The sequence below is a fragment of the Eriocheir sinensis genome, chromosome 24 (genome assembly GCF_024679095.1).
Source record: "Eriocheir sinensis breed Jianghai 21 chromosome 24, ASM2467909v1, whole genome shotgun sequence".
Taxonomy (NCBI): Eukaryota; Metazoa; Arthropoda; class Malacostraca; order Decapoda; family Varunidae; genus Eriocheir; species Eriocheir sinensis.
Window position 1 is genome coordinate 6,395,047 of NC_066532.1, and position 72,089 is coordinate 6,467,135.

The window sequence follows — 72,089 nt, forward strand, 5'->3', positions numbered from 1 at the left end:
CATCCTCGTTGTCTGCCCAAACCAACGACTTCTCACACCTCACTCCTACCCTGTTTCCTGACCCCAACATTAATTTTTACGAAAAACTAAGACCACCATCATCTTCTTGAGAAAATTATCCATCACACTAGCATAAATTTGTAACAATAATGTAAAATTACACATACGAAAATCAGAGTTAAGTGAAGGATGGAGTAAACATGTTCTTGCACTTATTTCCCTTCAACTCCTTAGTACTCAGCTGGTTTTCATCGCATCACTTTTATAAGCCCAGATCCTGAATCTGCATGGCATTCCTGAGGTTAGGTTGATCCGAATATACGAGTTTTCGTGATTAAGCAGTTTGCTGTGTAAAGAGTTTGTTTACCTTTACTGTCGCCGCTCACACAAATATGGGGGGGCGTGAGTATGGGTCTGGACTTGAGAGTACAAATGCGAAAGCTAATGAACACCGTCACGGCGTGGCTTATGTTTGGAGGTGTTTTTGACCCTATGCATATTTTTACCTCGGGACGTACCCTACACCATCAGAAGCAGAAAAGCATGCAGATTCAGGATCTGGGCTTATAAAAGTGATGCGACGAAAACCAGCTGAGTACTAAGGAGTTGAAGGGAAATAAGTGCAAGAACATGTTTACTCCATAGTTCACTTAACTCTGATTTTCGTATGTGTAATTTTACATTATTGTTACAAATTTATGCTAGTGTGATGCAGAATTTTCTCAGGAAGATGATGGTGGTCTCAGTTTTTCGTAAAAATGAATGTTGGGGTCAGGAAACAGGGTGGGAGTGAGGTGTGTGAAGCCTTCTGTTTGGGCAGACAACGAGGATGGGGCGGGGCTTAATTAGGCTCGAGGAAGGGGCGGTGCTTATCGAGACGCCAGCCAGTCCAGTCCAGGATGAGATGCCGTGAACATTTCTATTTCTATTTTTTATTCACCGACAATTGCTTCATAGGGTATATAACAAAAAATCCACATCCTATTTTATTTTATTGTAGTAGTTTATAACATTAAAAACATCCGAGAGGTCATAAAAAAAAGCTCATTTCAAAATTTGGTTCTTCACGTTCTATGAGAGTGACGATGCCTCTCTATGCTTGCCTTGCTTCCGTGGTCCCGTGGTAGAGTCTCGGCCTTGCGCTTCGGCGGGGTGCCTGGGGCGTATGGGTTCGAGACCTATCAGTTACCATGGGGGTGGAAAGGTGGGTTCTTTCCGACACCCTCAGCCCCGTTGCTGGGTCTCCTCCTTGAAAGCATTGGGTATCTCTCTACCGGCCGTCTGGGGGGTTGCGCGGCATGCTCCGCCTTCCTCCATTGGGGTATATCCCCAACGAAATACAAAAAAGAAAAAAAAATAATTATACTACATACATAATCATATCATAGTCACATTCCTCTCATAACGCATCATATTCATATATTCACATCAATGATTATTCATATTCATATATAATACATGTGTAACAGGCTATTTTATAAACTATATTATTGGCTGTTATATTGCCGGACAAACCCTCATCTTTCTTTATTTAATACACCCGTGATGGATTTTAAACCAACTGACTGTACTAACTATATACTTATCTCACAATGCTAAACATATCATGTAGCTACTTAATTTGTTTGTTGTTCGTTGGTGGCACGCAGCCACCAGCCAAAACAGGCTCACTCTGGGTCCAGTTTTGAAGTTTCCTTCACAGTAAGCCACACAGCACTTGTATGGCAGTATTATCTTGGTAAGAGGCACAAATAATATTAATGTTTTTCACCGTTTTCGGAGTCAATAATGCACAAAACAGAGAGTGTGACCTCACCCGACCGCAGCTGACCCGACCGCACTACCTGGCCTACGCCACGGCCTACTCACCCCCCCCAGTGAAGAGGCCTCCCCCTCTAGATGGCCTTGGCTAGAGTCTCTTGATAGAGAGAGTCCCGACAACCTAAGATTTGGACGCCATTATTGGCCCTGTATTCGCCGCGCTTTTCAAACGCTAGCACACGCTCTCTTTTGTATTTCTTTTTCACAGCCATACGGGTCGTCCACTGAAACTGATCACACTTGCGTCAGACCTGCACACCTTCCCCTAACAGCCAGCAGGGAGCCAGCAGCCAGCGAGCTCTGGGAAAGTAAATAAGAGACAATTTGTGTCTACATCAACAGGTGTCGCCAACCCACCATTAGGCCCTTATGCTTTACCATAATTTGGTCATCAGCCGTTGTAATGTGCCGTAAGAAGGTGACAGGAGATTATTATTATTAGCCTTACGATCAGCCACTGTCTCAGTATCGGCACTCAGTAACCCACGTAGCCTATAGCCGTATAGGCGCGTCAAGGCGGGCTGCTGACGACCTTGAGAAGCGGCAGCGCTCAGAGGGTACTGAGAGACTTCATACAAGTCTGGGTGCACCGGACTCTATCAGCTGAGTTTGTTTACATTTCGTTGTGTGGGTCCACGGCTGGTTTCAGGCGCTAAGGTTGGCTGTGTTTAGAGACCACTCCTCGTATTAATTACCAGCTTCCAGCGGCTGCAGCACACAGATATGGTGATATAATATCTGTTATAGAAAATGTAGATCCTTATATCATAGATAATGATTGTTTTCACGATGATGAGGCCGGGGGGGCGGGAGGTCCAATCGTAAGACCAACCCTAATAATATTGTTTCAAGTGCCTCTGCTACTGCAAATATTAATGCTGACGGTAGTGATGATAGATACTGTGGATAGTGAGGAGGTGGCATGGATGACAATTGCATAAGCTGTGATAAGTGCCCCCTATGGTTTCAGGACTCTCCTCTGTATGGGTCTGTCCCAGTCAATTATACAGTCATTAAAAGAGGGTGGAGATGCTTTACTGTTTGTCTGTACTGGATGCAGAGTTGGGAATTCCGGCGGGGCTAGTGGTGTTGGTGGGGGAGGCAGGTGCACTGGGGACAGTGGTATTAACAACCTTGCCCTAAGCAGCTCCATGAGACTGTTAGGGCCCTTTGTACTTCTGTTAAGGCTTTATCTGAGCAGGTTACTGTCTTGACTGACCAGGTGTCGGTTGTGGTCAGGCCTTGCACCCATGGCAGCGCCAGTTGTCAAGCTAATGCTGGGCTTAGCCAGGTCATAGCTGGCACTGGTGTTTGGGGAAACCCTCCAACAGAATCTCAAGATCTTAGTCTTATAATCAGGAAGGAGATTGTTGAAATTGAGGAAAGACGCAAATTTAAAGACTCCATAATTTTTCGTGGCTACTAATGTAACGTACCCGCCGGCATACCAACACCGCGGAAGCTAGTTAAAAGCCAGCTGGGAAAATTTGGAAGACCCCCTTGTACATGGCCATGATTATTTACCGGATCCAGTTTCTCCTCAGCCGAAACAATACCCGTAGCGGTTAAAATGTTATAAGAAGTTAAGGGAAGAGAACGAGAAATACGAACCACAGCTTGGGTTGGCACCCCTGATATAAATCCACTCGATTTTAGATATATTTATACGTTGTCCTAAAAAATAAGGGAAAATTAAGTTTACAATTAATACACAAAAAGACAACCTCAGAAAGGCAGAGGAAGCCCTAGCCGACGTTCATTAGTGATTCATTGTAGACTTCCTTCCCGCACGGCACAGGTGAATGGCGAGAGACAGCTGAAAGCCGGTTTCTAGGGGTAGGGAAGGCGAGTGGCCCGCCATCTTGAAGCCGCCCAATTGAGAGTCGGGAATGGACCCAGACGCCAGTGGTTAACAAGGGTCATGCCCTGGGCTGAAAAGAAAGGTAAGGGCGAGACATTCTAGTCCCTGCCGCCCCGAGACCAGCAGGCTTGTGATGGGAGTAAACGGCTCCAAAACACCCCCTTTAGGCACGGCACAACAGCATATTGTGTAGCACAGGCCTCCACCCGCCAAGGAAATTGTGTCAAATGGGTAAGGGGCACCCGCTGTGTGGACGAGGGGCTAACAGTGACCTCACCCCCCCTTTAGCTGTAACAGTCTGATCTTTCCCTCATACTAAACTCTTTTCTTCCTATTTTTTTTTATGAGTGTTTTTTTGTATGTGCACGCCGTTGCAGGAAGTTGAAATCGGAGTGTCTAGCCAATCGGGCGGTAGCTCTGTGCTATATCCCGACATGTGTTCGTCTCTCTCGTGTGTAGCATTTATCGATAAGAATGTTAGGGATTAGAAGAAAGATTTTCACGTTTGTAAACAAAACATGCTACACTTCCCTCGTCTAGTGAGGATATGGTTAGAATGAGAGTGGGAGTCCATGGTGAATATTCAGACTGGTGCAAAGTTGATAGTGGAGTGCCTCAGGGCTCAGTGTTGGGCCCAACATTATTCTTAATATTTGTGAATGACATACCTAGCGAAATGAAATGTCAAGTCAAGATGTTTGCAGACGACACTAAAGTTTGGAATGTACTCAGAACAGATCAAGATGTTAAGGATTTACAAACTGACATGGACACTTTACAAGACTGGTCAACTAAGTGGCTTCTAGACTTTAATATTGAAAAGTGTAAGACTCTACATATGAGAAGTAATAATGTCCAGCATGATTATTTCATGAGTGTTGGTGGTGCAAGACATGGTTTGGAAAAGGTGGAGGTGGAAAAGGATTTAGGTGTACAGATCAGTAGAGACTTGAAACCCAGTAAGCAGTGTTTGGAAGCAGCAAAAAGGGCAAATAATGTGTTACGTTCTCTTAAAAGAAGCTTTGTATGCATTGAAAAAGACGGCTTTCAAATTCTGTATAAGTGTTATGTTTGTCCGCATCTTGAATACTGTGTACAAGCCTGGGCACCTTACTATCGTAAAGACATAACCCACCTTGAAAGAATTCAGCGTAGAGCTACAAAACTGGTGAAAGGACTGCAGCATCTGACGTATGAAGAAAGACTAGTTGTACTGGATATCCAGTCTCTGGAGAGACGAAGGGTGCGTGGAGACCTCATAGAAACCTACAAGGTACTGACAGGGAAGGAATCAATCGAAAGTGCACAGTTCTTCACGCCTGCAGCATCTACACACCTTCGGGGAAATGCCATGAAGCTGTTCAAATCAAGATCCAAACTACTACTACGCCAAAAAATTTTCAGTCAGAGGGTGGTTAACCAATGGAACAAGTTGCCACAGCACGTCATACAGGCAAGCTCGGTGAATGTGTTTAAGTCCAGACTCGACAAGTACCTTAAAGACATGGGTTTATACTATTAGGCCAGGCCTACAAAATAACCCATAACCCTTAAGTGTAAGTGTAAGTGTAAGTGACGACTTTTCTGGAAGAGGCTTACGCCTGTGACTCCAGCTCCATAGCCTCCGTCATACTATTAGGTAGTTTTTTTTTTGTTGTGGTGGATATTTTGAACTGTGTATTTAAATTCAATTTTGTATTAACCAAAACATGCTACACTCCCATCGGGAGTGAGGATTATTGTTAGGGGGAAGGGAACTTGGGAAGCAAACCAATAAATTGTATTCTGCCTATGTCCTGTATTAATGCATACAGCCTTCCTAGCTTACGGTGCAGTCTCGCAATCTCCCCCCACCACGACCTCCGAAGGTAACCACGACCCCACACTACCAAACTTGGGACTGAGGATACCATCTACCTCAAGGAACAACCCATAGTAAGCTGGGGAGCAACGGACACTATCTACCAGGTGGGACAGTTGTTAAAGTCAAGTGTTACCTGGTCTGTCAGGGCAGGGAGAGTCTGGGGACTAACCAGTTAGTTTAGTTCCGTCCCACCTGGTTCATAGAACTGCCGTTCCTCGCTTACAGGCTTTGGGGGCTGTGCCATACTACAACCTCCTGGTGGCAGCTTACAGAGAGGGAACAGCAGGGAATCGAACCCAGCCATACACTCTGAGGTTGAGGAATCATAGCGTCACTATTCTTCCTCTTCCTCCCCTTTTTTTTTTTCTTTCAACAGGTGATGTCCAGGGGTCGAACCCGGGGCTGTTACACTAACTTGACAGAAGCTAAAAACACATTATCTCAAATTTCAGTGTATCTTCTCAGAACTCTGTTTCCAATACTAGACTTGTATTGTCTCAGTCAAGTGAAAGGAATTTATAGTGTCAAGTGCTCGAACCAAGATCTTCGCACTGACTTACTGCTTGAAGCTAAATCCCTCAAAGACAGTGATCAATTCTCCAACATCTATATCAACCGGGACTTGACTTATATTCAGAGGCAGGAGTTATATGCTAGACGACAGAGCCTTGCGAATAGGAGAACAGAGTCTTCTCAAAGGAGTCAGTCTGGACAGGCACAGGGGCCTGGGGAGTCTGTGGGTACTGCTCCAACCCCGAGCCCTGGTGTTGGCCCAGGTAATGGAGAGGAACGCCCACATGCCCCTTTAGAGAATTAAATTTGTTCTTGTAAATGTAGTCTTAGTAATAAGATGTAGCCTTAGTAATAAGATTAATTTACTGTGTCACTTAATTGATGAGAACAGGATTGACTTTGTTGCAATAACTGAAACATGGCTGTTACCTTCCGTATCTGACTCATTCATAACAATCCCTAATTATAACATATTTAGAAGTGACACACCTAGTTCCACACCCAAGCACAGAGTATGTATTTATGTACACAGGCTAAATAAATACTGTATCCTGTCAATAATATCTATGTATTGCTCCATGCCTGTGGAGCTCATCCTGGTAAGAAATGTTGGCACCTGGCTGAGTAGCATGTCTATTCGAAGAATGTAGTCCGTGATGAACGGCTGTGGGAGGCCATCACCACAAAAGTCAAAATATTTGTCAACAGGTGTTGCCAGAACTCCTGGCTACCGTGTACGTACACACGTAGGCCGTCACATATGAGTCTTTGTAATATTCAGGGTGCTCAAGAAATATGGTGCACATGTAGACAGCATGAATATGGTAGGATGATCCAGTGTGACAACATAATGTGTGCGACTCGCTGGTTTCACACTTCCTGTATGAAGCTGAAGAGAGTGCCCAAAGGAAAATGGTACTGCCCTAATTGTAGACAAATAAATTTCAGATGAAAATGTATTTGAAGGTATAATAAAAGTGTTTTCTCTAGTCCATAGTCATCGCCCTCCTTTAGTCCACAGTAATATCTTTATATATTCTGATGCAAAGTTCTTTATTTGTATGGCTTCTCAACCCATTATTTAGTAAATTCAGAATGATAGTCTGTATGTCACTGCTATTGCCATGATTTACATTGAATGTATATATGTTCCCCTTAGTTCTCCTCTAGTCCACACTAATATATTTATATAATCTGATGCAAAGTTATTTGTATGTCTTATTTCTCAACCCATCTTTTAGTAATTTCTTAATGGTTTCCTGGGCTAAGACCAAGGTACAAGTGTTTGGGGGCTTGCTAGATGAAGCAGTACAGTCTGTTCGAGCGTGTGGTGAGGATGTTGAGATCTTGGAAAATTTCACATACCTTGGTAGTATAGTTCACAACGACGGTGGGTCTTGGCAGGCAGTCTTATGACGGATTTGTGTGGCCCACGGCATTATGGACTCGCTCAGCCAGAGTATATGGCGTTGTCGATATCTGTGCAGAAGGACAAAGATCCAGATCTTCAAGTCGCTTGTGCTCCCTGTCTTACTCTATGGGTGTGAGACATGGACACTGAATAGCGACTTGGAGAGGTGGATTGATGCCTTTGGTAATGGGTGTCTACGCAGGATCATAGGGTATCGCTGGAATGACTGTGTCAAATCAACGATTATTGCATGAGACCTATTTGACACCTATTAGTGTTACTTGCCATGAGGTACGAACTTGGGATGGGAAGGGGGCCTGCATGGAGACTAGATCGGAGGAACCCCTGAGCCTGGCGTCATAGGGTGGATGTGGCGACGCGCTCCCCGGCGTATGCCCCAATTGATTGAGATAATGATAGTCTGTATGTCACTGTTAATGCCATGATTTACATTTGGGCCATCTTAACACACAAAAAAAGTGGGTCTTATTAGGCCTGTCAAGGCTTCTATCCATAGGCCCCCCTCCCCCATTAAAAAGGGTTACTAAGAGACACTATATGGTTATAGTAACAATCTTTGTTTTTACTTTATTGTATGGAAATGGATAATGTAATTAATTGGATTACATTTACCAATTAATTTAATCTGCCATCCCACTTGGAAAAAAGGCTTGATAAAAATTACATATTAAACATAAATAAGTAATTAAATTACATTCATGAAGTCATTGGTACAATGCCTGGACAACAGTTAACAAGTGCACAACATATCCAAACTATTTTATCTAGCGTAGTCTCATTGCTGTCATTACCTTTTACTAATTCTATTGGAAGTGGACCTTGAAAAATCTTATATTTACGACGAACCAGCCCAATTACTCTCTACATGAATTCTTACACTGGCAATTTTCTTAGTATTTTCAGCTTCAAAGGCTGACAACTGCGATTTTCCCCTGGTAAATGATGGAATATATAAACTTGCATGGTATAATCCTACACTTTCCTCAATTCCAAACTCTATATCAGCAAGCACAATATCACCAGGTAGCAAATTTTCTAAAATGCCGCACTTCTTGGTAATGGTCTTGTCACTGACCCTACCACCCCAACCTCTAGATATGAATGATATGCATCCTGTGGGAGTAATGCCTAAGAGGAATTTCATGGAGTTATTGTGTTTATAATTTGACCAAGTAGCTGCCTTGGCCATTAGGGAGGAAGGAGTAGCCAGGGTCACTTCAAAACAGTCAAGTACGACAGAAACTCTTGTCACCAAAATTCCTGCGGAAGCATGCAGGCATTGCTAGCCTAAGTTCTTCTCTTCCAGGCTAAACAATGGAATGTCTTAATTTTGTATCTGCTGTATCTTCCCATTTATAAAATATCCTTGACACAGTTGAAAGAGATACATTAAATCTGTAGGCCAAATCCTGGAAGCATGTGTTTAAATGAAGATGCATCAGAAACATAAATTCTTGAAATGGGGATAGCTTTGAATTAATTGAATGGGTAATATTAAGGCAAACATAATTAAAAATGCACATCAGTACAGCATAGTTTGGCAGCCCTGTATAAAAAAGTACTTTTTCATCATCATTACTGAGGTTGAGGTTATTGTAGTCACCTACTGTAGAACGGAATTCATACACCTCTGTTCGTAACAGGTTCAAGTCCTCATACTGCTGATCAAACATGGTCATCTTCATTAGGGTGAGGTCTGTTTGGCAGCCAACAGTTGCAACTGTTACTGTTTCTGTCTGGCAGGCAGATGGTCTAGAAAGAATGGTTTGCTTCTCTGTCTGAAATGTCTGGCCATTGGCTGGGAGGGACAACTGTTCCTGTTGTTCTGAAAGGTGCGAGAAGATAGTAATACACTCCCATGACAACTTTGACCCCTGAAAATTCATACCCATTTTAGAAGACGTTTCTTAACTTACACCAAGAAAAAGGATGAGAATACATTTTATGGTGATGTGTTTTTTATGAAAACGTCTGTATTTCCATAAAAAAAACATGGAACAGGCTACTTGTTGATGGCATATATCAACATACCCACTTACCAACATGAACTTCGTCACTGCAAGGTTGAGTGTATTCCTGTATGTCCACGAGTGTCTGTGCTGCCATAAACATCTCCTTATCCTTCTTCAACTTTCTCTCCTGGATCCTTTGATGCCGAGCACAACTGATGGCGACCAATTCCTGGGACACTTTACGATGACCAAGGTTCTGTGTTAGAGCCCAGTCTGGATTACTAGTTTCCTCAAGGACTGCTGGCCGTCCAGAAGTAGCAAATAGAATGCAGGGTTAATAATGAATTTACCTCAGAAGTCGCTTTCCAAGACAATATTTATTTTTTTCCAGACTAAAGGTCATGCTTTTTCTGGTGAGCATTGTTTTGAATCCATAAACCTAAAATTACCTATATAAAATTTAATCTGGGAATTATTGAGTTGAGCTCCGCGCCTCCAATATATGATATTACGCCTCCTTATCGTAGTTAAGGGACTAAATCCATGTCCCTGAACCAATATATGATAGAGCTAGTACTTAAAATTAAAGAGAAGAGAAAGGCCTAATAATGGATTTAGTCCCTTATGATAGGGAGGTGTAATGTCATCTTTTGGAGCTGCGGAGCTCAACTCAACAATTACCCTTGATCTTCAGGTGTGCCAGACAACATAACAGTGAAATTCAGTTCAAAACTAAACCTAACCAATATGCAGTTCTTGTTATTGACTAAGATACATACAATGACTGACTGTTGAAAAGGGAAGCAGGAAAAAAAATTGCAATATAAGCCAGATAATATGAAATTTTGCAACCCTGCATGGCACAATATAAACAGTAAGAGAGCACACTGTCATAGAGTTAGGGTTAGAGCCGGTGAAGTTTGATTTGACATGGTTAGTTTACCTGTACAAGATACCGTTAATAGGTACAGACTATAATTGTTCATAGTATAAGGAATTCCTTCAAGGAACAATAATCAGATGTCTGGTCTGTGTCTTTTTAGTGCAAGTGGTAGTGGTGGCGCCGCTGGAGAGTTACTGAATCCTGTGCCACTTTTGTGTGTCTCTCGGTTAAATTATTGAGTTTATTCGAATGTTGTGCCTTAAATAGTGTAGCGTTCTTTTTATTGTCTGGTGTTAACCCTGGTGTTATGGGTGTCGCTACATCCCTTTTTGACGACCACTATGGTTGTGATGGTATGTGGTAGCGTGCGTGGGAGTCGTCTACATTCCCGAGCGCTGGTCCCGGATGGTAAGGCTTCAGGACAAGTGAACACTCGTTCCGAGGTTTGTGACCAGAAGGGTGTGATTAATTATGGAAGGTGGGAGGATTTCCGTGTGAACCACTTGTGAGACAATATTAAGAAACTGGATGGTGATAATGTACTGCTATGCCGGACGTGTTACTTGGGTTCCGTGTCGCCGTCAGGAGACTCCGTGGGAGGGAGATATGTAAACACTTTGCACAGCTTCTGTAGTTTAATATTCTTCCTTAGTAGTACACTTCACTCTGACTCTTCACTTACCACTAGCTTACTATGACTGGGACTGGCCCTCTCTCGCCCTCTTCTCCTATATATATCCAGAACAGTACAGTCTAGAATGTTACAGTATATTTTAGATCATACAAGAACATGTAGCAAAAATATATGCGAGTTGGCAACACTTCCCGCCTGGCGCCTGCGGACGGCTCGCCTTGCTCCCCGCCCCCTTGCTCGTTTCTCCGGGAGCCTTCTAGAGGCCTATGGTCGCCGGGGGAAGCTTCCAGCACAACAGTACTATGGGGGGGCGTGTAAGGGTTCAGTAATCTCAAATGAGCAGGAAAACAGGCTCCAAATGATGACACAGTAAGGTTTTATATCAATATGTATTTGGTTTCATTTTTTAAAGGTTAGCGGAGTACTAAAACAAACCACGAATGACTGACAGGCTGTATGCCTCTAATCTAACTAGCTACCTGCACAAGGGAGATTTGGGGGGAATACTCATAATGCTTAGCTCTGGTTGCTGGAGGAGGAGAGGCAGGAGCTGGCGTGAGCGTCGGGCTCGGCCGGGGACGTCCACGATGTGATGGGCGGTCCTGGTGATGGGTGGCCGCTTGGTTAGGGGCAGCCATAGTGATCTGGGGCAGCCGCGGCGGTCGCGCGGTGTGGAGAGGCAGGCGCCGGTCGTGGTGTAGGGAGCAGCTTGGGGCAGTGTTATGACGGCCACCAGGGCAGCCGATGGGCAGGCTACACCTTCTTACAGGTTCCCATCCTGTAGACAGTCTCACACAGCAGGCCGTGAGTGGTGTGTGGGTCGGCCCAGCGTGCGGGAGCAGCTTGGGGCAGTGTTTTGGGGGGCCGCTTCCACGAGTGCTGACCTGCGCACTCCAGCGATGGGCGGTGTCTGGGCCCGACCTCTTCCCGCTTCTTGTTGGTTTGTGGTGGTTTTCGGGGGGCTGAGTGGAGAGATGGACATCTCTCTCACTCAACTCCGCTTTTACGTCTCTTCTCCTTGCTCTTGTTCGGCCTGACCAGCCTGCTACCCGTTCCTGATGGTCTGCTCTCTCTCGCGTCTCCCAAGCTTCTCTGTCTGCTCTCCGTGGTATCTCGCTGCCTTCTCTCGCTCTTCCTTCTTCCGTCTTCCTCCTCGCTTACTCATCAGCTCCTCCCCTCCCCCCATCACGTGATCTTTAACCCCGCATTACTGACTCTCTCCTCCTTCCGGAACATTCTTTTACAATCAAACCCTACCTACCTAACCAACTAGTTGTTGGTTTCTTGGGGGGTTCGAGGCTTTGAGATGAGGGATTTCAGTAAATCTTGTTCATATATTCGCTCATTCGCTCGCCGTGTTATCTTCTCATAACCTTTTACGCACTTACATTCCTTAGCCACCCATTCACTCCCTCACTCAATCACTCTTTCACTCATTCACGCTCCCACTCGCTCACACTTACTCACTCTGTCACTCACTGACTTACTCACATTCTCTCGTTCATTCACGCACTCGCTTACACTTACTCACTCTGTTACTCACTGACTTGCATACCCTCTCGCTCACTCACATTCGGACTGTTACAATAGTAAACAAATAGGTACTTAGCACTCAAAAAATGATCACTGCACACGAGGAGATGCCTTTTTCCAGCCTCGGTTAAGTCAGCTCTTGCCAGATTTGCCAGCCACTTCCCTCGCCGTTCTCTTGTTATTTTCTCTCTTCCCTCCATATCTCTTGTCTACTGCTGGTAGTCGGAAGAAAACTTTTCCGGGAACTTTGTCCACTCGTTTGCGCACCCAATAACACCACAGAATGCTGGCATCTTGGCAAACTCACTGTCTTTCTTATGATTACCAAAGTACCTCGCACGTCAGCTGATACGGGTTCGGACCCACACAACGCTAAAAGCATCGTCTGCTGCCGCCGCCACGGAGAGGGTGTGACGTCACGTGCAAGGAGCCTATACTCATCACTGTAAAACATTATTAGCAGCAGCTGGGGAAGTCTTTTTCTTACCTACATATCCCTTCATCGCCTGACCCTTGCCTGCAGGGAGGGACGCTGCCTCCTGAACGTCATGAGCCTTGATATACTTGTCATGGGCCACGTGGCTGATACACACCTACACAGGCTCCATCAATGCAAAGGCACTTTGCTTCCTTTCCGTTACCTGCTTGCAGAAAACCTTAGCATATGGAGAGAAAATTAGTGTAAATTAAGTACTTATGTGGGGGTGGAGGGGGACTAATTCCATTACTCGCCGTGCTGCTCTCTTTCTTGTTTTAAAACACACAAACACACACATACACACACACACAATAGAATGTAGATGCTGCAATAATTTTTCTGTGCGAGTCCGATATATTGTGAAGATAAGTTATCAATGAGTTCAATAAGTTAATTTAATTTGATTGAAATATTTATTGTTGATTGAAATTTTTTTTTTTTTACAGAAAAGGAGACAGTTCATGGGCGTGAAAAAAGAAAACTATAATGAAAAAAAAGCCCGCAACTTACTACTCCCGTATAGAGTACATAGGAGTGGCCAAAAAGAGAGGTCAATTTCGGGAGGAGAGGTGTCCTGATACCCTCCTCTTGAAAAAGTTCAAGTCGTAGGCAGGAGGAAATACAGATGAAGGAAGATTGTTCCAGAGTTTACCAGCGCGAGGGATGAAACAGTGAAGATACTGGTTAAGTCTTGCATAAGGGGTTTGGACAGTATAGGGATGAGCTTCATTAGAAAATCGTGTGAGGCGAGGCCGCGGGAGGGGGGGAGGCATGCAGTTAGCAAGTTCAGAAGAGCAGTCAGCGTGAAAATATCGATAGAAGATAGAAAGGGAGGCAACATCGTGACGGAATTTAAGAGGTGTGAGTGGAATCCCCCCACACGTGAGATGCATACTCCATACGAGGGCGTACACGGCCCCTGTATATGGATAACAATTGTGCGGGGGAGAAGAACTGGCGGAGACGATACAGAACGCCCAACCTCGAGAAAGCTGATTTAGTGAGAGAGGAGATGTGAAGTTTCCAGTTAAGATTTTTAGTTAAGGATAGAACGAGGATATTTAGTGGTGAAGAAGGTGACAGCTAAGTGTTGTCGAAGAATAGAGGATAGGTGTTTGGAAGATTGTGTCGAGTTGATAGGTGGAGAAATTGGGTTTTTGAGGCATTGAAGGACACAAGGTTCCTTCTACCCCAATCGGAAATGATAGCAAGGTCTGAGTTTAAGCGTTCTGCAGCCTCCAGTCTGGAGTCATGTACTTCCTGTTAGGATGGTCTTCTATTGAAAGAAGTTGACTAATGCAGAGTGGAATCATCGGCGTATGAGTGGACAGGACAGTTTGTTATGGAAAGAAGATCATTGATGAATAACAGGAAGAGAGTGGGTGATAGGACAGAGCCCTGTGGAACACCACTGTTAATAGGTTTAGGGGAAGAACAGTGACCGTCTACCATAGCTGGGCGTTATCGCGATAAGTTATCGCGATACTTTATCGCTGATAACAAAATCGGATTATCGACCATCCGCTACTTATTTAAATATATATCGGTATCTTCGTTACTTTTGTAACCAAACTAGCGATAATCGCTACTTTTTTTTCCGCCTTTCAGAAAAAAAAACCGTTGTCTCCCTACTGCGCATGCGTGGCCCGGTGTTGTATGAAAAAACTTCGGGGTATGAAATTGCTTCGGTGATGAGATTTCATACTTAGATCATGAAAATTAAAACACTAGGTTATTTTTTTATGATACTCAAAAATCAATATATCATAGAGAAAAATCATTTAACTTTGCCCCCCAAAATGATTATTCACTGCCTCAAATTTGATATTCCATATTCGTTTGTGACCATGCCATGATACTGAAGGTACCCGGTGTTGTGTTATTTGGTGTCTCACCGTCAAAAGCTGGCGCTTTTGTTTACAAACACTGGTCTCTCGTGAACTGCGCATGATCAGACCATTAAGTGTAGACCTGTACAGTCTCACAATGCTTTTTTAACACATTAAGAGTTGCAGGAAAGCTGAATCAAACATACAGTACCACCATCCTCGCTGTTTCTAGAACGACACTCTGTACATATAAATACAACTCGTACAGAGTGTCGTTCTAGAAACAGCGAGGATGGTGGTAGTGGTACTATATGTCTGATTCAGCCTTCCAGCAACTCTTAATTACAGCTAAAAAGCTATTTGAGACTGTACAAATCTACGCTTGCTGGTCTGAGCATGCACCGTTCACGAGAGACCAGTATTTGTAAACAATTTTTGATGGTGGAGACGCCGAATAACACAACACCGGTTCAGGCATTTCTAGTATTAACGTCCATATGTACGTGTCAACGTGTGGTTTTAAGGTTTTGTAAGTTTCCTAAAATACAGATAATGAAAATCTGAATTCATCAATGTTGTTCGATCTGAAATATCAATATAGTATCGTTTTCGCCTATCGGACTTATCGTTAGCTAGTATCGGAATTGTGGATTTATATCGGTTATCGGTTATCGGTTATCGCCTATATTTGTGTCTCTAGTTAACGAATATCGGTTATCGCCGTTAAGGTTTTTCATGATCAGTTATCGGTTATCGGGGATAAGGTTTTCTGTTATCGTGCCCAGCTATGCCGTCTACCACCGCAGAGATAAAACGGCCGGAAAGGAAACTGGAGATAAAGGAGAGAGGAGAGGAGAGGAGAGAAGAGGGCAGTTTAGAAAGAAAGTTTTGACTGTGCCAGACTCTAGGCTTTCGATATGTCTAGCGCAAAACAACTAAGAGAAGAGAAGAAGATGAGAGTAAGAGAAAGAGAAGATCGCCAGTAGAACGGAACGCCGGAACCCGAACGGCGGATAGATAGAAAGGTTAAGTGGAAGGTGCTTTTGATCTTTTCGGTTGATATTGATTCAGCTTTTAGATAGACAAGAAATAAGCTATAGGGGCGGGTTTTTGAGGATTGCGGGGGTCACCTTCTAGGCACAGGCTGTACAAAGGCGTACTTCCAGCAGGAAGGAAAGGTAGATGTTGATAGGCAGAGACGAAAGAGTTTGACCAGGTAGGGTGTCAGCACGGAAGCACACTTTTTAAGGACAATAGGAGGCACTCCATCAGGTCCATAAGCCTTCTGAGAGTTGAGGCCAGAGAGGGCATAGAAAACATCATTTTTAAGAATCTTAATAACAGGCAGGAAGGAGTCAGAGGGGGGATGAGTAGGAGGAATAGGCCCAGAATCGTCCAGACTGGAGTTGTTACAGAAAGTTTGTTTGAAGAGTTCAGCCTTAGAAATAGATGAGACGGCGGTGCTGCCGTCAGGGTTAAGGAGAGGAGGGAAAGAAGAAGTGAAATTGGAGGAGATATTTTTGGCTGGATGCCAGAAGTCACGGGAAGAATTAGAGAAGAAAGGTTTTGACATTTTCTATTGATGAAGGTTGAAGGAGTTTTTGGTATGTTGGAGAATATATTTGGCACGATTCCGGGCAGAAATATAAAGATCATGGTTAGTAGGAATGCGAAGGCTCTGGTACCTTTTGTGAGCTGCCTCTTTATCTTTAATAGCACAAGAACAAGCAAGATTAAACCAAGGCTTTTTAGCATGAGGAGTAGAGAAAGAATGTGGAATGTGTGCCTCCATTCCAGAGACAATCACCTCTGTGATGCGCTGGGCACACACAGAGGGGTCTCTCCCCTGGAAGCAATAATTATTCCACGGGAAATCGGAAAAGTACATCCTCAAGTCGTCCCACCGAGCTGAAGCAAAATGTCAGAAGCATCGCCTCTTTGGTGGGTCCAGAGGATGTACAGGAGCGAAAGGACAGGATACAGATATAAGATTGTTATCGGAGGAGCCCAACGGAGAGAACAGTTTGACAGAGTAAGCACAAGGGTTAGAAGTAAGGAAGAGGTCTAGTATGTTGGGCCGGTCTCCAAGACGGTCGGGGATGAGGATGAGAGGATGAAAGCCAAAGCTGGTGGTGAACATTGAAATCTCCCAAGATGGAGATTTCAGCGAAGGGAGAGTGGGTCAAGATGTGCTCCACTTTAGAGTTTATATATTTTATTTATTTATTTATTTTTTTATTTTTTACGTCTTGGCCTATTGCGCCGGTAGGCTTCTTCCCGGTGGATCCTGATGGTCGATCCAAGGCTTCTTCCCGGTGGGTCCTGATGGTCGGCCCAGCCCGTTCTGGCGCAGGCAAGTGTTTTATAGTGGCGCCATCTTGCACTGGCTCATGCTGCCCTCCCGGAGCTCATCTTTAATCCTAGAATCTAGAGTCCGGGTTGATAGGTGGTCTTCCGGACAGCATGTGGGTAGTTTTAAGCCACTCGGCGGCGGCTGAAAAATCCCAGCTTGGTGGCACCGGTCGGGGATTGAATTCGCGTCCTCCTGAACGCGGGGCCGTCTTGCTATCTGTTCAGCCACCGCCTACCCATTATAGTCAAAGAATTTTACATAGTCAGTAGAGTTAAATGAGAGATAAACAGCACATATGTATTTAGTAATAGAATGACAATGAAGTCTTAGCCAGATGGTGGAAAATTCAGAAGAGTCAAGGTCGTGGGCACGAGAACAAGTGATGTCGTTGCGCACGTAGACGCAACATCTAGCTTTGGATTGAAATTTAGGATAGCGATATATAGTAGGAGGGAACAGAGTGGAGATTGCTGTCAGTAGCCTCAGAAACCTGTTTTTCGGTGATGAAGAGAAGGTGAGGTTTAGAGGAGTAAAACACTAAGGCCATGTAAACGTGTTTCATACTGTTTCCGCCAGTTTTTCTCCCCCGCACAGTTGCTATCCATTTACAGGGGCCTTGTCCGCCCTCATATGGAGTATGCATCTCACGTCACACAGCTCTCCTGGACAGAGTGGAGTCTAAGGTTCTTCGTCTCATCAATTATCCTCCTCATACTGACAGTCTTCTACCTCTTAAATTCCGCCGCCATGTTGCCTCTCTATCTTCTATCGATATTTTCATGCAGACTGCTCTTCTGAACTTGCTAACTGCATGCCTCCCCTCCTCCCGCGGCACCGCTGTACGCGACTTTCTACTCATGCTCATCCTTATACTGTCCAAACCCCTTATGCAAGAGAATGAATCAAAAACATAATAATCGTCGTATCGCTGTGGACGCCTGCGTTGTCTCTGTCTTCTGTTCGGTGCCTCCTGCGCGTCTGTCTCCTGGTGCGCCTCGTTGTCGTCCGTTTCTTGGGGTGTCCCTGGAACATCTGCCGAAGCCGGGAGGTTATCTCCCTCGGCTGAAAGGTCCAGAAGGCCTATGTCGTCGTCGACCTCCTCTCGGTCCTGGACGTCCCTTGCGTTTTCGTCGGCTGCTGGGTGTCTGTAGTTGTTCCAGGTGTAGTTTTACGGACCGTGGTACCTCCATGGCCGGTTGACGTGGACAACTTTCGGCTTGGTCCTTTCCGTTCTCCGGATTCGGTAAGTCACGTCGGAGAGGCGTTCTAGCACAGTATAAGGGCCTTCCCAGGGGCTCTGTAACTTCGGAGACTGTCCTTTCTTCCTCTGCGGGTTGTAAAGCCAGACTTGGTCTCCTTCCTTGAAGTCAACGTGGCTTGCCCTCATATTGTAACCGCGCTTCATGGCCTCCCCGGAGAACTTCAAGGCACCACGGACTTGATGGTGCACCTCTTCCAGCCGTTCCTCTAGTTGACGGGCAAAACTGGAGGCGTCCCTTGGAAAGCTTTCCCCAGGAGGCCTTCCTGTCAGTAGGTCCACCGGCAATCGCAGCTCACGTCCAAACATCAGCTTTGCCGGTGAATACCCCGTAGTTGTGACTGAATGGAAAGTCAAGCACAATGAACTTGAAAAGAAATTTGTAGCCCTTCAGGAATTTGTTTTAACTAATGTGGCAGTGACTCCACCATCGATGGTGGAGAGGCCCTCCACCGAGACTGTGCCCTCTCCAGACGACCCTCCTGCTTCACGGGAGGACGTGTTACCTGCCTCACAGGTTGACTCCCAGCCTGCCTCACAGGCTAACCCCCAGCCTGCCTCACAGGCTAACCCCCAGCCTGCCTCACAGGCTAACCCCCGGCCTGCCTCACAGAACAACCACCAGCCTGCCTCACAGGCTGATCCCCAGCCTGCCTCACAGGCTAACCCCCAGCCTGCTTCACAGGCTAACTCCCAGCCTGCCTCACAGGACAACTTCCAGCCTGCCCCACTTAACGCTTCTCTTCCTGCTTCACAGGATGTCGGGTTCCAACCTGTAAGGAATGGAGCCAAACCGAAGCAGGCAACCAAGGATTTACTGACCCCCACTACCTTCAATAGGTTCCAGGTGCTGGCAGACACCATGGAGGATGAGTTCGAGACTCGCCTAGTTGGGGACTCCATGGTGCGTGGCCAGCTGGTTGAGTTCTGTGGTCGTTCATCAAACGGCCGCAGAAAACGTTACTGCTATCCAGGTGCCAGACTGGACGACATCACTGCAGCGTGCGATGATGTCACGAGAAATGCCGACCGAAACTCCCTCTTTGTCATTCACGCGGGGACAAATGACGTAAAGACAACCCTTTCTGAGGAACTGCTTGAGAAATACCGCCGCATGATCAAGCAGTATAAACGTAAAACGGATGCCAGTAACATCATAATCTCAGGAATCCTCCCGAGGGTCGGTGCCGAATCTAGCTTTTACAATAAGGCCTTCAGCACAAACAACAGACTTCAGTCCCTTTGCTCACAAGAAAACGTCCAGTTCGCTAACTTGTGGAACAATTTTTACTACGATTCAGACTTGTTCCTTCCTGATGGCATTCACTTAAACCCTGTTGGAGCAGCCCGTTTCGGGAGGCTGCTCTGTGACCAAGTGGCTCTTCGAAAGCCAAAAAACGCAGAGGCGAGAACAGCAGCAGCTCCACCGTAAGGGTGCACTCAACCCGAAAAACTCCCGACTCGAATCACATTAAAGCTTGCTATGTAAACGCTCGTAGCCTACGTAACAAATTTGAAGACTTAGAAGTCCTCGCAGCTACAAATCATTATCACATCATCGGAGTCACAGAATCTTGGATAGACACTTCAAATAGAGATTTCATTGCGGAATATAGATTACCGGGTTATACCATTTTTAGTCATGAAAGAGAGAACAGACAGGGTGGAGGCGTTGTCTTTTATATCCACAACTCTCTCCATCCAGTATCCGTGAAAACAGATATTATAACCAATGTAGACACGGTCTTCATTGAAATTAAAAATAAATCTCGTAAAATAGTAATTGGACTTATCTACAGACCGCCAAGGCAGACTCTTGATATCGACCACGCATTAAGTGAATTATTATTAGAAACAAATAGCAGTTGCGAGGCAGTAATTGTTGGGGACTTTAACTTGCCAGTGAAAAGATGGGGTGAACCGTTGAACTGTCATACAGGGCTCGACCTGTGCACAAATTTACTAGAAAGTGATTTGCATCAATACGTTCAAGAACCGACTCGGGAAAATAATATACTTGACCTTATCTTTTCAACGACAGCTGATCTAGTTAACGAAGTAAATGTTGGTCCAATTTTTAGTTCTAGCGATCACCGAACAATCACATTCAGCATCAATATGAAAGAAAGTAAAGTAACTCCTAGTAAAGAAAAGGTGCCTGATTATCAGAGAGCGAATTTCGTAGGACTCCGATCAATTCTAAATAATTCTGACTGGACTGAAATCACGGCGGAAACAGATATTGATAAATCTTGGGGGGCCTTCACCACAATATTGAACAATGCCATAAGCATATGCGTACCCTATCGTAACAGACGTTCAGCTTCTAAGAAGAAACCCAAATGGTGGAATAACGAAATTCAAAATAGCCTATCTCTTAAAAAATGCGTATACAGTAGATACATATCAACTCAGAGCGAGGCTGACAAACTAGAGTTGGACAGAATTCGCCGCGAAACCAAGAAATTAATAAAACGAAGCAAGAAAAATCTTGAAGAATATATAGCGGAAACAAGTAAATCTAATCCTAAAGAATTTTTCAGCTATGTAAATAATAAAAAGTCACTCACTTGTGGTATCGGACCGCTTGCTAATGAAAATGGTAACCACACGAACGATGAAAATGAAATGGCTACAATCCTAAATAACTTTTTCGCATCCGTATTTACCGACGAAGATTGTTTATCACCTCAACCGCCGGAGGTTAGAAGGGCCGAAAAGATGTTAAGTGGCGTGCTCATCGTAGAAAGTGACATTTTACGCACAATTGAAAAGATAAAAGTAAGCAAAGCTCCTGGTCCAGACAAAATTACCCCTAGGGTCTTAAAAGAAATCAAACATCAAATTTGTAAACCGCTCTCCATCATATTCAATAAATCTTTAACAGCTGGAAAAGTTCCGTCGGATTGGAAACTTGCAAATGTCACACCAATTTTCAAAAAGGGGGACAAGTCTCATCCAGGAAACTATCGACCAATTAGCCTCACATCTATTGTTTGTAAGTTAATGGAGACTATCATTCGCGACAATATGGTGAAATTCTTCGAAGAAAATAATATGATAAATAATTCGCAACATGGCTTCCGTGGTAAACGTTCGTGTTTGACTAACTTACTTGATTTTTTTCACTATATTTTTGAGGTGTTCGATGAAAGCAGATCAGTAGATATCATATATCTGGATTTTCAAAAGGCATTTGATAAGGTCCCCCACCAACGATTGCTCAGCAAACTACTGGCGCACGGTATCTCGGGAAACGTTCACAATTGGCTTGCGGACTGGCTCTCTGAGCGGAAACAGAGAGTAGTTCTAAACGGTGTTACATCTAATTGGCTCGATGTCAAAAGCGGCGTACCTCAAGGATCAGTGCTTGGCCCCATGCTCTTCTTAATTTATGTTAATGATATCGATGATGGGGTCACTTGCAAAGTATCAAAATTTGCTGATGACACAAAAATTGCTAGTAAAGTAACTGCGACACTCGACGAAGAAGTTTTACAATCAGATCTAGATCGACTTGCACGTTGGGCCAATCAATGGCAAATGAAATTTAACGTTGACAAATGTAAAGTGTTGCACATCGGAAAAAATAACAATCGCGTTCGGTACGTAATGAATGGCCAACAACTTTCTGCAGTAAGTAAAGAAAAGGATCTTGGAATCACTATATCAAGCGATTTAAAGCCCGGTCAGCATTGTTCAGAGGTAGTTAAAACTGCAAACAAATTGGTTGGCTTCATCGGACGAGTCTTTAATAATAAATCCGAAAAAGTAATATTAAAACTATATAATTCGTTGGTCCGACCCCGTCTAGAGTACTGTGTACAGTTTTGGTCTCCCTACTACAGAAAAGACATAGAAAAGTTGGAACGGGTCCAACGAAGAGTAACAAAGATGATTCCTAGGTTGAGAAATTTGTCATATGAACAAAGGCTTAAAGAAGTAAATTTATTCAGCCTATCAAAACGAAGAATGCGAGGCGATCTAATAGAAGTGTTTAAAATGTTCAAAGGATTCAGTGATATTAATGCGGAAGATTACTTTACAATTGATCCATCAAATAGAACAAGAAGAAATCACAATTTGAAGATAAGTGGTAAAAGATTCTCGTCGCACGAAGCTAAACACTTCTTCTTCAATCGAGTTGTTAATGTTTGGAACTCTCTATCTTGTGATGTCGCTGATAATACAACAGTTACGGCCTTCAAGAATAGATTAGTCAAGTGTTTTGAATCCAACCAGCAACTAAGATATTACTCATTGTCGTAATAACGTTAAGTTCTTTCGAATACTGGTGTCCTTGTCCGCTTTTATCGCCCGGTTAGTGGTAGCAGTAATGGTAGTTCTTTCCTCTTTCCTACATAAATTCCATGCAGTTTTTCCATGCTGCATGGTTCTTTTTCCTTTCCTGCCAGCTTTGGGTGGAGGGATGGGGGGGTGGGGAGGAGTCTTCGCCTTTGCTGTCCTTCATCTTCCATCTTTGATTAGATAGTTAGTGTAGCTTGTCACAAACAACCTCGTAAGGACCAGCAGGTCTGCTGTTGTTTGTTCTTCTTCTTCCTTTGTGTAGTCTCGTGGGCGGCAGACCTGTAGGCCATGAGGAGCGCAGGCAGCTTCTGATCCCATGAACACTGATCATTGTTGCACTGCTTGGGCAACTCCTGGCCCAACGTCCAATTAAACCTCTCCACCATTCCATCTGACTGTGGGTGCAGAGGGGTGGTCCGGGTCTTCTTGATACCCAGGAGCTTGCAGCACTCAGCCAGGACTGTTGACTCAAAATTCCTTCCCTGGTCGGAATGGAGCTCGTTAGGCACACCGAAGCGACAGAAGAACTCCTCCACCAAAACCTTGGCGATGGTAGTGGCTTCCTGGTCAGGGATGGCGTAGGCTTCCGGCCACTTGGTGAAGTAATCCATTGTGACACAGATGTACCTATTTCCGTTCGTCGTCAGAGGCAAGGGTCCTGCTATATCCACTGCCACCCGTTCCATGGGGGCTCCAACATGGTATAGTTGCAATGGGGCACGGTGACGCTTCTTGGGGCCCTTCTTTGCACAGCACACCTCACACGCGTGACACCATTCTTCCACGTCCTTCCTCATGCCAATCCAGTAGAACCTTTGGCGCAGGCGACTCAGTGTCTTCTTTACCCCAAGGTGTCCGCTGGTGATGCTGTCGTGCAATTCTTTCAAGACGCCCTCCCGGGACTTCACAGGTAGCACCGTGGACCAGTAGTGGTCAAGACCATCATGAGAGACCCAGCGTCGCTGCAACACCCCGTCGTCCATCCGAAGAGTGTCCCACTGAGTCCAGTAATTCTTGGTGGTAGGGCTTTCTCTCGAGATTACTTCCCACCCAGGTTGCGTTGACGACTGACTCAGCCACTCCATAATCGGTCTCAGATCTCGGTCCTCCCGCTGCAGTTTTCCCAAGTCTTCCCATGGCACCATGTCTGTTTCACTGTAGTGCAGCGGCACATATTCTGGACGCTTTCCCTCTGGAGGCAATGTTGACACTCAGGTAGGCAGGGGCGCCGGCTCAAGCTGTCCGCGTTACCGTGTGTTAGCCCAGATCGGTGCACAATAGTGTAGTGATGCTGCTCTAGTTTACCTATCCAGCGAGCAAGCTGGCCCTCAGGGTTTTTCAGTGACTTCAACCACCTCAATGCAGCGTGATCCGTGCGGATGGTGAAAGTTGCACCGTACAGGTAAGCATGGAAACAGTCAAGGCTCTTGACTACTGCCAGGAGTTCTTTCCGGGTCACGCAATAGTTTTTCCCGGCTGGGGTGAGCTTCTTGCTGAAGTAGGCCACAACCCGTTCCATGTCGGCACATGCCTGGGACAGCACTCCACCAATCCCCTCATCACTGGCATCACAATCCAGTATAAAAGGCTTAGAGGGGTCTGGGTAGGTGAGTACGGGCGAGCTGATGAGGGCCTCCTTGAGCTTCTCAAAGGCAACCTGAGTTTCCGCTGTCCACTCAAACTTGCGCCCCTTCTTCGTCAGGAGGTGCAGTGGTGCAGCAATCGTAGCGAAGCCTTTCACAAACCTGCGATAGTATGAGCACAACCCGAGGAAGCTCCGCAGCTCCTTCACGTTGGTGGGTGTCGGCCAGTCCCTTACTGCAGCCACCTTCTCAGGATCAGTGCGTACTCCAGCCTCGCTCACGATGTGTCCCAAGTATTGGACCTCCTTTTGGAACAGGCAGCATTTCTTCGGGCTGAGCTTAAGGTGTGCAGCTCTAAACCGGGCGTAGATCTCTGATAGCCTTTCCATCTCCTGCTCGAAGGTGTGGCCAAAGACAATCACGTCGTCGAGGTAGATGAGTGCCGTCTTCCAGTGAAGTCCCTCCAGCACCCTCTCCATCAGCCGCTCGAACGTGGCCGGCGCGTTGCACAGGCCAAAGGGCATGACCTTAAACTGCCACAGGCCTTGACCGTAGGAGAAGGCTGTTTTCTCTTTGTCCTGCTCCGCCATTTTGACTTGGTGATACCCAGACTTCATATCCAGTGTTGAAAACCACTTGGAGCCCACCAAAGCGTCGAGCGTGTCGTCGATCCGTGGGAGTGGGTATGAATCCTTGATGGTGAGACCGTTGAGGAGCCCTCAACGGTCCATGCAGCACCTGGGGGAACCGTCCTTTTTCCTGACGAGCGCTACAGCAGACGCCCACGGGCTGCTGGACCGCTCGATTAACCCCTGTTGCCGGAGATCATCCATTACCTTATCCATCTCCTTGCGACGGGGTGATGCCATCCTTCGAGAAGCTTGCTTCACTGGGCGGTGGCTACCTGTGTCGATGTGGTGCTCTACCAGGTCCGTACACCCCAAGTCCAGGTCTCCTGTGGAAAACACATCTGCATTCCTCACGAGAAGCTCCCTGAGCTGTTCCACTTGGGGCTCCTCTAGACACTTGGACCTCCTGTCAAACAGGTCGTGCAGGTAGTCGGGCAGCTCCTCCTGGGGCTTCGTCAGGGTTCTCCTGCAGACACAGGTTCTTGGTTCCTGGTCGATCCCTTGTTTTATTTTCTTTGGGCTGAAGGAGACATTGGTCACGACGACAGGCACTTCCGCTGCAGCAGGGTCTACCAAAGTACTGCCTACAATCACCCCGTTTTCTACCGGGCATCGACTTCCACTCTCTACCATCCACAGGCTAGCCCGGGGGGCACCCGTAATTTGACAGGGTAACGGCATCTCCGACCTCGGAGGAATAATGGTGGTGCGCTTGACCGTCACTGGCAGGTCTTCCTTGTTCATAGTCGTCAGTGGCACCCTCCTTCCTCCTACAGTCAGCTGCTTAGCGCGGAAGTCCAGCTCGCACCTGTGGGAGACAAGATAATCCATACCTAGGATGCAGGGGTCGTCCATGTCAGCCACGTAGACAGAAAGGAACTCTTCCTTTCCTCCGAGCTCAAACTTCACGTCCACTGTGCCTCTGAGCTCTGCGTAGTGTCCTGTGACTCTGCACAGTCGATGCGGTGTCTTAGGAAGCCGACGATGACTCACCACGTCAGGCCGCACAAATGTGCGTTCCGAGCCTGTGTCGACGATCACAGGCCACAACACTCCGTCAACCTTGCCCTCCACTTGGCAGCTCGTCATGGTGGTTCTCCTGCACGTTGATATCTTCGGGGCATGTACAGGACAGACTGGTCGTTGCCCCCGTGAACCAGTCCTTCTTAGTTTCCCGAATGGTGGTCCCTTGTTGGGGGCACATTTTTCCGACACTCATTCTTCCAGTGCCCCTTTTCTCCACAGGTCCAGCACTTGGGTCCTTCTCTGGGCTTCTTCTTAGCGCCACCTTCATATTCCTTCTTCCTCTTATAGCATTCGTTCTCCTTGTGCCCAACCTTCTCGCAGTACCAGCACGTTCCTTGGAACCTGTCTGTGTCGCTGACAGCGCCATTTCGTGCCCTAAAGCCAGAAGTCGAGTCGTCCCTGAAGCTTGACAAGCTAGACCTAACAAAGGACTGAAACTCCATGGCACGTGCCAGAGCTTCCTGCATTGATGTTGGCTTAGCTTGGTTCACTTGTATCTTCAGGTGAGGGCTGTCCAGGGCATCGATGAATTGATCACGCAGCAAAACCGTCAGCAGGTCAGGGGTGGCACCTGGGTATGCCTTGTGCGCCATGCTCTCAGGGTCCTGAGCGAGTTCCTGAAGAGACTCGCCGCGCCTCCTGTTGCGGGTTCTGAACCTAACCCTGAAGAGCTCGTTCTGGTGCTTGGTCCCATATCGTTGCTCCAGCGCCTGTGGCAGCCCGCTGTTGCTGCCCTTTGTCGCATTGTCGAGCTGAGCAAGGACCTCCAGCGCCGCCCCTTTCAGGCTAGTGGCCAGCTGTACCGCACATTCTTGGTCATCCCATCCGTTCCGAGCTGCCAACAGCTCAAACTGAGCGCGGTAAGCCTCCCAGGAGACCTTGCCATCAAACTCCTGAGGCTTCTTTCTAACAGGGGAACCCAGCAGACTCATGGGGCTGGCGGAACTTCTTGCGGGAATAAACTCAGGTGAAACGGGGCTCAAATTACCCCGGACTTGCGTAGGAGAAGCATCTTGGGTACAACTAGCCCCTGCAGGCACTGGCTGTCCGTTTCCAGCCAAGCAGTCTTCAAGGGCCTTCACTCTGTCACTTACTTCTAATATTTCTTTGTGTGTTGTCTCCCGTACCACCTCTATCTCTTGTTGAAGATTTGTGTGTTCTTTCTCCACTTCTATCAGGCGTTGTACCAAGTTCGTGGTCAGGGGCGGGTCTGAGGGTCGTCAAAGTAACGGCGTGTTCAGAGGGAGGAGAGGAGTTCCCCCGCCCGGTGCCACCAAGCTGGGATTTTTTCCGCCCGCCAGTAACCCAAAACTACACATGCTGACCAGACGACCACCTATCACGGACGACTAGATTTCTAGATCAGATGATGCTCTGGAGGAGGCAGCATGAGAATGCAATGGAGCGCCACTATAAACACGCCCTGCTGCCAGCACAGGGGGGGCCGCTCTCATCAGACTCACGGAAAAAGAAAGCTGGACCGACCAGGATCCACCAGGAAGAAGCCTACCGGCGCAATAGGCTGCAATTTAAAAAAAAAAAAAAAAAAAAAACAGTCATTTCTCTTCGTACTGACTCACTTCCATCTTGTACTGCTTTTAGCTGTAGCTGTAATCCTGTGAAGCGATCTTCTAGCTGTTCTTTGAGTTCTTGGAGTGTTCCTTCTTGTTGTTGCTGTGCTCTTTCTTCTTGTTCTTTGAGTTCTTGGAGTGTTCCTTCTTGTTGTTGCTGTGCTCTTTCTTGTTGTTCTTTGAGTTCTTGGTGTGCTCTTTCTTGTTGTTCTTTGAGTGTTCTTTCTTGTTGTTGCTGTGCTCTTTCTTGTTTCTCCCCCTGTAGTTTCAAAGCTTCCAAGAGTTCAGTCAACACGTCGTCCCTCTGGGCAGTATGGGAACGAGTCTCCATGACGAAAAAAACCCAAATGCCTACACTCCTGACGCCAATGTTATGCCGGACGTGTACTTGGGTTCCGTGTCGCCGTCAGGAGACTCCGTGGGAGGGAGATATGTAAACACTTTACACAGCTTCTGTAGTTTAATATTCTTCCTTAGTAGTACACTTCACTCTGACTCTTCACTTACCACTAGCTTGCTATGATTGGGACTGTCTCCTCTCGCCCTCTTCTCCTGTATATATCCAGAACAGTACAGTCTAGAATGTTACAGTATATTTTAGATCATACAAGAACATGTAGCAAAAATATGTGCGAGTTGGCAACACTTCCCGCCTGGCGCCTGGCCGCGCCCCGCGGGGCGCGGACGGCTCGCCTTGCTCCCCGCCCCCCTGCTCGCTCCTCCCGGAGCCTTTTAGAGGCCCATGGACGCCGGGGGAAGTTTCCAGCACAACAGTATATAATGACAAATGTTACACCTCCGGTATGGGTTGATTTCTATCAAGCGCTCTCGTTTGCAGGACTATAAGGCTGGGTAGTGGTGTGGACTCAAACAGCGGTTGGCTGAGGGCGTTCTTGAGACACAAAATGGTTGTCATTACATCGGCTTCAGTTGATGCAGTCACTCATTTACTTGGTAGTAAGTTATGGGCCCTGCTGAGTGTTGTTGAAGAATAGGGGATTGGTGTTTGGAAGATTGTGTTGAGCTGACAGGTGGAGAAATTGAGTTTTGAGGCACTGAAGGACACCAAATTACCTCTGTCACATTCAGAAATGATAGCAAGGTCAAAGGTCTGCAGGGTCCAGCCTTAAGTCATGTGATTCCCGTTGGGAGGGTCTTCAGTTGAGAGATGTTGAGCAATGCACAGTAGAGTTATCGGCATGAGTGGATAGAACAGTTTGGTTTGGAAAGATTCTTAATGAACAGGGTGGGGGATAGCCCAGAGCCCTGTGGAACACCACTGTTTACAGGTGTAGGGGAAGAGCAGTGACCATCTGTTTGTTAAGTAACACAAGGCCTCACTGTTGTGATTGTTTCTTGGAAGTGAGTACATGGGCCGAGCAGACTCAGCAGAAAGCCATACATCTCTCTCTCTCTCTCTCTCTCTCTCTCTCTGGATAGTCAAAGTCATTATGTAAGGTAGAAATATATTATACAAACTTACACTCATATATACACTCACAGAAAAGAATGAAGAAGTGGCTCAGAGATGTGGTTTGAAAGAGACACAGAGAAGGCTGCAATGGTTGGAACATGTGAGAAGAGAGACAGAGGGCGGAGTGCTGAGAACAGTGGAGGAAATGGAGGTACCCTAAAGGAGACCCACTGGGAGAGAAGTGGCTGAGAGATGTGGTTTGAAAAAGTAACAGAGAAGGGTGAGACAAAGAAGGCCGCAATGGTTGGGACATATGAGAAGAGAGACAGAGGACAGAGTGCTGAGGACGGTGGAGGAAATGGAGGTACCCGGGAGGAGGCCAGTTGTGAGACCAAGGAGAGAGTGGAGACGAACAGTGACACAAGACTTGTAAGTGTTGGAAACAGAGGAAGGATTAGCACCGGGTCCAGCAAGATGAAGGAGGACCATAGCAAGTCCCACCCCAAGAAAGGGAGAAGATCGATGGACTATAGACCAAAAAGATACATGAACAAGGGAGAGGAACAGTGACACAAGACTTGTGAGTGTTGGAAATAGAGGAAGGATTAGCACCGTACCCAGCAAGAGTAAGGAGGATCATGGCAAGTCCCACCTCAAGGGAGAAGATGGACTATAGTCGATCGACTCTAACTTGAGCCCTGTGGCCTGGACCTGGGAAACCCCATTGTTTACACATTTAGCGATGACCTGCGCATGGCGATTTGTCTCACTGTTAGTCTGTACGTTATCATCATCATCATCATTTCATCGACGCCTGCTCCTAGGAGCTCCCACCAGGGGATGGCCACGGCAGAAGAGCTTCCAACTTTCTCTATCCAGACAATCCCTCCTTGCCTGCTCAAAGTTTCTCAAAGATCTTTTCCCCCTCTCCCTAACATACACTTGCACCCTATCCCTCCATTTCACTGGAGGTCGTCCTCTAGCATTCCCTCCCTCTATCTCACTTACATACACCCTTCTGGTCATCTTACTCTCCTCCATTCGCTCCATGTTGCCAAACCACTTTAAAGTCTGTCGCTTCACTTCTTCCACCACTCCGCACTTCTTCCCTTCACCCCTGTGACACATTCCAAAATGCTCGTACACACTTTCATTACTCATTCCATCCATTCTACTCACACCACAAGCACTCCTCAAATAACTCATTTCCACTGCCTGCACTCTAGACCTCTGACTTTCATTCCAGGCCCACGTTTCACTTGCATATGTGAGGGTTGGTACTATTATTGTATTTCTCAAATCCCTCTTTACCTCTATTCTCACACTTCTGCCATTCATGATTCGTCCCAAAGACCCTACCACCCTTCTTTCTTGCAATGCCCTTTCTCTTATCTCTCCCTCCGTACCATCATGCTTACACATAACTGATCCAAGGTACTTAAACTCATTGACCTCCTCCATTTCTTCACCATTCAAAATTATTTTGCATTCTTTTTCACATTCAATTCCCACTCTATATGGGCATACAAAATTTACAACCTCACTTCTACTTTGCTCACAAACCATCACTTTACTTTTGTTGATATTTACTTTCAGCTTTCTCCTGTTACAGACGCTATCAAAAACACTGACCAAATTTTGTAGGTCACTTTCATTTTCTGCAATGAGCAGCGTGTCATCAGCAAACTGTATTGAATTCATTACCCACTTCCTTCCCACATCGAATATTCTTACTCCAACTTCTTCAATTTTGCCCTTCATTTCTCTAATAACACCATCCATATAAATACTGAATAACCATGGTGACATGACACACCCTTGTCTTAAGCCCACTTTTATCTCAAAATGTTCACTTGTTCTCCAGTAATTTTGACACATGCAGATGCATCCTCATAGAAAGACTTTATTGCACTAAGCAGTTTTCCTCCCACACCATAAATCTTTAAAACATCCCACAATGCAATCCAATCGACTCTGTCATAAGCTTTTTCCAAATCTATGAAGGCAGAGTATAGTTTCTTTCCTTCTGCTATTATTCTTTTCTACTACCATCCTGAAGGAAAATATCTGAGCCACACATCCCTTTCCCTTCCTGAAGCCTCCTTGTTCTTCACTTTCCATGAGCTAAAATATGAACCAGGTCTGAAGGCTCTACGATGATTAGAACCGAAGTTATGGCCAAAATGACGTTTTGTGCGACCTTGACCTTTGACCTTTGACATCCGGCCATGCATGATGCATCATATGGAAGTATTTGTTTCGAAATTTGATGAAAATCTATTTTTTTGGAAACTTAAGACTTTGGGAGAACTTTTCGAGGTCAAGGTCAAGGCCATGCAAGTTGCGTCTTTCCATGAGCTAATATATGAACCAAGTATGAAGGCTCTACGATGAGGAGAACCGAATTTATGGCCAAAATGACGTTTTGTGCGACCTTGACCTTTGACAAAAAAAAATTAATGGGTTCTATTCTGGATAGACACGAAGCTTCCCTGAAAAATTGATTGAGATATCCGCAAAATTGTGCACAGGAGACTGACCTTGACCTTTGACCTTTGACATAAAAAATCTAATGGTTTTTATTCTGGATGGACACAAAGCTTCCCAGAAAAATTGGTTGAGATATCCGCAAAATTGTGCACAGGAGACTGCTCACGAACAAACAAATAGATAAATAAATAAATAAATAAACATACCGACCCGACCGAAAGTATAACCTCCTCCAACTTCGTTGACGGAAGTAATATACAAAAGATGTGCATTCCCATATTTTGAGTTCATTGTTCTCCCTTCGCATATTAGCCATGATGTTTCACACTGAAGCAATCTAGGTACATGAATGGACTACCCTCACAGCCAGCACAAAAGGTTGACACTTTCTTTGCTCTTTTTGCCGAAAATTTTCATCCTTCGTTCAATGAGGAGTCATAATTTGAAGACAGACTGTAGAATTCACCACAAGAATCTTCATCACCAGAGCCATATTCTGGAATGACACTCTTCGCTTTCTTCGCGGTAGACAAATTGATGGGATGGGATCCATTACCAGTAAAAAAATACAAGTAGAATTGGTTAATTTATTGTATTGTAAGGTAAACAGTTGAACAATTGTAATAACAAATCATATACAGTAGCTTATATTCATATATATGCACAGAAAAGCCATCTTGATGGCCTGCCCCAAAATGGGTCAGGCCGCAACAGATTCATAAAACATTATATTGTTGCAGCCTGCCCCCATGTGGGTCAGGCTTTCTGCCAGGCGCAATTACGCTCCACAAGCCACCAGCATAACATCCACCTCTTCTCTGTCCGGTGGCTACTGGCAAACTGGAGATATTCAGTTCACATTCAAAATCATCGCAACATCGTGGCGGCGGGGTTGCTGCCACCCACAAGATATGTGTTAAACCACGGGACTACCTTGACCTGCCCAAAACAATTTGTTGGCTTCTGAATCATGATGTTCTCCCTGCTATCCTCAAGGAACATCCTAAGTTTGCACCAAGGTGGTGATGCAGTGTATGGCAGCCTGAGATACTGCCATGTAATACAAGGCTGTGAGTTCTGCAGTATTCTACTCTAAGGACTATTTACTCTATCTCTGTATTCATTCTCATCTAGTGCCTTAGCAATGTACTGCTCAGTTCCCTCACTTTATTTTCTTATTGTCTAGGGGGAGGCCGGCAGGTACCACCCTCCTCCCTTGTTGTACATTCAACAATAAACTATTACTACTACTCTGTGAAGGTTCGTGTCATGATACGCAGTGGCTGATAGTGTTGTTAATCCGTCGTGAGCAGTGTTTTCTCAGACTCTGCAACGTGGTATCATTTCATTCCCTCCTAAGCCACTGTTACATTTCATTAGCCTTTCATTTATGACTTTAGTAAATCATTATTCTATACTAATAATAAACAACCATTCACATAGATGTATTGATGGACTACACTTTTCTTTCTCCTCTCTTGTTCTTTCTTAATTTTCCTTTTTATTTTTTTCCTCCTCCTTTTCTTCCACGATTCCTTCTATTTCTTTTCCTCTTCTTTCATATCTTCACTTCCTCACTTCTTTTTCCTTCTCTTCATACTTTTTCGTAATATTTCCTTGTCTATCTTTCTCTCCTTTTTTTTACTATTCTTTTTATTCTTCTTTCTTTTCTGTTCCTCCATCCCTCTGTCTGTCTTTCACTCTTTGTCGTCTCTTTCTTGTTGTTGTTGATGAAGGAGTCGCATGGAATGAAATCGCCTAACACAAAGTTCCTCCTCCATTCAGAAATGACAGCAAGGTTAGGGGCTAAGTGTACTGCAGCGTCCAGCATCGAGTCCTTTAATTCCCTGCACCCGTCACTGGCGGAAGGCTTGTAGCAGTCACCGCTGAAAGCCGTGCGCACTTCCTCCCCAGGGACTCATAAGAAAATGGGTGCCGCAGCGCAGACTCGTGTTTTCGTTCATCTTATTTCCTGTGCCGTCTAAGTCTGCTTTCCTGTCGCTGTCCTGTTCTCCCTGTTTGTACTGTGGCGTCCTAATTGTTTATTTATTGTTACTCGTTTATCTTCTACTGTATGTCCTCGTCCTGCTATACACTCCTTCTACATATTGTTTACCACACACACCAACATTTATATGTTCTCTACACTACACAACATTCATACACACGCATATACACTCAACCACCTCTTTTATATGTCTTGTCCGTGTCAATGACCTCTGTGCATTTTTATCAATAAAGCAGAGACACGCCAGTCCTCGTCGACAGACCAACTCGGTCAGCTAGATTTCGATCGCCGATAGAGTCGGTCTGTCGGCACCCTGCTACGGGCCGCCATTAGGCTAAGCCCGTGCTCCCCCGCGCAGGGAGGGAGCATTTTTACCCTCTTAATGGGCCGTCTTCGGACAAGGGCCCGTTCCCCTAGTGATACTAGGGGTAAATCTTTAACAACAACCATCAATAAAGCAACCCTGACGGATATTGACTTTCTAAATCCGTGAACCAATTAGCGCTTAGAACGCTCGCTTAACTGTCTTACCTGGTGCAGACACATCAAGGGCCCATTCAAGAGGGACGGCCACGTGGTCAGGCCTGTCAGCAGAGCCAGGGTTGGGTTGCCAAACACTGTCCTCCACATAACCTTAGCCACCACATACAGCACCACTGCAGCACAACACAACACCTCAGGGGAAGTGGATCTTCATGTGTTCGGCAATATACCGCTTGGCCTTGAAATGGTTCCCACAAACATCGCACTTGAACTCTCTCAGATTAGAGTGACTGACAACATGCTTGTTCAAATCAGACTTAGAAAAGAACCTTTTGTTACACTCAAGGCATTCATGAGGTCTTACACCAGTGTGTGTACGTATGTGTCTATTCAGGTCACCCTTCATACTGAACCTTTTGCTACAATCAGGGCATTGATGAGGTCTTTCACCAGTGTGTGTAAGGGTGTGTTCCTTGAGGTGACTCTTCGTACTGAACACTTTGCCACACTCTTGGCATTCATGAGGTCTTTCACCAGTGTGTGTAAGGGTGTGCACTTTGAGGTGACGCTTTGTACTAAACACTTTGCCACATTCTTGGCAGTCATGAGGTCTTTCACCAGTGTGTGTAAGGATGTGTTGCTTAAGGTTACCTTTCTCACTGAACACTTTGCCACACTCTTGGCATTTATGAGGTCTTTCACCAGTGTGTGTAAGGGTGTGGCTGCTGAGGTGACTCTTCTTACTGAAAACTTTGCCACACTCATGGCATTCATGACATCTTCCACCAGAGTGTGTGGGTGTATTTGTTGAGGTCACCCTTCCCAGGGAGTCTTTTCCCACACTCTTGGCACTCATGCTTCCCTTCACCAGTGAGTGCAAGGCTGTGTCTTGTGAGCTTGCTCCCAGTCTTAAATCTTCTCTCACTCACTTTCCCTCTCCTATATGGCTGGAGATGCCAGCAGCAAAATGGTTGTGGTGGTGCTGGTTCTCCTTATCACCCCTGATCAGAGCATGCAGTATGGTGTTGTATGACTGTATGACAGCACAGTACAATATTACGATGGAATTTCTTTATAGTACGGTATGGTAAGAAGGAAGGATCTATGTTTCTCCACCTTTCTGTACCTCTCCGTAGCAAGCCACGCCTGGTTGGGCCGGATGTGGACCAATCTCAGCTCCCTCACCAGGCCTGAGGGGAGGTCAGCAGAGCAGCGACAGCAGTCAGCACACCCTATCTTGACCTCAACCCTCACTTTAGGGGTTGGTCACTGGGGTGAGTGTGGTTGGGAGGGTGTGGCCCTGTCAGCCCTCTCAAGGGACGACCAAACCTTGGCCTGAGTGAAGCTTGTCCAGGTGCCTGCCTTCCTAAGTGTGCTACGATTTCAGGTACAAAATTACAGCACAATATCTTATAGTGCTAGTACGGTACAAAGGCAGTACATAGGCACTGTACAAAGTTACGGTGCTGATTTTTTTCTTTGGCATAAAATATGATGAAGGAATTGCACCGTACCGTACTGCATGGTCTGGCACTGATCCTCACAGCAATGGCAGGCTGCTCCTGCTGGTCCTGGCCCCTCAGGCTGCTGCCCGGCCCTGCAGCCTCCACTGCAACAGAAGTCAGCGGCAGTGAGGACGCAGCGAGCGCTGGGCACAGCACCCGCCTCAGATCCTCACTGCTGCACCGGCACCAGGGGTGGCTGTTGGGACAAAGATCACAGCCTCATAGAAACATGCTCAAAATGAATACCAAAACTGTCTGCAAATTATATAAAAAAAATGAAACAGAGTACATCACAGTTACTAGTATTCAACTCCAACAGTGACAGCTGCATCAAAGAAACTGAGGCAAAATAGACGCAGAGCAGTGGCTGCCCTTGACAATCTGGAGGCAATCATGCAGCAGGCACCTGAAAAGCACCTTGTCAAAACCTTCAGGAGAAGGGAAGAGGAAAACAGAGACAGAACAATGCTGCAGAACAGGCAGCATAAAAAGGGCATCAAGAAAAGGACAGAATAGAGTAGGGAAGTGTGCAGAGCCTCGTCGCTTTAAGAGAAAGAACAACAAGTTAACGTGGATGAAATAAAAAAAAAAGTGAAAAATGAAATCAAATCATCACCAACAAGATTAAAGGAAACAAAAACTCAGAAAACAAATATCCATGAAGACAAATAAACTATCTCGGAGGCCAAGAAGTAAAGAAGAAAGCTCTCTGTGAAGACACAGCAAAGGTTCTGGACAAGGAGACCAGACCCAGGCTGTTCACTTCCTGGGGTGCAGTGACCTCCACAGGTCACTAGAAGGCTTCTGGCTCAATGGAGACAAAATAATACAACCACTTGTGGTGTACAAAGTCCACTACAAAACAATGGATGCAACAAACAGCCAACACTTGCCAAAACGTCAAGACATTAATAAATACTGGAGAGAGAGAGAGAGAGAGAGAATTAGACATAGCAAGCAGTATTGAGGGGAGCGTCCGCCACTTCTTTAATTATTAGCTTATGATCCTGATTATATTCATGTGAAATGTATGGTTATGGTGAAGTAATATACGCTTACTTTCAGATCTATAAGTCGATACATAATAGCAGGAAAAAATAAAATGTATTAAAAAAAAAAACCTCAACTCTCAGTTTCTCTCTCATCTAATCACCTACGCTGCTGAAAAAAATACCGAAGAAAGTTAAAGCAGAATCCAAAAGATCCATCCTGGAAAATCTTTTGTTAAATGATGAGAATTTTTTTCAATTTTGTTGGTGTATCAACGATATCTTTTTTTTCCGACAGTTGTCCCTTAATTGAAAAGAAAACTCAAAATGAAAAACTTGCGCTTCAGCTCCTCTTTCCATTGATGTATTGTTTATTAAAATCGGTCGTATAGCGGCGAAGTCATTGCAGAAAAATTGAAACCAATCCCGTTTTCTAAAAAGGAAAGTTAAACGGCCATACCATACATCTCCCTCAATACCTTCCTCTTCCTCTTCCCTTAGTTAAACATTGTCCCCTTTCTGCTGGATACTATAACTTGATATCGACCCCTTCCCTCACACGAGCTTTTTCGAGTTGGGTTGGTAGCCTCTGCAAACACCTCCACATGGAAATCTTGATAACTGAAGCATTTATATACATTAGTGTGATTATACTATATAGTGTGATTATACTTTGGTGATTAAACCAAATAAAACGGTTGACTGAATGGTAAATATATAAATATAATTGCGTACATAGCGTGAGTGATAAGGTTGGCATCCCTGTGCTGCCCATGTTTCCACCTTTCCACGGCTCCAGCGGCTCCACGCAGTCAGCCCAGAGTCCACACGTGCCTGCCGCTACCACTTCTCTGCCCCTCACTACCATCCCGTCAAGCAAGGAGCTGTTAGAAAAGTGATCGAGCCCCATCGGAGCAAAAGACTACCTGTTTGAGTTAATCAAGCAGGGGTGTTGACACGGCAAGGGTTAAAAATCATGATACAACCCTAAAGTCTTTAACATTTTAAATCATTTATTTAAAAAAACTTTTGCCGATTCATATTAGATCAAATAAGTTTTATTATAATTCCTGGATCATTTACTACTATATTAATGAAAGAAATGCAGGATTGACGCATAAAATATGCGAAGGGGCTGACGAAGATGTGCCTATCTCGACCCCTTGCCAGATTCCAACAATTTCGCCCAAGAACACCTTTCCTTCGCCTACAGAAAAACCCCTTTGAATAATATGGTAGGAGAAAATGGTCGAAGAGGTTCTACAGTCGAAAAGGGTGCCTAATAGTACGGCCGAAAGTCTGCGGGGACTTAGAGTTCGCCCTTTAAATCTAGATGCCTTCCCGGATGGTATTCTTTACTGAATTCCAGATTTTTCTATGTTTAGAAGGACTTCGTGCATCTGATGGTGTCCTTTTCTTGGAAATCCTGGTCACGAGCCGACGTGCGAAACTTATCTCTGGCTCCTCCGGGGTGACTGATGTATGTGTCAGCTCTGCTGCCTACAAGGCCATCGCAAATGCTAGTTTGCTCAAGATGCCATACGAATATTCTTTTAGGTCATTTTCTATGCTGAAACATGACGATGTATACACCTGTTTTTTAATATAGTTTTTTTTTAACGTCCCAGCCTATAGCGCCAGTAGGCTTTCTTAAGCGCCCTGGATGGTAGTCGGCCCCAGCCCGTCATGGTGCAATCAAGTGTTTTATAGTGACGTGAGTGACGAGCAGAAGTGGGAATTCAGCCATTACTCTGTCATTTTTGCTTATTTCTTCATAATATTTTGCCACAAGTTAGCCGAGGCGTGTACGAAGACTTTTATTTCTTCAATTTTATCGATTTAAAAAAAATCACGTCAGACGCTCTCCTCAAACAAGGACACACAGCTCAACAATTCTATTTTAGCCGAAAAATTTCCTCATTACAGAAAGACTATAGAATGAACACACTGGCTTCATAAACCACAAACCCAAACTAGGAATACACGTTGTTTTATCGTCACTTTCATCAACAAACTGTCTGTCAGTTTTTCGACTTCGGGAAGTTGGGAAAAGCCGTCTCATTTTCGTAAGCTTCCTCTCATAGGCAGAAGAGTTGAGAAGGGCAACTTTTAGAACACTCACACCCCACCCAGAAGGACAAAGGCAACTCTGCCCAAAGGTGTGCACCGCCACATGACGGAAAACTGACTGAGTAAAATATCTGGAAATCCACGAAAAATAACTTACTAGGCAGACGGTTTACGAGGGTGACGACGTGCTGACAGTGTGCTGACAGTATGCTGACAGTGTGATGATGATGTGCTGACAGTATGCTGACAGTGTGATGATGATGTGCTGACAGTGTGGTGATAATGTGCTGACGATGTGTTGACAATGTGCTGACGATGTGTTGACAATGTGCTGACGATGGACTTCTCTCACCACAGTCTGTCGGCGAAACAAAACAAACTTGCACATCACAATGGAGGTGAGTAAAGAGAAAAGGAGATGAGTAAAGAGACTGGAGATGAGTAAGCAGTAAAGGCAATGAGTAAAAGTATAGATGTGGGCAGGGCATAAACAAAATAAAGAGCAACATAGCAATATACAACATGGAAGACAAACCACATCCAATGGAAGGCATACCTTCAAGTAGCTAACAGGACCAAACATTTAGGAGTGCATTTTGACGATGACAGAAATGACCCCCAAACACATACATAGAGGACACACAAGCCGTTACAAAGGCCGGAACTACGACGCTCCCCTGATCTACCTGAGGCAGGAAACACTGATAAGTTTAAAGCAGGTCAACACCCATCCGTTAGGGGGTACGCAACACTCGGGTCCATAGTATTAAACTCTTCGGAGCCTTGGTACAGCTATTTAAAAAGGCTCTCAAGAAAGTTGTTGGGGTTTTCATGGGTGGTTTTATGGCCCTGGCAGTATTTTTGAAAGGCTTGCAAGGTTCAGCATGAAATAAGTGTTAAATATAATATTATCAAAAATAATAATACTGGAATATATACATGTATTAGGCAGTACAGTAAGACCCCGTCACCACGACTATTCGACACATGGATATCTGGCAAACCGGCCCACATACCTGGCAAAATTTTGGGTGGTAAAAAGTGAAAGTATTCATAAGAAAAATCGGTGAAAAAGTACAAACACAAATTTTGACTGGCATAAGATTTGAAATACTTGTGCCATGGGGTGCTGGCTGCCATCAAGGTCAATACACCCTGCGGGCCCCCTAACTAAATCTGATTGATGTTAACTTTTTTTTCATGACTGAAAACTTATAGGTATGGGCTTTTAAAGTACCCCCATTAGGCATTAGGGGTTATGTTAGAGTTAATATATATTGGTACAGTAAACCCTCGGTACAACGGACCCACTTATAAAGGATTTTGAATATAACGGACAAGGTGAGAGGGTCAGAAATCCACGGGGACTGACCGAGAAGAGTTTTTTTAGCGAACTGCGCCCGGTACCTGCGATAGCGTCTGCTAGCCACCTCGCCCTCCTCCCTTTATCTGCTGCCCCATCCTTCGGTATCAGTAGTCTTTTTTTCAGCCGACCAGGTGAAATATTTTCCTCCTTATTGTTCCCATTCAAATGAGGAACTTATTTACACCACAAGAAAGTTTTATGCATCGATCCAGGACGTAAATGAAATGGAAAATAGCCAAGTATTTGTGTGTGTCGCGACTGGGTGACTCAACTACAAGTTCACGTTCAAGGGGGGGGGAAGCGGCAGACCAATACCAGACGCGCTGGCTCACGGACCAATCAGAGACCTCAGGAGAAAAATTCGGCCAGCTGCGAGCAGAGCCTTCCCCACCCTCACACACACACACACACACACACACACACACACACACACACACACACAGCAAAATTTGAAGCACCAGTATAATATAAGTACGTACGTTATCAATTTATAAGTTAATGATTATTTTAAAATTCAACACGTTTATAGAATAAGTTGTTCTGGTATTCTCTTCTATTATTTTGAGTCTTGGATTCTGGAACGGGTGAACTTTTGGGAAGCACACAGGAATGCATCTCAATGTCTATGAGGGAATTAAATGGGAAACTTCGCTTAAATTAATAATTTTCCGCCTTACTATGAGGAAATGCTTGGGATCGGAAATCGCTTCAAAATTGGGGACTTGGTGTAGTGCATGTCTGATACTCGTATCATACCCGTAACAATACGCCCCCAACAGGGAACCACCGGCTACCTGCCACCCTCAGTGCCTCGCAGTCCATCGCCAAGTGTGCTGTGCTGTTCGTCGGTATTATTATACGTATCTTTGTAATTTCCACCGCTATTAAGGGACTTTCGGCATTAACGGACTACGGTCGCGGCCACACAGTAAGCGAGAAAGCTAGCGAGAGCGACAAGGCGAGTTTGTGGCCACACGAAAAGCGAGGCGAGGCGAGGGTTGTCATGGCAACGAGGCCCGCAGACCAGTATAGTCTCGCACCCACCCCCGTCGGCGCGTCGGCGCAAACGATGGATGAGGTGAAATGTTTTTATAAATAGTTCTGTGCTTCACTTATTTGGCGTTTTATGAAAAATCTGTAAGCACCATCGTATTCAGGAGGCTTTTATCTATAAGATGGAATTGTTTATTTTAGTACTCATTTCATAGCCGCTGCAAATGGTAGCTATATGTAAAATGTGTTATAAACATTACGGAGTGATTATTTAAATTCAACTCGTCACTATTTATTTAGTTTCTGGTATTGAGCTTTCACAAACATATTCGAGTTTAGTCCGTTGTACCAGGGATTTACTGTACATTAATACCTTGGTTTTACGAGTGCCTTAGTTTACGAGCGTTTTGATTTGCGAGCTAAAAGAAATCACAAAAAATGGCTTGGTCTACGAGAATCCTGTTTGTACAAGTCAACGACGCGAGCGTAGGTTTCCCTTTGTTCGCCGCAAAACGCTCAGAGCGGAAAGCAATGGGAATGGGGTCTCAAGCTGGTGTCACACTGGGCCATTTTCTTCCAACCACGTTGGCAGTTAATGCAAAGGGCCACTTCAACTTTTCTGGGTGTGCATCACACAAGACCAAGGTCGGTCGCCTGTATCAACAAAGTAAACAAACCAGTCACCCTCTATCTACATGGCGCCGTTTGCGAAAGTAAGGGCTGTTGTAGCTTGTCCTGCTGTTACTCAAAGTGTGGACTTATTGCTACAGCTAAATGGAAAGAAGCGTTTGTGAGTGCGATCATGGCTTCAAAGACGGGAGGACAGGAGTGTTTACCCAAAACAACAACTTGCTCCCAGTTAGGTGTAGGGGCTACAACAGTCGCTGCTAGCCCCAAAGGTTGAGGGAAAAAACGCCCTGTGTGACACCACCTTCAGTCCACGTTGTACACTCGCAGAGGCAACACCCGTGCGCTTGTGTCCGCTGACGTTTGTGCTCTAGTGTGCGATCTTTGTATTTCAGCACTATATTATTACTATGTTATTATATATTACACTATAGTACTTATATTTAAGTCATTATACTTTTTTTATTTATATTATTTATCATTGCTAGTTGTTAGTCGAATTAGAGTAGAACCTCATTTATCCGGCATTCAAAACAACGGCACCCTCAAAACAAAGGCAAATACCTGGGTGCTGAATTTGCAAAAATCACCCCTTCCCCTCCTTTTTCTTTATTTTCTCTTTTTTTTTACATCCTGCAGTAGTGCCTGTAGGCTTTCTTGAGGCGCCTTATGGACGGCCCCAGTCCGTTAGTAGTGCAGGTTACGCGGAGACAAAAAGCTAAGAAAACTGGGGAGACAGTACAACCTCCAAACACGGATTGACTCCGATTCAGCGAGGTAGGATGCATGAAAGTTCGCGACGCAACGAGATTCGGTTACGGACTTGATATTTCCCCACCTTGGTACGCGTATCTTCATTGCCTGTCACGGCCTTGTTACGATACAGTGTTCTGTTTGTCTGTACCCGGCCGTATATTTCCAAAGTGTACTCACCTGCGGCACCAGCGGCGAGAATAATGGTGTGGAAACTATTCAAGGGGTCACTCAACAAACTTCAATACTCCCACACACTCATGCGCCCATGCTCTCCCTCATCTCTTCTTTTCCTTTCTCTCTCTCTCTCTCTCTCTCTCTCTCTCTCTCTCTCTCTCTCTCTCTCTCCCGCTCTAGAGAGAGAGAGAGAGAGAGAGAGAGAGAGAGAGAGAGGTAGTGCACTTTATATGAAGCTTGGGCAGGGTAGCATATTTCCGAACTGTCTGTGGCACCAGCGGCGAGAGTGGTGGCACTGACACCATTTTTTTTTTTTTTAAGTGTACGCCTATAGCGCCGGTAGGCTCTCTTGAGGGGCCTGGATGGTAGTCGGTCCCAGCCCGTCATGGCGCAGGCAAGTGTTTATAGTGGCATCATCTTCTCTTAGCTCATGCTGCCCCCCGGAACTCGTTTTTGATTCACTTGGACGGTTTCCTCTAGAGTCCAGGATGATGGGTGGTCTTCAGGACAGCATGTGGGTAGTTTTAAGCCACTCGGCGGTGACTGAAAAATCCGAGGTGGTAGCGTGAGGATTCGAACCGGCGTCGTCCATCATGCGGTGAATGTGGGCCCAGCACGCTACCACTCAGCCACCGCCTACCCTTAAATTCAAGAGGTAACTCAACAAACTTCGACACTCACACACTCCTGTGTCCATGCTCTCTCTCTCTCTCTCTCTCTCTCTCTCTCTCTCTCTCTCTCTCTCTCTCTCTCTCTCTCTCTCTCTCTTTCATTCATTCATTTCATCGACGCTTGCTCCTAGGAGCTCCCACCAAGGGATGGCCACGGCAGAAGAGCTTCCAACTTTCTCTATTCAGACACTCCCTCCTTGCCAGCTCAAAGTTTCTCAATGATCTTTCACCCCTCTCCCTAACGTACTCTTGCACCCTATCCCTCCATTTCACTGGAGGTCGTCCTCTAGCATTCCCTCCCTCTATCTCACTCACACCCTTCTGGTCATCTTACTCTCCTCCATTCGCTCCATGTGGCCAAACCACTTTTAAAGTCTGTCGCTTCACTTCTTCCACCACTCCACACTTCTTCCCTTCACCCCTGTGACACATTCCAAAACGCTCGTACACACTTTCATTACTCATTCCATTCATTCTTCCATTTTGGGCAGGCGGTGGCTGAGTCGACGGAGTGACGGCGCCGCGTTCAGGAGGACACGAGTTCAATCCCCGACCGGTGCCACCAAGCTGGAATTTTTCAGCCGCCGCCGAGTGGCTTAAAACTACCCGCATGCTGTCCAGAAGACCACCTATCAACCCGGACTCTAGATTCTAGGATTAAAGATGAGCTCCGGAAGGGCAGCATGAGCCAATGCAAGATGGCGCCACTATAAACACTCCCCTGCGCCAGAACGGGCTGGGCCGACCATCAGGCCCCACCGGGAAGAAGCCTTGGGCCGACCATCAGGCCCCACCGGGAAGAAGCCTACCTGCGCAATAGGCCGCGACGTAAAAAAAAAATAAAAAAAAATCTACTCGCACCACAAGCACTCCTCAAATAACTCATTTCCACTGCCTGCACTCTAGACCGCTGACTTTCATTCCAGGCCCATGTTTCACTTGCATATTTGAGGATTGGTACTATTATTGTATTTTTCAAATCCTTTACCTCCATGCTCACACTTCTGCCATTCAAGATTCGTCCCAAAGACCCTACCACCCTTCTTCCTTGCAATGCCCTTTCTCTTATCTCTCCCTCCGTACCACCATGCTTACACATAACTGATCCAAGGTACTTAAACTCATTGACCTCCTCCATTTCTTCACCATTCAAAATTACTTTTCATTCAATTATTTTGGTTAAAGAAGGGAATTTATCAGAAAATAAAGAATGGTGAAACACATATCAGGGGCCGGTATGTCGAACTATCTAGATTAGTGAAGAAAAACACCAGGATAGCAAAAAGGAATTATGAGATCAAAGTACCAAATGAAGCGAAAAATAATCCTAAGGGCTTCTTTCAGATGTATAGGACAAAAACAAGGGAGAAAATTGGACCGCTGAAAACAAATACAGGGGAGCTAGTGCAAAATTACGAAAATATGAGCACATTGTTGAACGACTACTTCCTTTCAGTATTCACACAAGAGGATCGAAAGACTATTCCGGAAAGGGTTCAGGTGTACGAGAGCGGGGATGGCGATAAATTGAGGGATATAATCATTACCAGGCAAGTAGTTCAGGATGAGATAGATAAGCTTAAGAAGAATAAGTCGCCAGGTCCTGACGGGATATTTCCGAGGGTATTAAGGGAATTAGGTGATGTACTCAGTGACCCACTAACCGACATCTTTAAGATGTCGGTAAATACTGTTTATGTGCCCAGCCTATGGAAAGTAGCTAATGTGACGCCGATTTTCAAAAAGGGGGACAGGTCAGCTGCTTCAAACTATCGCCCACTTAGCTTAACATCGGTTATAGGCAAGATGCTGAAATCCATAATAGCCAGGAACATTCGGGAGCATCTAGAGAAACAGCTTAATTCACGACTCGCAGCATGGGTTCACTAAAGGTAGGTCATGCCTCACCAATCTCTTGTCCTTCTACAATAAAATATTTGAGGCGGTAGACAGAGATGAAAATTATGATGTTATCTGTCTTGATTTTAGTAAAGCGTTTGACAAAGTTCCTCACCAACGACTGTTGCTTAAATTACAGGCTCACGGAGTAGAGGGTAAAGTTTTGAACTGGGTCAAGGCGTGGCTTAGCAACAGGAAGCAAAGAGTGCAAATCAATGATAAAAGATCTGACTGGGAATGTGTTACGAGTGGGGTCCCACAAGGTTCGGTATTAGGTCCATTTTTGTTTATTATTTATAGCAATGACTTAGATACAGGAATTAGTAGTGATGTCAGTAAGTTTGCAGATGATACCAAGATCGGTAGAGTAATTGAGTCGGATCAGGACGCTAGTATTCTCCTGGATGAACTAAACAGATTTTATGACTGGGCGTCAGAGGCGTTCCTAGAGTATTTGGTACCCGGGGCGGAGCATAATTTCGCACCCCCCTCCCCATTTTTTGTCAGAACAGACATCACCTCCTTGTACGTAATGCAGCCGGCAGTGAAGAGGTTAAAATAGGTTAAAAAAAAGGTTGCTAAAGAACGACTCCTGCCTTACAGCAGCAGGCGTTCACGATTACAGCCTCCAGTCACCAGTGTGCACGGTGCAGCACTCAGGCCTCTATGGCATGGCGCGGCGGCCATACTGACATGCTACATGCCTATATATATATATATATATATATATATATATATATATTATATATATATATATATATATATATATATATATATATATATATATATATATATATATATATATATATATATATATATTCAAGACTGAATGCCCTGCCTTAATTCATTAGGCTATTATTATTATAATATTATCCCCGTACATCGCTTACTATTCCAGCCAGACAAATTCAGAGATGACCACTGAAAAGCAGAAAAGAAAACTGGCTGACTATTACTATTATTATCATCATTCTTATTATTACAATTCTTCTTCATTTTTTTTCTTCTTATCATTATTGTTATTATTATTATATTTCTGCATGATACTTCAGTCACTTAACGACGATTTCGGTGTTCTACATAAAATGATGATAATAATTAAGATGATGATATTATTATTAATAATAATAATAATAAAAATAAATAATAATAATAATAATAATAATAATAATAATAATAATAATAAAGGGGGCTCCCGTGGTCCCGTGGTAGTCTCTGCCTAGCGCTTCGGCGGGATGCTGGAGCGTGGGTTCGAGACCTATCAGTTTCCATGGGGGTGGAAAGGTGGGCTCTTTCCGACACCCTCAGCCCCGTTGTTGGGCCACCTCCTTGAAAGAATTGGGTATCTCTCTACCAGCCATCTGGGGGATTGCGCGGCATGCACCGCCTTCCTCCACTGGGGTATATCCCCAACGAAAAAAAAAAAAAATAATAAATAAATAAATAAATAAATAAATAAATAAATAAATAATAATAATAATAATAATAATAATAATAATAATTATTATTATCATTATTATTATTATTATTATTATTATTAATATTTTACAACAAACGAGACAGCTCAAGGGCACAAAAAAAGGAAGCAGTAATAAAACAAAAGCCCGCTACTCGCTGCTCCTAAAAATAATCCAAAGAGGTGGCTGAAAAGAGAGGCTAATTTCGGAAGGAGAGGTGTCCTGATACCCTCCTCTTGAAAGAGTTCAAGTCGAAGGCAGAAGGAAATACAGATGAAGGAAGATTGTTCCAGAGTTTACCAGCGTGAGGGATGAAAGTGTGAAGATGCTGGTTAAATCGTGTGTAAGGGATTTGGACAGTAAAGGGATGAGCTTTAGTAGAAAGTAATGTGCAGCGCAGCCGCGGGAGGGGGGGAGGCACGCAGTTAGCAGGTTCAGAAGAGCAGTCAGCGTGAAAATAACGATAGAAGATAGAAAGAGAAGCAACATAGTTGCGGAATTTAGGAGGTAGAAGACTATCAGTAAGAGGAGAGCTGATGAGACGAAGAGCCTAAGACTCCACTCTGTCCAAGAGAGCTGTGTGAGTGGAGCCCCTCCACACGTGAGATGCATACTCCATACGAGGGCGGACAAGGCCCCTGTATATTGATAGCAACTGTGCGGGGGAGAAGAACTGGCGGAGACGATACAGAACGCCCAGCCTAGAGGAAGCTGATTAAGTGAGAGATGTGAAGCTTCCAGTTAAAATTTTGAGTTAAGGATAGACCGAGGATGTTTAGTGTTGAAGATGGTGAAAGCTGAATGTTGTCGAATAGGGGATTTTTTGGAAGATTGTGTCGAGTTGATGATAGGTGGAGAAATTGGGTTTTTGAGGCACTGAAGGACACAAGGTTCCTTTTACCCCAATCGGAAATGATAGTAAGGTCTGAGGTTCAGCGTTCTGCAACCAGCCTGGAGTCATGTAATTCCTGTTGAGAGGGTCTTTTGTTAAAAGAAGTTGAATAATGCAGAGTGGAGTCATCAGCGTATGACTGGATAGGACAGTTTGTTATGGAAAGAAGATCATTGATGAATAATAGGGAGAGAGTGGGTGATAGGGCAGAGACCTGTGGAACACCAGTGTTGATAGGTTTAGGGGAAGAACAGTGACCGTCTACCACAGCAGAGATAGAACGGCTGGAAAGGAAACTGGAGATAAAGGAACAGAGAGAGGGATAGAATCCGAAAGAGGGCAGTTTAGAAAGCAAAGACTTGTGCCAGACTCTATCGAAGGCTTTCGAAATGTCTAGCGCAACAGAGAAAGTTTCACCGAAACGGCTAAGAGAGGATGACCAAGAGTCAGTTAAGAGAGCAAGAAGATCGCCAGTAGAACGCCCTTTGTGGAACCCATACTGGCGATCAGATAGAAGGTTAGAATTGGAAAGGTGCTTTTGAATCTTCCGGTTAAGGATTGATTCAAAAGCTTTAGATAGACAGGAAAGTAAAGCTATAGGGCGGTAGTTTGAGGGGTTGAAACGGTCACCCTTCTTAGGCACAGGCTGTACGAAGACGTACTTCCAGCAGGAAGGAAAGGTAGATGTTGATAGGCAGAGATGAAAGAGTTTGACAAGGCAGGGTGTCAGCACGGAAGCACAGTTTTTAAGGACAATAGGAAGCACTCCATCAGGTCCATAAGCCTTCCGAGGATTGAGGCCAGAGAGGGCATAGAAAACATCATTATTATGAATCTTATTAACAGGCATGAAGTGGTCAGAGGGAGAATGAGTTGGAAGAATATGCCCAGAATCGTCCAGAGTGGAGTTGTTACAGAAAGATTCAGTGAAGATTTCAGCCTTAGAGATAGATGATACGGCAGTGCTGGCGGCTGGATTGAGAAGAGGCGGGAAAGAGGAAGAAGTGAAATTTGAGGAGATAATTTTGGCTAAGTGCCAGAAGTAAGAAGTGAAATTTGAGGAGATATTTTTGGCTAAGTGCCAGAAGTCTCTGGAAGAATTAGAGAAAGCTAGGTGTTAACATTTGCTATGGATAAAGGAGTTTTTGGTAAGTCGAAGAATAGATTTGGCACGATTCCGGGCAGAAATGTAAAGATCATGGTTAGCGGGAGTTCGAAGGCTCTGATACCTTTTGTGAGCTGCCTCTCTATCTTTGATAGCACGAGAACAAGCGTGATTAAACCAAGGCTTTTCAGCATGAGGAGTAGAGAAAGCACGTGGAATGTATGCCTCCATTCCAGAGACAATCACCTCTGTGATGCGCTGGGCACACACAGAGGGGTCTCTCTCCTGGAAGCAGTAATCATTCCACGGGAAATCGGAAAAGTACATCCTCAGGTCGTCCCACCGATCTGAAGCAAATGCCAGAAGCATCGCCTCTTCGGTGAGTCCATAGGATGTGCAGGAGCGATAGGACAGGATACAGAAATAAGGTTGTGATCGGAGGAGCCCAACGGAGAGAACAGTTTGACAGAGTAAGCAGAAGGATTAGAGGTAAGGAAGAGGTCTAGAATGTTGGGCCTGTCTCCAAGATGGTCGGGAATATGTGTAGGGTGCTGAACCAACTGCTCTAGATCGTTGAGGAGGGCAAAATTGTAGGCTTGTTCACCAGGCTGGTCAGTGAAAGAGGATGAAAGCCAAAGCTGGTGGTGAACATTGAAATCTCCCAAAATGGAGATTTCAGTGAAGGGAAAGTGGGTCAAGATGTGCTCCACTTTAGAGTTCAAATAGTCAAAGAATTTTACATAGTTAGTAGAGTTAGGTGAAAGATAAACAGAACAGATGTATTTAGTAATAGAATGACAATGATGTCTCAGCCAGATGGTGGAAAATTCTGGAGAGTCAAGGTCGTGGGCACGAGAGCAAGTGATGTTGTTCCGCACGTAGGCGCAACATCCAGCTTTGGACTGAAATTTAGGATAGAGATAGTAGGAGGGAACAGAGTAGAGGTTGCTGTCAGCAGCCTCAGAAACCTGAGTTTCGGTGAGGAAGAGAAGGTGAGGTTTAGAGGAGGAGAGATGGTGTTCCACAGAATGAAAATTAGAACGAAGACCGCGAATGTTGCAGAAATTGTTAAGAAAGAGGTTCGAAGAGTTATCAAGACACATCTCAAGTTGGCAGCCAGAAGGGGAGCCCTCCCTGCGAGAATTTGTGGTACCCCCCCAGGCGGTGACCCTGAGGCATGGTTATGGTTCGCCATTTTGAATTTTGGGAAAAGGTGTGTATGTTGTATGAATGTAGTGTGGTGTGGATAGAGAGGATCTGTCTTTATATGCTGAACTACTCTCTGGTGTTGATGAGACAATAGGGAAACGGTTAGTGAGGACATGGGAAGGGTCTTTGGAGGGGCTCAGCACCCTCACTGGGAGTGGCTTGCGCCCGCTCGGTAGATGTATTCCTACCTACTCTAGCCAAATTATTATGATAATAATACAAAAGCATGCGACGAAGATGTTTCCATTACGAGCTTGTTTTGTTTCCGTCACGCACTTAGGCGTCTCCCCTCTCACCTACCTACGATACCGTTCAGCGATATTCATGCTACAACAAACATTTACATTCAAGTTTTCAATATCACATGATAAATTACAGTTCTTTAGCTCCAACATTATGCAAATATATGTTCTTTATAGTAAATAACATATCTGATACAAGCAAAGCAATTCATCTGCTACAGTCATATGAAACACAAGGCGCTGTCACTCACGGTATCACGCGTGGCTGGAGCTGGGTTATCAAAACTCCATCATTACCCACAGCGGCATTATTTATGCCGGCATGGCTGGAGATCTTGGGGGCGGGGGCCCGGGGGTCTTGTCTCCTTGTGGGGTTCCCCCCACACACTTCTACAAATGAGTATGGCAACAAATGGGGCTCCGAAATGGACCATTTGGGGGGGGCGCCTGGCCCCTTTGTTGGGGGCCTGGGGGGGGCATCTTCTTATATGACCCCAACACCCCTTCCCTTAGCTACGTTACTGAATTTAGCCATTAGACTTGAGCCTGTATCATGGCACCCCCCTCAGGCTGTCACCCGGGGCGGACCCCCCCCCCCCCCCTTACTACGCCACTGCTGGGCGGATAAATGGCAGATGGAGTTCAATGTAGGGAAGTGCAGTATTCTGAGTGTTGGTAGGAACAACTCCTCTCATAACTATTGCTTAAATGACACTCTCATAAGCAGGTCTGGGTGCGAGAGAGATTTAGGGGTCTTAGTGAGCTCTGATCTCCGTCCAAGGGCACAATGCATTCAAGCTAGAAATCGAGCAAACAGGGTACTGGGATTTATTTCAAGGAGCGTAAGCAACAGAAGCGCCGAAGTCTTCCCCATACTATATTTAGCATTAGTTAGACCTCATCTTGACTATGCGGTTCAGTTCTGGTCACCTTACTATAGAATGGATATCAAAATGTTAGAATCGGTGCAGAGGAGGATGACTAAGATGATTCAGGGGTTGAGAAACTTGCCATACGAGGAAAGACTCAAACAGTTAAACTTGCATTCTCTAGAAAGGTGAAGGGTGCGTGGAAACATGATCGAGGTTTATAAATGGATGAAGGGCTTTAATAAGGGGGATATTCATAAGGTTTTGTTGGTAAGAGAACTGGGTAGGACACGAAGTAATGAGTTTAAACTGGATAAATTCAGATTCAACAGGAACACAGGCAAAAATTGGTTTACTAACAGGGTGGTGGATGAGTGGAATAGGCTTAGCAGTCATGTGGTGAGTGCCAATACAATTGTCACATTCAAAAATAGATTAGATAAATTCATGGACAGCGATATTAGGTGGGGTTAGATACACGGGAGCTTAGGTTCAAAGGAGCTGCCTTGTACAGGCCTATCGGCCTCTTGCAGACTCCTACGTTCTTATGTTCTTATTCTTTTTCACATTTAATTCCCACTCTATATGGGCATACAAAATCTGCAACCTCACTTCTACTTCGCTCACAAACCATCACTTTACTTTTGTTGACATTTACTTTCAGCTTTCTCCTGTTACAGACACTATCAAAAACACTGACCAAATTTTGTAGGTCACTTTCATTTTCTGCAATGAGCACTGTGTCATCAGCAAACAGTATTGAATTCAGTACCCACTTCCTTCCCTCATCGAACAGTCTTACTCCATCTTCTCTAACTTTGCCCTTCATTTCTCTAATAACACCATCCATATAAATATTGAATAACCATGGTAACATGACGCACCCTTGTCTTAAGCCCACTTTTATCTCAAAATGTTTTTCTCTCTCTCTCTAATTAGTGAGAAAGAGAGAGAGAGAGAGAGAGAGAGAGAGAGAGAGAGAGAGAGAGAGAGAGAGAGAGAGAGAGAGAGAGAGAGAGAGAGATACATAGATAGATAGATAGATAGAGATAGAGAGAGAGAGAGAGAGAGAGAGAGAGAGAGAGAGAGAGAGAGAGAGAGAGAGAGAGAGAGAGAGAGAAGAGGTGAGGGAGGGCATGGACACATGAGTGTGTGGGAGTGTCAAAGTTTGTTGAGTTACCCCTTGAATGGTGTCAGCGCCACCGTTCTCGCCGCTGGTGCCGTAGACAGTTCAGAAATATGCTACCCTGCCCAAGCTTCATATAAAGTTGAACACCAGTAATTGAATATGTAGTAACGGTACTTTATAAATGTCAAATGAGGTTAAGTTAAAGGAGCTTTGTTCTATTGGGGCGGCGGTGGCTGAGCGTTTAGCGTACCGGTCCCGAGTTTCACCCGTGTCCTAGATGATGTGGTTCCAATCCACAGCTACCAGCCAAGAATAGATGGCGCTCTTATAAAATCTTGCCTGTGCCTTGACTGGCTTGGGCCGACCACTAAGTTCAACCAAGAAAGCCTACTGGCGCTAGTAGGCCTGGATGAAAAAAAAAAGTTTTGACAATTCTATAGGAGTGTCTCAAAACAACAGCAATGCAGTTTATCCAACATGAGCTTCCCCCAGTTCGTGCCGGGTAAACGAGGTTCTACTGTGCTTCTATTCTGTATAAAATAACATAAAATGATTTTTATGTAAATATTTTCTGGGATATGAGACGCATTAATGGGATTCACATTAATTTAAATGGGGAAATTCTTTTTGGTTTACGAGTGTTGTGCTTTGAGAGAAACTTTTCTAAACGAATTAAACTCGTGAACTGAGGTATGACTGTACTTGCTTGCGATCCACTTTGTCTTGCAGAGTGGAGGCGTGTTGCGGCGGTGACTGGCCAGAACTGGCAACTCTGAGCCTGGTGAAGCGTCAGACAGTGGTAACATATTATGCGTAGAGAATAATTATTATATCAGAAATAAATATCTTCCTGCCTTGAATCACCTGCAAAGACGGAGCAATTATTTTACTGGTAGATTTTGGTGTTTTGGATAAACTGTTTTTTTGTTGTTGTTGTTTTCATCAGAGGGCCATAAAACTACCCCTGATAATGCCCTGAGGGTACAGAGGAAGGGTCACACTACCACTATGGCCATAAAACTACCCCTGATAACACCCACAGGGTACAGAGAAAGGGTCACACTACCACTATGGCCATAAAACTACCCCTGATAACGCCCACAGGGTACAGATGAAGGGTCACACTACCACCAGGGCCATAAAACTACCCCTGATAATGCCCACAGGGTACAGAGGAAGGGTCACACTATCACCAGGGCCATAATACCACCCCTGATAATGCCCACAGATTACAGAGGAAGGGTTACACTACCACCAGGGCCATAAAACTGCCCCTGATAATGCCCACAGGGTACAGACGAAAGGTCACACAACCACCAGGGTCATAAAAGTACTCCTGATAATGGCCACAGGGTACAGAGGAAGGGTCACACTACCACCAAGGCCATAAAACTACCCCTGATAATGCCCACAGGGTACAGAGAAAGGGTCACACTACCACTAGGGCCATAAAACTACCCCTGATAATGCCCACAGGGTACAGAGGAAGGGTCACACTACCACCAGGGCCATAACACTACCCCTGATAATGCCCACAGGGTACAGAGGAAGGGTCACACTACCACCAGGGCCATAACACTACCCCTGATAATGACCACAGGGTACAGAGGAAGGGTCACACTACCACCAGGGCCATAACATGGTAATTGTGGAGAATCACTCTGCGTCTCCAAAATACGATATTACGCCTCCATATTATGGTTAAGGGACTAAATACATGTCCCTTAACCATAATATGAAGGTAGAAGTACTTAAAAGTAAAGAAAAAGCCGAATTAATCCCCTTCACCCAACGATCTTGGGGGACCCGCAGAAGTCGGGGTATTTGGGTGAGGGAGCATATTTAAACTACTACAACCAAACTTTATGACCAGCTAACGGGGGCTTTGCCCCCCTCGACCCCCATGCTAACCAAGGGGGAGGGGCCTGCACCCCCCCCTTACCTTTACTGGATGGAATGTTGCCACGTCCATCCGCCATTTCTCCTCTCCAAATACTGGAGAGGCTTGCCCCTCGGCAGGGGCAAGCCAAGAAACAGCTGGCCGCGACGCCTATTATACTCTTCGTACATATGAAACCAACACAGAAGCCTCTCATACCAAGTATATATATATATATATATATATATATATATATATATATATATATATATATATATATATATATATATATATATATATATATATATATATATATATATATATATATATATATATATATATATATATATATATATATATATATATATATATATATATATATATATATATATATATATATATATATATATATATATATATACAGGTAACTCTGATTTACATTTATATTGAGTATTGTCCTTGAAGAGGTCACGTAAATCAAAAACAATGTAAATCAAACAAGAGGTAGGTTTCTATCGAAAAATAAATATTCACCTCATTCAGTGGAGAGAGAGAGAGAGAGAGAGAGAGAGAGAGAGAGAGAGAGAGAGAGAGAGAGAGAGAGAGAGAGAGAGAGAGAGAGAGAGAGAGAGAGAGAGAGAGAGAGAGAGAGAGAGAGAGAGAAAAAACATATCACCGAGATATCCACTCAGGCACTCAATCTCAGCCTCACTGTGTGAGGAAGAAATGAGGGACACCATGTGCGACTGGCTAGTATTGGTACCGGTACCGAGCAGTCTGTTATCGGTACCGTACCGTATGGCTGGTAATGTTAGTACCGGTACTGGTACCGGTACTTGTCCACCCCTATTGTTGAGTAGCGTGGCAGCGTGTATACTGTATTGTTGTTCAAGTGGCGCGCGGGAAGAACCGAGCTCAGCAGTGTGGCCGCGGCGCCGTGTGAGTCCAGTTGCGTGAGACATCCATAAAATATTGCATATAAGTGAAAAAACATGTAAATTAAAAATTTATTTAGATTTTGGACCTCGCGTTATTACAAAAACGCGTAAACCAAACACGCGTAAATCAAGAGTTACCTGTATATATATATATATATATATATATATATATATATATATATATATATATATATATATATATATATATATATATATATATATATATATATATATATATATATGGGTAGGCGGTGGCCGAACTGGTAGCGTACTGGACCCACATTCGCCGCGTGATGGACGACGCGGGTTCGAATCCTCACGCTACCACTCGGATTTTTCAGTCACCGCCGAGTGGCTTAAAACTACCCACATGCTGTCCTGAAGACCACCCATCAACCCGGACTCTAGAGGAAGCCGTCCAAGCGAATCAAGAACGAGTTCCGGGGGGCAGCATGAGCCAACGCAAGATGGCGCCACTATAAACACTCGCCTGCGCCAGAACGGGCTGGGCCAACCATCAGGCCCCACCTGGAAGAAGCCTTGGGCCGACCATCAGGCCCCACCGGGAAGATGCCTACCGGCGCAATAGGCAACAACGTAAAAAAAAAAAAAAAAAAAAAAAAAATATATATATATATATATATATATATATATATATATATATATATATATATATATATATATATATATATATATATATATATATATATATATATATATATACCTGGGGAAAGGGGTGCAAAATTATGCTCCGCCCCGGGTACCAAAGACTCTTGGAACGCCTCTGTTAATGCTTACATCATGAATTTATGTTTGGTCCCTGAATGCAGTGCAGTAACAAATGACTTCCGGAAAGGAGAAAGAATCCAATTCAGGGACTATCTATTGCTGAAAATAAAGGATAATAATTCACGAAAGTGTCGCCTCCTCTGGCGGTGGCCGCCATGGGGGCGGTGTCTCCGGTGTTGCGAGAAATACCTCCTCGCAGAAATAAGTTGCATATACATGAAGGGGGGTCCAGGGAGGGTGAAGCCCCCCACCCCCGTTAACTGTTAGGTCATAAAGTTCGGTTGGAGTAGCTTAAATATGCTCCCCCACCCTAAATCCCTCTGCGAGCTATTTTGCGGCTGCGGCGGCAGCACCGTCACCATGGCGGCCGCCGCCAGAGGCGACGCTTTCATGAATTATTATCCCCTATTTTCACCAATAAATAGTCCCTGAATTGGATTATTTCTCCTTTCCGGAAGTCACTTGTCACTGCACTGCATTCAGGGACCAAAAAGAAATCTATGATGTAAGTATTAACTTTGCCAGAGGTGGCTAAGGTTTCGTAAATTTTCCCCCTTCCTTCTATTTCCTTTTTGTCTCCATACAGCCCCATCACTGTACAGATTGCCCCGTTGTCCTCCCCTAGCCTCCTAGCCCACTCCTCCCTGCCTATTACTGTCACTAATGCTGCTTTTCACTCCCCTCTCTGTCTTTCATAATTACTGCATTCTACAAAAGCCGTCTTGCCACAGGTCAAGATTTCAGCTCCAGCCTCCCAGGTGACCCCCGCATCTGCCCGCCTTCCTCCGGGTGAACAAATCGCCTGGCCACCACAGTTACCCAAAACTCACCCTCGAGGCAGCGGGTGATCCTGATGGCACGGGTGAACAAGGCGCCTGGCTACCACAGTTACCCAAAACTCACCCTCGGGGCAGCGGGTGATCCTGATGGCATGAGTGAACAAGGCGCCTCACCAGGTTCTCACCTGGTAGGGCCATACCAACCGACAACCAGCCTAGACTGGGCAGGGAAGGCAAGGCCCAAAAAGAAATAGTCGGACATTCCAGTCAGGCGAGCAGGCAGCACTACTAACACAATTGACATATAGTAACTGGTTAAGTGTGTCTTCCAATTAAAATGACATAACTTCAGCTTGTCCTAATATTAAACTTGAACAATAGAATTAAAAGTTATAGAAGAAATAGTTAGAAAAGGTAATTAAAAGGAGGAGAGTTCAGCGATCAGAAGTAACTGTAGCTTAGACTTGAAAGTTGAAAGGCTGGGAGTATTAACCACATCAGAGGGCAAGGAGTTCCAACGCTGAATCACCCAACAAGAAAAGAATCTCCTACGAGCGTCCATTTCAGTGTGTTGCATCAGGATCTTGAATTGGTGGCCTCTAGTGCCCACTTGTGGGGACAATGTGAAAACATCAGAAGGTTGAACAGAGCATAGACCATGGAATATTTTGTAGCAGTAGATCATGTCTTGTCTCAACATTTTACCTCTCACTGAAAAAAAGTCAAGCCTGTCCAGTCTATCAGCATATGAGAGATCATTTAGCCCGTCAACCTGCTCAGTCCACCTACGTTGCACAGATTCCAACAATTTCAGATCTCCCTGGTAACCCAAATTCCAGACAGGGGAAGCAAAATCCAGAATAGGTCTAACCTCAGAGATATACAAGGAAGACAGGAACCTAGCTGAGCGACAGACAGTGGACTTCAACAGGTTGGTAGAAATGCCTCCAGCCTTTGTAACAATACTTCTGATATGTTGGTGAAATTTCAATTTGTTGTCTACAATCACGTCAAGGTCTTTGTGTGTTGAACAGCGGTTGATTGATGTACCATCAAGTGTGTATAGAGGATAAAGATTGTCTATCATCACATGTTGTCTAGCAAAATGAGGTGGACACACTTGTTAGAGGAGAATCTGAGCCCCAGGAGAAGGCAGTGGCTGACAGCATATCAATACTACTTTGCATTTCTTGTGAAGCTTGATCAGAATTTGATAAAGGAGCTAAATGGAGGTAAAGTTTAAGATCATCTGCAAACATTTTGTACTCGCAATGGAGTTGAGAACAAGTGTGGTTTATGAAGATAAGAAACAGGAGTGGTCCAAGAATGGAGCCTTGAGGAACACCACTTAGAACTGGCTTAGGAGAACTTACATAACCATTGATAGAGACCCTCATGGTGTGACAAACAAGAAAGCTGATGATCCATTGTAAAAGATTCCCAGAGATCCCAATAAAATAAATTTCTCTACCAGTACCTGGTGGTGAACACGATCAAACGCCTTGACAAAATCAAATAGTATCAATTCCACCACATGACCCTGGTCGTACCAGTAGGTTACATAATCGTGAGTAGGAGCTGGTCAGACACAGATCTGTTTGGCCTGAAGCCAAACTGATGTTCGTCAAACAGTAAGTGGTCTTCAATGAAACCAAAAAGAGACTTGCAGATAATGCGCTCCATAGTTTTGCAGGGTATGGGATTGAGGCTGATAGGTCTGTAGTTTGGAGGATTGCTACGAGGGCCTTTCTTATAGATGGGGGATACATGGGAAAGTTTCCACAATTGGGGAAGGAAGCCTGAGGCCATTGACATATTGAAAAGAATAGCCATGGGGTAGGCAAGCTCAAGAGCACATTCCTTAAGGGACTCAAGACGCAAAATAATCGAATATTTTCGGAAATATTCGTTTTCTGGGAAAGTGTGTCAAAAGGGTCTCCAACGTGTTGGCAACACTCATACCAGTTGGTATGTATCTATCTTGTTTAGAAAAATTTATATAAAATAAAATAGGAGAAGAAAAATAGGAAAAACGGGGACGGCAACGCATGAAAACATATTTTGTCAAAGAGAGTACTTTCAGAATTTATTTATTTCTTTTTTTTTTCTTTTATTTATGTTGATGAAGACTGTTGGCAACTGCTGAGCAGCATCGGGAAGACTTGAGGTTGGCTTTTCAGTGCCTTATCAGAGGCTGAGGAGAGAGGGTGGGTGTCGCCCGGTCCTGCCGCTGTCAACGTCTGTCGATCGGGTTTTTTCCCTTCCTACAACATGGGAGGGGTAAAAAAATCAACCCTTCAGAATAGGAAGAACATGGCGTTGGCAAGACAAGCCAAGAAAAGAAGACTGGAAGAAGAACAAAATAGAAGAGAAGAAAATCTTCTGGCAACACCTGCTGTGGCGCCCTCCACATCCACTCATACAGAAGAAATCCCTTACAAATAGAGACTATTTTCGTGAGAGACAGCGCAGAGAGAGGAAAAGCAAGGAAATGAAGGGGGATGATAGTCTGTACAAAGCAGGGGCCTTTTAAAAATGGAGGCGCAGACTTTAAATCGCCTCTCCTGAAAAGTGTCACTTTTTCATGTATTTCATTACATATCTTGCTTAGTTTCTGCTCTAAATACATAGTTTCTTTTTTAATTTCAAGAGGAATATTTGTAGTTTTTTTTGCGTTAGAGAAAATAAATGAAAACAATGTGACTTATTTTCTATGAATTTTTATCCTTCATTTTTGCATGGAAAAATCCGTAAAATAATAACAAGAAATTGAAAAATCATAAAAAATTAACAAATAAAGATAAATGGAAAGTCAGTAACGGATTTTGTTGTCCAGACTCTCTTCTTTCATGTCATGTATAATTCATTGATCAGTAACAAAAAATGAATTTTTTATGATTTTTTAAAAACAATGTAAAAAAAAAAATTAAAAAAAAAAAAAAAAGGGAAAAGCAAAATAAATTTGTATTGGATTTTCATTCTTTGCTTAAGGGTAATTATTGACAGTGACAGTGATAACTACAATTAATATTGAAAGTTCCGTCATGAGTACCATCTGTGTTGGCTCCATAGCCAAGGGTGGAGGCCATCTGGTCCCATAGCACTGTCGGCATTCAGAGTTTTTTAGTGGGATTCAACTTATCTTGGTGAGAACTGGACATCTGATATATTGCCATTACACACTTGGTGGGGAAACACATTATTGGAAGACTCCACAACAAATACAGAGGCAAAAACTTTGGCAAATGTATCTGCCATACAATCTGGGTCATCCATTAGATTTCCATTTACCATAAGAGGACCAACTTTAGGATGATCAACTTTTTTGTTCCTGATGCAGGAGTGGAACAGCTTAGGTTTAACAGAGTGGAACTGGATGAGCCAGTCCTCATAGTTCATTTGAGCGGTTAGGGCGGAAGCCCTTAGAATAGCATTGGTCTCATTAAACTTGAATAGCTTTTGTAGCATGAGATAAAACTGTCTACCATGAGTTTGTTGTAAGTGTTTATATTCCATCCAAAGTTTGCTGCATTGTTTGAATAGATTACGAGGAATATCTTTACTCCAAGGAGGACACTTACTGCGCGGCCTCTTGATAGGGATGAATTGGTTGGCTAACTGGATCAGGGTGTTGGATAAAAAGGCATTAGCAGTGTCAACATCAAGATGCATTAGCTCATAATCCCAATCAATTTGGTGAAGGGCATTGCAGATCCTACCATAGTTACCTCTGGCCCAGTCCAATAGAGGAGCACCAACCCTATCACGAGTGTCTTCTCCTTGATATAGATATGCTACTTTAACAAGAGCATGACCACAATTAGGAAAAGGAGGAAATATGATGATATCTTGAATACGGTCATCTTCAGTGGTAAGGATTAAATCAAAAATGTTTCCTGACTTAATAAAGGTTGGTTCTAAAATCCATTGATAGAGACCCAAAGTTTGGAATAAGTTAAGAAACATGGTGTCACAAGCAGTAATGTTATGATCTGGCACCACATCATTCCAAGAGATTGAGGGCAGATTGAAGTCCCAATGAAGTCAATAAGGGCAATGTTCTCTTCCTGAGTGTAAGATGGAGGATGGTAAACTGTTAGGATATACAAATTCAACATAGGCAGACATAAAGTTAAGGTGTTGGGAAAGGAGTCAGAGTCATTAAACTTGTGAACCTTAATATTGTTTCTGACATAGGTGCAAACACCATGCTTTGGAAAAATTAAACCATAGTCATTACGAAATAGAGAATAGCCATCAATGTTAACAACTGAATCCTTTATAACTGGCTGTAGCCATGTTTCTGTCACTGAAAATATGGCTATATCCTCCTCATGGCAAAATTTATTCACATAAAAAACTTTATTAGATTGGCAATTTAAATTGGAAAGTGCAATATTAGAAAGTTTAGAACATAGGATATGAGTGTTGGGTAACGCTGGTGGAGCTAGTTTTTTAAGTATGACCAGCAGCGTGGCCAAGCATTAGCTGATGTTGAGTTTACACTGCGGACTCCATCTGAGGACGTAAGTCCACCAATAGCTCCACCTCCATCACCACTGACATCTTTGGGCAGATTATCCTCATCGTTGATATGCATCATAGTTGGGTGCAGAGCACCACTGTTAGTCCTGCATGCAAGAGGACAGACGTTCTTTAAGAACTGCCCGTTGCTTAAACGTTATGTCTCTGGTGATATACACTTTATCAAAATAAGAGTTTTTTAGTCTCTTCACAAGGCCTAGCAAATCCCATCTAGCAGCAGTATCCTTGATCTTGGCACGACACAGGTCAGGCTTAATGGGCACAATTTCCTCCAAAGAGATATATTTGCCAACACCAAAAAGAAAAGACACCACATCCCTGAACTTCTGAGAGAGGGATTCAACATCTGAGCCCAAACCATGAATGATCACAGTGTCGCCTCTTTTCTCTCTTTCCCTGATTTCCACAGCCTCCTCATGCAATATATTCCTAATTTCTGTGGGGCTAGGCAATGGAACAGATCCAGGAGCTGGAGTGACTGGCCCTGAACCTGATCTAAGTACTTTGATCTCATTAGACAGCTTGGCAACTGCATTACTCAAGCCTTTAACTGTTTCAAAGATTTGAACTAGATCATTGCTACAAGGTTGTTTTTGACTACGTCCTAGCCGACAGGAAGTACAAACATAACAGACGCCAAGAGTGGAAAATTCCACTACATTCTTGAAAGCTTAGAGTGGAAGGCCAGAACACTTTTGAGCACCACGAGTCCAGGTCTGGCAATGCTCACACTCAAGAGAGTCCTCCTCACCAATATTTACGCCACATATAACACAGGGAAAAGGTTCATCACCGCGGCTGGATGCCGAAACAACCCCGCCAGTGCTGCCTGCAACGCCAGTGTCATGGCCCCGTCCCGGGCCATTGAGAGTCCTATAAATCATTCCCTGCTTACCAGTCATTTCAGCCAGTACCGGTTGGGCTGAGCAACTACCGGTGTTCAGCAAAAATGCTATAGTGGAGGAGTGGAAGCCACGCCCTCTCGCAGCAGCAGAGCGGGCTGGCCACCACAGAGATCAAAATTCACCCTCGGGGCAGCGGGTGATCCTGATGGCATGAGTGAACATGGCGCCTGGCCACCACAGTGATCACAACTCACCCTGGGGGCAGCGGGTGATCCTGATGGCACGGGTGAACAAGGCGCCTGGCCACCACAGTGATCACAACTCACCCTGGGGGCAGCGGGTGATCCTGATGGCACGGGTGAACAAGGCGCCTGGCCACCACAGTGATCACAACTCACCCTCGGGGCAGCGGGTGATCCTGATGGCACGGGTGAACAAGGCGCCTGGCCAACACAGTTACCCAAAACTCACCCTCGGGGCAGCGGGTGATCCTGATGGCACGGGTGAACAAGGCGCCTGGCCACCAGTTACCCAAAATTCACCCTCGGGGCAGCGGGTGATCTTGATGGCACGGGTGAACAAGGCGCCTGGCCACCAGTTACCCAAAATTCACCCTCGGGGCAGTGGGTGATCTTGATGGCACGGGTGAACAAGGCGCCTGGCCACCACAGTGATCACAACTCACCCTGGGGGCAGCGGGTGATCCTGATGGCACGGGTGAACAAGGCGCCTGGCCACCACAGTGATCAAAACTCATCCTCGGGGCAGCAGGTGATCCTGATGGCACGGGTGAACAAGGCGCCTGGCCACCACAGTGATCAAAACTCACCCTCGGGGCAGCGGGTGATCCTGATGGCACGGGTGAACAAGGCGCCTGGCCACCACAGTTACCCAAAATTCACCCTCGGGGCAGCGGGTGATCCTGATGGCACGGGTGAACAAGGCGCCTGGCCACCACAGTTACCCAAAATTCACCCTCGGGGCAGCGGGTGATCTTGATGGCACGGGTGAACAAGGCGCCTGGCCACCACAGTGACCAAAACACAAAAGTCCAAAACTCACCCTCGGGGCAGCGAGCGACAGCTGGGCGGGGCGAGGAGCTTGATCTTGATGTCACAGATGATTTGTCACTTGGCCAGCGGTCCGTGCTTCAAGGTCTCCCGGCCGCGCCTACTCTAGAGTCCCTTGATAGAGTCCCGACAACCTAAGATTTGGACACCATTATTGGCCCTGTTTTCGACGTGCTTTTCAAACGCTATGCGCAGGCTCTCTTTTCTGTTTCTGATCCATAGCCATACGGGTCGTCCACTGAAACTGGGCACACTTAATTGTATCAGACCTGCACACCTTCTTCTAACATCCAGCTGGGAGCCAGCAGCCAACGAATTCTGAGAAAATAAATAAGAGACATGTAGTTTGTGTCTTTACATCAGCAGGTATCGCCAACACACCATTACGCCCTTATACTTTACCATAATTTGGTCACCAGCCGTTGGTATATGTCCGATTTTAAATATATTCGTACGTAAAAAAATAACCTTAGTCGCCCCCCTTAAAAGATGCTCGACAAATCTGACCTCAAAGTGCTCAGGAAACCTAAAAAAGCAAAGCCTGATTCTGCAACAATTTTCTTAAGCTCATCTGTTCGAACTGCAGAAGCTCTGTAATAAAATGCTACAGCTTTAATATTTGTTCTCCAGTATTTGATCTCAGTCACTGATGCCTCTGAATCAGAAAATGCTTGATCTGATCGATGTGCCACACACCATACACAAAGAAGATCTCTACCTATAGTGTGTTCAGAGCATGAAGTCGGTTCAAGGTGTGGCAGATTCCAGAATTCCCATGAGTGCAGCGCTGCCAGTTCGACCGCCAATTATCAGATTAGCACTCTCTCCCGGCCTACCCACCCACAACCCACCTGTTTATCTCTCTCTCTCTCTCTCTCTCTCCCTCTCGACCCGGGGGAGGGACCTAGGGGGACACACCGACCACCACCACCACCACCACCACCACTACCACCACCACTACGTGGCAACATGGGAAAAAATCGCTGCCACGTCATAGAATTTATACAAATCCTTGTTATAATCCTAAACATCGACACTCATTGTACTATGTAGCTTCCTTTACTATATACAGAATATATAAAATATCACTTTCAAATAGCACACGGATGGGAAATAAGAGAGAGACGAATGTACGAAGGGTGATTTGGCAGAATGGCTAGAGGCAAACGACGATACCAGCTCCACCTTGAACCGACTTCATGCTCTGAACAGACAATAGATATTCATTTAGCTTGGCCCATAACCCAGACTTCCCCTTCCGATATTTGCACTTTCGCCATCTGTAGTCAATCCGGTCAGCTTCTTCTTTGCCACCTCGCCAATACCCAGGTATTTGAAATTAGTCAGTACAGCATCCATTAATCCTTCAGCCCACGTTTTTCGGAATGACTTTCACCTAGGAAAATGTTCTTCATGTTCTTTTCCCTCCCCACAAAACGAGCAGTAATAAATTTGTTATCAACTAAATATTTATCAACAGAACCATCAACTTGTAGTGAAAAGCAGTCAGCATCAATTATTTCTTGAACAGTAGCTTCCATAACTACTTCAGCAACAGTGTCAAGCATCTCTCGATACACATTTGGATCTCGATAATGAAATGCAGATGCCGGTGGCTGAAAATCACAAAAGGATGGATCTAGCCCATATTCACGGTATACAGAGATCTGGTTGCTAGAATGTATTTTTGCCAGTGATCGGCTGGGCCATGAATTCGCAGATAATGTCATTTGCTTACTGTCATTATGCACATCAACTGCTAACTCGATTAACTGGGATACAGTTTCAGCTTCATGTGACTTCATGATATTTACCCATGGGTGTTCATCAGACTGACTTAATCAGAGTTTTTGGGACTCCTCTGCACAAACTGCAGCTTTGTGGACATCGCTCTTCAGATGATCAATAATACTCTTCAGTTCCCTTTTGCCATCTGCTCTCACACCATCAGCCATTGGCACTTGCCCATTGCGTGCATACTTCTTTGCTTCTGAAATATGATTGTAGCACATTGTGCATTTTAAACCTTGTCGCCTTCCTAATCGCGTTTTCTCTAGTATATTATAGATATGAGGAAAGTAGCCTCCAAAAAATCAGCATTGCATCCTTTATACCACTCAGTCTCTGTACACTCCTCCTTCACATCTAGATGAAGTTTCTGTAACTCCTGTTATTTTCGTTGCTGGGCATACTGGCGTTATATCACGGCTGCCCTCTTTACCACCACCTCTCTGTGTAAGATTGTCAGACCCAGTTAACGGGGTCACTAAATCTCTAGAGGGTGTCTCATCAGAACTGAGAGATATTGATCCAGCTGGTCTTTTCTTTGCTGCAGCTGGAACACTGAAATAATCTGTGATACGTTTAGCCATGCTTGAGACTTGAGTCTTGACTCTTGAGTTCTTTTAATTACTGAAAAGTGAAAAATATAAATGAATAATATTTTGTGATAATCTACTACCAAACTCGAAATATAATTTCACATAATAATAATGATAATGATAATAATAATAATAATAATAATAATAATAATAATAATAATAATAATAATGATGATGATGATGATGATGATGATGATAATAATAAAATAACAACAACAACAACAATAATAATAATAATAATAATAATAATAATAATAATAATAATAACAACATCAGCCCTATCTTATACTTCTAAGTCACACTGAGGCAAATAAATTGATGAAATGGTCCATTAAATATGTGCTTAATCAATAATCATATTAAATATTAACGGATCTAGACTTAGTGAGGCGCCTGACCCGGCTCCATGATGGGGTATAAGGACTGACTAGGCTGTTTTCCATATGTCTGGCTACTTAAACAATCTGGGAGGAAGGCCTAGATATAACACAGGACCCAGGGTAAATTCGGCACTGATATTAAAAGTAACAAAACGTTTTCCTACCTCTCGGGACAACCACAGTCAGGTGGACTTTAAAAACAAACAAGTAACATTCGTATCTGGTGTACATAGCTACATGATGGAAAACTTCCACCATTATATGCTTGGCTGTTTATTTCAACATAAATGTATTATTATTATTTTGATCATTTACTATGTTATAATAAACTATCATACTCACTCTATGTAAAAACACTGAATTCAGTAAGGGAGAAAATTTCAATATTAACGAATTCTCAAATAAAAGAAAACGGAGATAGAAGGCCAATGCAAGAGCTGTCTTAAATTTACAAAAATTTCCTCATAAAGTTTGAGGATTTGTTCTGGTCACCCAGTACTAAAAAATCGCTTTACTGGGCGACCATTTTTCATCACTGGGCGACCAAATGGTCGCCCAGTTATAATGTAAAAAAATACACTGGGCCACCACACACGGGTCGCGAACATCCAAAACAGCAAGATACACCACTCCGCCACTCCACAGGGCCGCCAACACGACGGAAGCAAGGCAGACAAAGGAGGCTCACAGTGAAGGCTTTCTACTGTACTTGACAGCTCCATCACGTACAAAACACTGGTTTACAAGGCACAGTAACTCCAAGTACACAGAGGGGGCACGGACACAGCACAGGGCTCACAAAAGCGGACAGGGCACACAGACAAGCGGCGCACATCTCTTGTCTCTGGAAGCTGGGCTCTCTCTCCGTCTGCCCCGCGGCGCGGCCCGGCGACTCCCGGCCCGGCCGCAGCGATGCACCCCACGCCGCCGGCCATCACAGCCCTCCGCTCCCCAAACTAGCACCCCCCACACAAACAACACAAATACCCCCAAAAAATATACCCCCTGGCGTAACACTATCCCCCCCTTAGAGAAGCAGTCGACCCGACTGCCCCAACATGCAACACACAAAAATACATAGAATGCGCATAAATCAGTCCTCCACCACGTCCTCCACAGTCTCTTCTCCCGCCCCCAAGGGGCTCCGCCTGTCAGCCACGCCGTCGACCAGCCGCCAGTCCTCAGTGGGCTCTTCCACGCCATCCGCTCCATGCAACGCTCAGGATAGTCGACACCGGCTCCTGGCCTCCACCCTCGGGGCAAGGTGCCCTCGCCCGGCTGTGACTACCTCCCCGCGCAGCCAAGCTCGAAAACCTCCTGGGAGCAAAGGGCACCTCTCCGGTCACCCTCTCCAGCTCCCGTCCGAGGCCACCATAAGCCTTGGCCTGCGTCAGGTAGTCGAGGCCCAGCAACCACGGCTCGTCTCGATCGGCGCTCCACAGCGCTGCCCACGCCGATACGAGCCTCCACTGGCCCCTCGAGCAGTACACACTACCCCGTGTCAGGCAGCGCCGAGGACTCCTCAGCCCCGGTGTCCACTGTCACGCGACGTGGCTACATCTGCTAAGCCTCCCACTGGCAACGCGCTGGTCTGGCGGTAGCAGCTTACGCAAGGCGGGGCTCGGGGGCGGGAGACGGCTGGAAGTCGGCTCCCTTCTCCAGCCCGTCCACGTTTCCCGTCCGCGCCGCGTCCCTGGGCCTGGGGCAGGCGCTCGAGCGGTGGCCAGACTGGCCACCATCCTTACAGCGAGGCTGGAGGGCGTCGGGGCTCAGCCGGTCGAGGGAACGCGTCCTTCGCTCCCCCGGGCACCGACTGCGCCTATGCCTCTTCTCGCCACAGCCCCCGCACGAGCCATGGAGACCCTCCGGGCTCGCCTTCCTCGACGCTGCCTTCATCTACACTTTCGCCATCCGGCCCCGAAGGTCATGGCAGGGCGGGGGGGCCGCCTCTAGGCTGCTGGTCGTCGTCAAGAAGGCCCCGAACTCCAAGGCCCTCGCCAGCGCGTTGAGCGTGTCCTCGGTCTTCGGTAGGAGCTGAGAGTCTCGTCCCTCAGCGCCCGGCAGTCCACACAGAAGCGCTGCGTGCCTTCTTCATATCCCACGGCCACGGACTGTCCGACCGCTCAATCACTCCCTGCGCCGCCCGCTCTTCGACGGCCCGCTGCACTTCCTCACTCCTGGCCGGCACGACACGTCGGGGCGGGCTCTTGGTGGGCGCACTATTCCCCGTGTTGATGCTGTGCTTCACCAACCTCGTGTGGCCCAGGTCCAAACCACTCCTGCTGAACACGTCCGCGCACCGAGCCAGGGCGTGGCGCACCTCCGTCTGCTCCTCCGTCGGGTGAGCGGCGCTTCGGTGCGCCAATTCCTCCAGGAAGTCGGGCAGCGGCCTCACAGCGGCCGACTCCGCGCTCACCGACGTCTCCTCTTGTCGCTCCACCTCCTCACAGGTGCCCAGATTAGCACCAGCGGGTACTTTCCGAGCCTCGTCGGAGTAGTTAGCCACCACCACCGTGACTGACTCCCCCCCCCCCCCCCTCCTTCGAGACTCTGTCCGGCTGCCACGCCATCAGCCAGCTGCAGGTCCTCCGTGGACTCCACCGTGCCTCCCGCTGGCATCGCGCCCGACCGGCAACACAGGACCCTGGTCTCCGTCGCCCTGCGTCAGGTAGTCGAGGCCCAGCAGGCACGGCTCGTCTCGATCGGTGACGTCCACCGGCCGGCGCTCCACAGCGCTGCCCACGCCGATATGAACCTCCACTGGGCCCTCGGACTGCACGCAGTGCCCCGTGCCGCCACTCGGCCTCTGTGGCACGTGCTGGAGTCGTGTGGCGGCCAGCATGTCAGGCCGCCGCAAGGTCCTCTCGGCGCCCATCGCCATCGTCCGGCCGCCGCGATGCACCCCACGCCGCCGGCCATCACAGCCCTCCGCGCCCCAAACTAGCACCCCACACACAAACAACACAAATACCCCCAAAATTATACCCCCTGGAGCAGCATTATTATTAGCTTTACGATCAGCCACTGTCTTAGTATAGGCACTCAGTAACCCACGCAGCCTGTGATATAGGCGCGTCAAGGCGGGCTGCTGACGACCTTGAGAGGCGGCAGCGCTCAGAGGGTACTGAGAGACTTCAAACAAGTCTGGGTGCTTCTCTTTGAGTGTTGCTGCTGTGATGGATGGATTTAACAATACTTATCCCTGTAACACATTATCGGCAGCAGTTGAGGAAGTCTACATATCCCTTCATCGCCTGACCCTTGCCAGCAGGGAGGGACACTGCCTCTTGACCGTTATGAACCTTGATATACTTGTCATGGGTCACGTGGCTGACACACTACCCAAGCTCGGAAACTCCATCAATGCAAAGACACTTTGCTTCCTTACCGTTACCTGCTTGCAGTAAACTTTAGCATATGGAGAGAAAATTAGTGTAAACTAATTATCTGGCGGTGGAAGGGGGCCTAATTCCATTACTGATCGCCGTGCTGCTCTCTTTATTGTGTTAACACACACACACACACACACACACACATTTAATGCCAGAATTTTTCTCTTTTAACTACACTCCCGGTCCCACACGATTTCTTTGTGAAATGAAATACACGAGAAATCAATCCAGACAAGGAAAGGCTTTGCCGGCGCCGGGGATCGAACCCGCGACCCTGCAGCGAGACGGGAGAGCCACTCCTATACCAGTCGGCCAAAGAGGTACCCCGCTCGCTGAGTGGGTTATGGGAGGCTTGCCCATCAGGCCTAGTCGCCGCACTACACGGCTCCCTCCCCCCCCTGTGTAGATTAATTTCTGTGTGTTGAGACCTTAGACAGTGACAACTATCGGTTCACTACTCCAAGATGTCCCTTTGAGACATACCACCCATATCAGTGATAGGTAGTTCCACCCCAGCCAACCTGCTGGTCCGCCGACAGTATTGGGACTTAACCTTAAGTACCCTGGTACTCTCTATGACAAGATTCGGTACTTCAGTCACCCATTCCTTTCATGCTAGGGCAACTATCACTCCCTCATTCATTTTAACCTCATACCTGTCAAGTCTTACGCTTTTTGCGTAAGTTTTACGTAATTTCGGTGATTTTCAAGTCTTACGGCTTAAGTTGAAAATCTTACGTTTTTTCTCCGCTTGCGATTTTTTTATATTTTTTAATATGTTCGCTTTAAACAATTGGAAATATATCGTACGTGCCATATTTAAATCCATGTGATCATGCTGAGTAACGGTTACTGTTACTGTTAGTGTGTGTGTGTGTGTGAGTGGGGAGGAGGAGGTACCTCGTGCACCCTGCTTGAGTCCGTCGGAACGGGCGCGTCACTCACTCGCTCTCCAGCCCTCACCCACGTAGGTAAAAAACCCAAATTCCCCTTTTCAAGTGTTATATATATGATTCCCTGTTGTACTGTTGTTCACAATGTAAACACATGACAAAGTATGAACACATAATGAAAAACAGTACTGTTTACAAGAACCTTTGTAAACAGTACTGTTTTTCATTATGTGGTGTTCATACTGTGTCATGTGTTTACATTGTGTTTTCATTCTGCATTTGTTTTGAAACAAATAAATATTGAATGACAAAAAAATATGGTTTTCTTATGGTTTAATTACCGTTTTATACACAAACTTATGGTCTCTAACGCAAAATCTTATGGCAAGACACCACAGTAGCTTGACAGGTATGTAACCTGTCACTCCGGTCAGGTCTCCTAAGGTGTTTGTACGAGAGCTTGCCACGTCCTGAAGTATCCCACTGCGGTACGACCCGTGTTGACTGTTAGGTTGCAGTTAATATTCTGCGAAATAAAGTCACAAGAATTTTCCCATTTTCTATGAATCTTGGAGAGCATGCATGGGCCATCACTCTACCTCACGGAGTTATTAAGGGTGGAGAGGCCCACAGCGCCCAGCGCGCTGTATTGGTGAGTGAAGCCAGTTTTCGTGGTCTCAGCTGTCAAATCGGCCGCCATATTGTTCAAGCCGTGAGGTACGAATACGAGGGTGGATTGCGCCTAACATGGAGGGCGCTTGCCCTTAAAGTACCGCATCCGTGGAGTGACTGCTGCACAAACTGCTGGACAAAATTACTCCCGTCCTTATACCTGACACAGTCTGTGAATCAGCTTCGTAATTTATTACTGTAAATATACTGTAACAGGTAAGAAAATACTGTACATGATATCCAAGAAGCGCGGTAATGTATTCATGATCACCAAGAAATGCGGTGAGGACAATTCATCACCAAGATGTGCGGTCTCCTTTACAAATACAAGTTAGAAAATTGTAAGCGGCAAGCATGTACTGCCAGTCTGCCACACGAACCCTCATGAAATGTCACACGCGGACACGTGGTCTGGCCGGCAGCTCGTGGAGGTACATCCATGTGGCCACCCCTCTCGGACTTGAACAATATGGCCGACTGACAGTTTAGTGGCTTCAAACCGCGAGACTCCATGCCTTCCCCTGCTCTACCTGTTATCCCTCAGGAGAGACACAACAGGATCACAGAAGAGGATGCCCACCGCTTTGCCACCAGTTTAATGCCAGAATTTTTCTCTTTTTACTACACTCCCGGTCACACAGGATTTCTGCGTGTAACGAAACACACGATAAATTAATCCAGACAAGGAAAGGTTTTGCAGGCGCCGGGGATCAAACCCGCGACCAGCGAGACGGGAGAGCCACTCCTTTACAAGTCGGCCAAAGAGGTACCCTGCTCGCTGAGTGGGTTTTGGAAGACTCGTCCATCAGGCCTAGTCGCCGCACTACACACACACACACACACACACACACACACACTAGGATCTAATCCAATCCACGTTCAAGGGAAACAGACAAGATCTGTACCCCTTCCCATGAAAGGTGAACCCCGTCCCTCTAGTATAGGTGGTTCTTGCCGAAGAAACTGTCCCAGGCGTCGACAAATTTCCATCCATTGGCTTTGCAATAATCTGCCAACCTGCAGTCTAATGCAATAGCCCTGGACAGCCAGATGGTACCAACCCGCCGCCTTGGCAGAACCCCACACACCACAGGAACCCCGCCTTTGGACGTAATTCTTCGAAGAGGCTCCATGTAGCGACGCAGGAGCTGGTCACTACCTAACCTGCCTATGTCGTTCCCTCCCACGCTCAGGCAAACGATGGGTTTGACTCCCTCGCCTGACATGCACGACTCTACCCTGTCGCTGACATCCTTAATCCCCGCCCCAGGAAAACACACCCTGGTCCTACGTGTCCTATCTTTAGCACAGAAGGCCTTATCTAACAACCTGACCTGGCTATCCCCAACAACCAAAATGTTACCTCTGGGCAGGGATTTGTCACCTCCCTCCACTTTCTCTCTCTCTCTCTCTCTCTGCTTTGTTTCTTCGTCTTTCGGAAACGAATGAAATGTGATGTTTCCACCTTTTATATAAATCGAGTGGAAACCAAACACTGCACACGTACTATAATAATGAAAACCAGGGAAAACGAAAGTTTCCCCACGCCGATAGAAAACGGAGTGCTGGCTCGTGTGACTACTTCACTTCACACACCTAGACTGACCCCAAGTCCCCAACTGACACGGCCAGGCCACCACCCTTTCCTGA

General features: G+C 45.6%; 1 protein-coding gene across 1 annotated transcript; it reads right to left on the reverse strand.

Annotated features, from left to right (window-relative positions):
* Positions 1–8,042: 8,042 nt before the first annotated feature.
* LOC127002810 (uncharacterized) lies at positions 8,043–56,459 on the reverse strand. Its single transcript, XM_050869015.1, has 3 exons — positions 56,386–56,459; positions 35,438–35,624; positions 8,043–9,699 (listed from the first exon to the last, which is right to left on the reverse strand). The coding sequence occupies exons 1-3, from the start codon at positions 56,457–56,459 to the stop codon at positions 9,514–9,516; spliced, it is 447 nt and encodes a 148-aa protein (XP_050724972.1). The 3' UTR covers positions 8,043–9,513.
* Positions 56,460–72,089: the final 15,630 nt, after the last annotated feature.

Coding starts and splice junctions, on each gene's coding strand:
- LOC127002810 (XM_050869015.1), bottom strand. CDS start 56,459: ATGGCCCTACCAGGTGAGAACCTGGTGAGGCGCCTTGTTCACTCATGC. Junction 35,625..56,385: donor GATCACCCGCTGCCCCGAGG/GTGAGTTTTGGG, acceptor TTGTCCCAACAG/CCACCCCTGGTGCCGGTGCA. Junction 9,700..35,437: donor GTGCCAGACCATGCAGTACG/GTACGGTGCAAT, acceptor GCTCTAACACAG/AACCTTGGTCATCGTAAAGT.